Below are 72089 nucleotides of genomic sequence, written 5' to 3'. Positions count from 1 at the left end.
GCCTCTGTAGCCACCAAAAACCAATCGGGACCCTGTTCCGGCACCCTGCCGGAGGGGGGAGCCATCACCGGTGGCCACCTTCATCATCCCGGCACTCTCCATGACGAGGAGGGAGTAATTCACCCTCGGGACTGAGGGTATGTACCAGTAGCTATGTGTTTGATCTCTCTCTCTCTCTCTCTCTCTCTCTCTCGTGTTCTTGATATTGCACGATCTTTATGTATCGCGAGCTTTGCTATTAAAGTTGGATCTTATGATGTTTCTCCCCCTCTACTCTCTTGTAATGGATTGAGTTTTCCCTTTGAAGTTATCTTATCGGATTGAGTCTTTAAGGATTTGAGAACACTTGATGTATGTCTTGCGTGGGATACCCGCGGTGACAATGGGGTATTCTATTGATTCACTTGATGTATGTTTTGGTGATCAACTTGTGGGTTCCGTGACCTTGGGAATCTATGCATAGGGGTTTGCACACGTTTTCGTCTTCACTCTCCGGTAGAAACTTTGGGGCACTCTTTGAAGTTCTTTGTGTTGGTTGAATAGATGAATCTGAGATCGTGTGATGCATATCGTATAATCATACCCGCGGATACTTGAGGTGACATTGGAGTATCTAGGTGACATTAGGGTTTTGGTTGATTTGTGTCTTAAGGTGTTATTTTACTATGGACTCTCGGGCTGTTTGTGACACTTATAGGAATAGCCCAATGGATTGATCGGAAAGAATAACTTTGAGGTGGTTTCATACCCTACAGTAATCTATTCGTTTGTTCTCTGCTATTAGTGACTTCGGAGTGACTCTTTGTTGCATGTTGAGGGATTGTTATATGATCTAATTATGTTATCATTGCTAAGAGAACTGGCACTAGTGAAAGTATGAACCCTAGGCCTTGTTTCGAAGAATTGCAATACCGTTTTTGCTCACTTTTATTAGTTGTTACCTTGCTGTTTTTATAATTTCAGATTACAAAAACCCATATCTACCATCCATATTGCACTTGTATCACCATCTCTTAGCCGAACTAGTGCACCTATACAATTTACCATTGTATTGGGTGTATTGGGGACACAAGAGACTCTTTGTTATTTTGTTGCAGGGTTGTTTGAGAGATACCATCTTCATCCTATGCCTCCCACGGATTGATAAATCTTAGGTCATCCACTTGAGGAAAATTTGCTACTGTGCTACAAACCTCTGCACTTGGAGGCTCAACAACGTCTACAAGAAGAAGTTTGTGTAGTAGACATCAGGGGGGGCGCGGCCTCCCTTGTGGCCCTCCTCTCCTTTCCACTAAAGCCCATTAAGGCCCAATAACTTCCCGGGGGGGGGGGGGTTCCGGTAACCCCCGGTACTCCGAAACTCATCCGAAACATCCCGAACCATTCCGGTGTCCGAATGTACCCTTCCAATATATGAATCTTTACCTCTCGACCATTTCGAGATTCCTCGTCATGTCCGTGAACTCAGCCGGGACTCCGAACAAACTTCGGTTCATCAAATCAAATAACTCATAATACAAATCGTCATCGAACGTTAAGCGTGCGGACCCTACGGGTTCGAGAACTATGTAGAAATGACCGAGACACATCTCTAGTCAATAACCAATAGCGTAACCTGGATGCTCATATTGGTTCCTACATATTCTACGAAGATCTTTATCGGTCAAACCGCATAACAACATATGTTGTTCCCTTTGTTATCGGTATGTTACTTGCCTGGGATTCAATCATCGGTATCTCCATACCTAGTTCAATCTCATTACCGGCAAGTCTCTTTACTCGTTCCATAATGCATCATCCCGTAACTAACTCATTAGTCACATTGCTTGCAAGGCTCTAGTGATGTGCATTACCGAGAGGGCCCAGAGATACCTCTCCGATACTCGGAGTGACAAATCCTAATCTTGATCTATGCCAACCCAACAAACACCTTCGGAGACACCTGTAGAGCATCTTTATAATCACCCAGTTACGTTGTGACATTTGATAGCACACAAGGTGTTCCTCCGGTATTCGGGAGTTGCATAATCTCATAGTCATAGGAACATGTATAAGTCATGAAGAAAGCAATAGCAATAAAACTAAATGATCATTATGCTAAGCTAACGTATGGGTCTTGTCCATCACATCATTCTCTAATGATGTGATCCCGTTCATCAAATGACAACACATGTCTATGGTTAGGAAACTTAACCATCTTTGATTAACGAGCTAGTCAAGTAGAGGCATACTAGGGACACTCTATTTTGTCTATGTATTCACACATGTACTAAGTTTCCGGTTAATACAATTCTAGCATGAATAATAAACAATTATCATGATACAAGGAAATATAAATAACAACTTTATTATTGCCTCTAGGGCATATTTCCTTCGGTCCCCCACTTGCACTAGAGTCAATAATCTAGTTCACATCATCATGTGATTTAACACCAATAGTTCACATCTTTATGTGATTAGTTCACATCTCCATGTGACTAATACCCAAAGGGTTTACTAAGGTGTGATCATGTTTTGCTTGTGAGAGAAGTTTAGTCAACGGGTCTGCCATATTCAGAGCCGTATGTATTTGCCAATTTTCTATGTTTACACAATGCTCTGCACGAAGCTACTCTAACTAATTGCTCCCACTCTCAATATGTATCCAGATTGAGACTTAGAGTCATCCGGATCAGTGTCAAAGCTTGCATCGACATAACCATTTACGATGAGTTCTTTGTCACCTCCATAAACGAGAAACATATCCGTATTCCACTAAGGATAATTTTGACCGCTGTCGAGTGATCCACTCCTGGATCACTATTGTACCCTCTTGCCAAACTCATGGTGAGGTACACAATAGGTCTGGTACACAGCATATAATACTTTATAGAATGTATGACTGGGGCATAGGGAATGACTTTCATTCTCTTTCTATTTTCTGTCATGGTCGGGTTTTGAGTCTTATTCAACTTTACACCTTGTAACACAGGCAAGAACTCCTTCTTTGACTGTTCCATTTTGAACTACTTCCAAATCTTGTCAAGGTATGTACTCATTGAAATTTTTTATCAAGCGTCTTGATCTATCTCTATAGATCTTGATGCTCAATATGTAAGCAGCTTCACCGAGGTCTTTCTATGAAAAACTCCTTTCAAACACTCCTTTATGCTTGCCAGAAAATTCTACATCATTTTCGATCAACAATATGTCATTCACATATACTTATCAGAAAGGCTGTAGTGCTCCCACTCACTTTCTTGTAAATACAGGCTTCACCGCAAGTCTGTATAAAACTATATGCTTTGATCGTCTCATCAAAGCGTATATTCCAACTCCGAGATGCTTGCACCAGTCCATAGCTGGATCGCTGGAGCTTGCACATTTTGTTAGCACCTTTAGGATTGAGCAAAACTTTCTGGTTGCATCATATACAACTCTTCTTTAAGAAATCCATTAAGGAATGTAGTTTTTGACTTCCATTTGCCAGATTTCATAAAACATGGCAATTGCTAACATGATTCGGACAAACTTAAGCATCGATACGAGTGAGAAAATCTCATCGTAGTCAACACCTTTGAACTTTTCTAAAACCTTTTGCGACAATTCGAGCTTTGTAGATAGTAACACTACTATCAGCGTCCGTCTTCCTCTTGAAGATCCATTTATTCTCTATTGCTTGCCGATCATGTTGCAAGTCAACCAAAGTTCACACTTTGTTCTCATACATGGATCCCATCTCAGATTTCATGGCCTCAAGCCATTTCGCGGAATCTGGGCTCATCATCGCTTCCTCATAGTTCGTAGGTTCGTCATGGTCAAGTAACATGACCTCCAGAACAGGATTACCGTGCCACTCTGGTGCGGACCGTACTCTGGTTGACCTACGAGGTTCAGTAGTAACTTGATCCGAAGTTCTATGAACATCATCATTAGCTTCCTCACTAATTGGTGTAGGAATCACTGGAACTGATTCTTGTGATGAACTATTTTCCAATTCAGGAGAAGGTACAATTACCTCATCAAGTTCTACTTTCCTCCCACTCACTTCTTTCGAGAGAAACTCCTTCTCTAGAAAGGATCCATTCTTAGCAATGAATATCTTGCCTTCGGATCTGTGATAGAAGGTGTACCCAACAGTCTCCTTTGGGTATCCTATGAAGACACATTTCTCCAATTTGGGTTCAAGCTTTATTAGTTTGAAGCTTTTTCACATAAGCATCGCAGCCCCAAACTTTAAGAAACGACAGCTTAGGTTTCTTGCTAAACCACAGTTCATATGGTGTCGTCTCAACGGATTCAGATGGTGCCCTATTTAACGTGAATGCAGCTGTCTCTAATGCATAACCCCAAAACGATAGCGGTAAATCGTTAAGAGACATCATAGATCGCACCATATCTAATAAAGTACAGTTACAACGTTCAAACACACCATTATGCTGTGGTGTTCCAGGTGGCGTGAGTTGCGAAACTATTCCACATTGTTTCAAATGAAGACCAAACTCATAACTCAAATATTCACCTCCACGATCAGATCGTAGAAACATTATTTTCTTGTTACAATGATTTTCCACTTCACTCTGAAATTCTTTGAACTTTTCAAATGTTTCAGACTTATGTTTCATTAAGTAGATACACTCATATCTGCTCAAATCATCTGTGAAGGTCAGAAAATAACGATACCCGCCGCGAGCCTCAACACTCATCGGACTGCATACATTAGTATGTATTATTTCCAATAAGTCAGTTGCTCGCTCCATTGTTCCGGAGAATGGAGTCTTAGTCATCTTGCCCATGAGGCATGGTTCACAAGCATCAAGTGATTCATAATCAAGTGATTCCAAAAGTCCATCAGCATGGAGTTTCTTCATGCGCTTTACACCAATATGACCTAAACGGCAGCGCCACAAATAAGTTGTACTATCATTATTACTTTGCATCTTTTGGCTTCAATATTATGAATATGTGTATCACTATGATCGATATTCAATAAACCATTTATATTAAGTGTATGACCATAGAAGGTTTTATTCATGTAAACAGAACAACAATTATTCTTTAACTTAAATGAATAACCGTATTGCAATAGACATGATCCAATCATATTCATGCTCAACGCAAACACCAAATAATACTTATTTTTGCTTCAACACTAATCCCGAAGGTAAAAGGAGTGTGCGATGGTGATCTTATCAACCTTGGAATCATTTCCAACACACATCGTCACCTTGCCCTTAACTAGTCTCTATTTATTTTGCAACTCCTGTTTCGAGTTACTAGTCTTAGCAACTGGACCGGTATCAAATACCCTGGAGTTACTTATGAACACTAGTAAAGTACACATCAATAACATGTATATCAAATATACTTTCATTCACTTTGCCATCCTTCTTATCCGCCAAGTATTTGAGGTAGTTCCGCTTCCAGTAACCATTTCCTTTGTAGTAGAAGCACTCAGTTTCAGGCTTAGGTCTAGATTTGGGCTTTTTCACGGGAGTGGCAACTTGCTTGCAATTCTTCTTGAAGTTCCCTTTCTTTTCCTTTGCCCTTTTACTTGAAACTAGTGGTCTTGTTTAACCATCAACACTTGATGCTCTTTCTTGATTTCTACCTTCACCGGTTTTAGCATGGCGAAAAGCTCAGGGATCGTTTTCGTCATCCCTTGCATATTATAGTTCATCACGAAGTTTCAGTAACTTGGTGATAGTGACTAAAGAACTCTGTCAATCACTATCTGCAAGATTAACTCCCACTTGATTCAAGTGATTGCAGTACTCAGACATTCTGAGCACATGCTCACTGGTTGAGCTATTCTCCTCCATCTTGTAGGCAAAATACTTGTCAGAGGTCTCATACCTCTCGACTCGGGCATGAGTTTGAGATACCAATTTCAGCTCTTGGAACATCTTATATGCTCCTTGGCGTTCAAAACGTTTTTGAAGTCCCGGTTCTAAGCCGTAAAGCATGTCGCACTATACTATCAAGTAGTCATCATACCGAGCTTGCCAAACGTTCATAACATCTGCATCTGCTCCTACAATAGGTCCGTCACCTAGCGGTGCATCAAGGACATAATTCTTTTGTGCAGCAATGAGTATAATCCTCAAATCACGGACCTAGTCCGCATCATTGCTACTATCATCTTTCAACTTATTTTTCTCTATCGAAATAAAACAAGGGAGCTATACGCGAGCTATTGATCTACAATATAGATATGCAAAAACTATCAGGACTAAGTTCATGATAAATTAAAGTTCAATTAATCATATTACTCCAGAACTCGCACTTAGATAGACATCCCTCTAGTCATCTAAATGATCACGTGATCCATATCAACTAAACCATGTCCGATCATCACGTGAGATGGAGTAGTTTTCAATGGTGAACATCTCTATGTTGATCATATCTACTATATGATTCACGTTCGACCTTTCGGTCTCAGTGTTCCGAGGCCATATCTACATATGCTAGGCTCATCAAGTTTAACCCAAGTATTCTGCACGTGCAAAACTGGCTTGCACCCGTTGTATGTGAACGTAGAGCTTATCACACCCGATCATCACCTGGTGTCTCGGCACGACGAACTGTAGCAATGGTGCATACTCAGGGAGAACACTTGTACCTTGAAATTTAGTGAGGGATCGTCTTATAATGCTACCGCCGTACTAAGCAAAATAAGATGCATAAAGGATAAACATCACATGCAATCAAAATATGTGACATGATATGGCCATCATCATCTTGTGCCTTTGATCTCCATCTCCAAAGCACTGTCACGATCTCCATCATCACCGGCTTGACACCTTGATCTCCATCGTAGCGTCGTTGTCATCTCGCCAACTGTTGCTTCCACGACTATCGCTACCGCTTAGTGATAAAGTAAAGCAATTACATGGCGATTGCATTTCATACAATAAAGCGACAACAATAAGGCTCCTGCCAGTTGCCGATAACTTTTACAAAACATGATCATCTCATACAACAATTTATATCTCATCACATCTTGAGCATATCACATCACAACATGCCCTGCAAAAACAAGTTAGATGTCCTCTACTTTGTTGTTGCAAGTTTTACGTGGCTGCTACGGGCTTCTAGCAAGAACCGTTCTTACCTACGCATCAAAACCACAACGATTTTTCGTCAAGTGTGTTGTTTTAACCTTCAACAAGGACCTGTCGTAGTCAAACTCGATTCAACTAAAGTTGGAGAAACAGACACCCGCCAGCCACCTGTGTGCGAAGCACATTGGTAGAACCAGTCTCATGAACGCGGTCATGTAATGTCGGTCCGGGCCGCTTCATCCAACAATACCACCGAATCAAAGTAAGACGTTCCTGGTAAGTAGTATGACTATTATCGCCCACAACTCTTTGTGTTCTACTCATGCATATAACATCTACGCATAAACCTGGCTCGGATGCCACTGTTGGGGAACGCAGTATTTCAAAAAAATTACCTACGATCACGCAAGATCTATCTAGGAGATGCATAGCAACGAGACGGGAGAGTGTGTCCACGTACCCTCGTAGACCGAAAGCGGAAGCGTTTAGTAACGCGGTTGATGTAGTCGAACGTCTTTGCAGTCCAACCGATCCAAGTACCAAACGTACGTCACCTCCGTGTTCAGCACACGTTCAGCAGGATGACGTCCCTCGAGATCTTGATCCAGTTGAGGCCATGGGAGACTTCCGTCTGCACGATGGCATGGCAACAGTGATGATGAAGTTACCGGCGCAGGGCTTCGCCTAAGCAGTACGACGATATGACCGAGGTGTTTAACTGTGGAGGGGGGCACCGCACTCGGCTAAGAGAAGACTTGGTGTGTCTTTGGGGCGCCCCCCTCCCATGTATATAAAGGAGGGGGGAAGAGTAGGCTGGCCCAAGGGGGGTGCGCCATAGGGGGGAGTCCTACTTGAACTCCCGGTCCAAGTAGGAGTCGAGCCCCCCTTTTCCTATTCCAACTAGGAGAAGGAGGGAAGGAGGAAGAGGGGAGAAGGAAAGAGGGGGGCGCCGCCCCCTCCTAGTCCAATTTGGACCAGCCATGGGGGGGCGGGATCCCTTGCGGCCCTCCTCTCCTTTCCACTAAATCCCAGTAAGGCCCAATAACTCCCCCCCCCCCGGGGGGGGGGGGTCCGGTAACCCCCGGTACTCCAAAACTCATCCGAAACATCCCGAACCATTCCGGTGTCCGAATGTAACCTTCCAATATATGAATCTTTACCTCTCGACCATTTAGAGATTCCTCGTCATGTCCGTGATCTCATCCGGGACTCCGAACAAACTTCGGTTCATTAAATCACATAACTCATAATACAAATCGTCATCGAACGTTAAGCGTGCGGACCCTACGAGTTCGACAACTATGCAGACATGACCAAGACACATATCTGGTCAATAACCAATAGCGGAATCTGGATGCTCATATTGGTTCCTACATATTCTACGAAGATCTTTATCGGTCAAACCACATAACCACATACGTTGTTCCCTTTGTTATCGGTATGTTACTTGCCCGAGATTCGATTGTCGGTATCTTCATACCTAGTTCAATCTCATTACCGGCAAGTCTCTTTACTCGTGCCATAATGCATCATCCCATAACTAACTCATTAGTCACATTGCTTGCAAGGCTCATAGTGATGTGCATTACCGACAGGGCCCAGAGATACCTCTCCGATACTCGGAGTGACAAATCCTAATCTTGATCTATGTCAACTCAACAAACACCTTCGGAGACACCTGTAGAGCATCTTTATAATCACCCAGTTATGTTGTGACGTTTGATACCACACAAGGTGTTCCTCCGGTATTCGGGAGTTGCATAATCTCATAGTCAGAGGAACATGTATAAGTCATGAAGAAAGCAATAGCAATAAAACTAAACGATCATTATGCTAAGCTAACGGATGGGTCTTGTCCATCACATCATTCTCTAATGATGTGATCCCGTTCATCAAATGACAACACATGTCTATGGTTAGGAAACTTAACCATCTTTGATTAACGAGCTAGTCAAGTAGAGGCATACTAGGGACACTCTGTTTTGTCTATGTATTCACACATGTACTAAGTTTCTGGTTAATACAATTCTAGCATGAATAATAAACATTTATCATGATATAAGGAAATATAAATAACAACTTTAGTATTGCCTCTAGGGCATATTTCCTTCAGTTAGCTTTCTATCAAGCTTGATTTCTTTGTAATTCGTGTTTGTTAGCAGAAGTTTTGACAATTATAGTCTTCCCTGAATTTGTAGTTTGTTCCGGGCGCCCACAGGCACCAGAGAGGGATTCCAATGTCGTCGGACCTGTCCAGGTACCGGGGCCTCCCGTGGCCCTCTGTCCACTCCGGGTGCCCGACCCCCCTGCTCTGCTCTGTCCAGGTGCCCGAGGCTGGAGGCATTTTTTCCTAGATGGTCCGGATACCTGGGGGTGTTGGCTGGCAACGGTCATTTTTCCCGTGGGAGTATAAATAACCCCTTCTTTTCACTTCCACACTTGCATGTTGTTGCAAGTTTTCCCTCCACCATTGTTGACCTCGATCGTGGAGCTTGCTTTCTCATTATTCCTACCATGATTCTTGCTTATTTTTTAGCTAATGGAAAGAGGAGATCTAGATCTATATTTCCCCCAATCCATCTATCCTCTAAGTGAGGGGAACATCTTGGATCTACATATTGGAGTTCTTTGATGTTCTCTCCTCTTTTTTTCTTCCTCTCATATTTCTCTATAGCATTAGTGTTGTGGTAGGATTTGAGAGAGAATGACTTGAGAACTCTGTGTGCTCTTGTCATTGCATTCGGTGCATCCGTTTGAGTTCTCCATAGTTATTAGTGGAAGTGAAAGATGAGTAGTTTATTACTCTTGGGTGCCTCCTACCATAGAGCTTGTTCCTCTTGGGTGCTTGGGTGCCCTAGACGGTTGGTGTTGTCACGAAGCTCAATCATTGTAGTGTACAACTTCGGGCAAGCTTCGGGAGCCTCCAATTAAGTTGTGGACATTACTCCAGGCAATTTGTATGAGTTTGGTAACCGCCCTCAAGGATCTCCAATTGTACGGTGTTTGGTGACCGCCCTCAAGGGTCCCTTAGTGGAGTCACAACACCTTGCATCGTGCAAGGGCGTAGGAGAATACGGTGAGCCATTGTGGTGTGTGGGGATCATTGTGACTCCACACCGCTCCAATGAAGATTAGCATCTGCAAGGGCGTTAACTTCGGGATACATCTTCGTCTATATGTGTCTCGGTTATCTCTTACCCGAGCCCTTTACTTATGCACTTACTTTTTGATAGCCATCTTGCTTCAAGTTAGATATCTTGCTATCACATAGTTGTTTAACTTGTTTAGCATAAGTTGTTGGTGCACATAGTTGAGCCTAGTTTATTTAGGTTTTGTGTTTGGTAAATAAACGCTAGTTTTATTCTGTCTGCATTTACTCAAACCTAAACCACAATTGTTTTTAAATAGCTTACTCACCCCTCTCTAGGCGGCATCCACGCCCTTCCACTCTTAGTACGAAATAAGAGGGGAACGTCACACATATAATTACTCTTTGGAACGTGAGATAAGATAGATTATCTTCCACAAACTTTTGAATCCCATGCGAAATGGAATGACTCACCGGCAAAAAAATATTGGATAAAATGCTCCGTATGAATTTTACTACAATTTAACATCGTGTTTTGTCGCTCATGACTATGTTCTCTATTGGTGTCTTCATCCATCAAGAGTCTATCTGTCATCCGACAGCGCATTCGCGCCTCGAGATTTTTATCTTGCAAGAACGTCTATTATGATCATCTTTCCACCCTGGTTCGGTGCTCCTGCGTGGGTTGTTTGCTCTCATTCATCAAATGTCCTAGGGTTTCTACTAGATCGATATGGGAGATGATAGTGATTTTAGCAAAGAAGCAAGGAAATTGGTTGAAGTCCAGCTAGATCATCAGAAACTCCATGAAGAAGTTGCGAAAGAATCCGTGTGAAGATGTGGCTCAATTTTACTCAAGGAAATCCTTAGGAGTCCAAGACAAAAGGCGTCGATTCTTGGCCAGCTCGGTTTATACGAATCCATCATTGTAGTGGTGTGGAACATTTGGTGGCAACGACGAGAGGCGGTTAAGGGTGAGCAGATGTCGAATCCAGTGAATACAACTTTTTCAATCCAAGCCATTGCATCAAATTACATTAGGGTTTTGTTTCTAATGTAGAACTACATTAAATATCATGGCTTAACCCCCCCCCCCACACACACACAAAATATTATAAGCTAAATACTGATGCGGCTAACTTTGAGAATGAATTGGAGGCAGCAGCAATTGTGCTCCGGGATAATCATGTGCATGCTATAGAGGTGGTTTTTGGTTTCTAAATCATCTCCTCGATGCTACAACAGCGGAGGCCATGGCTCTTCGGAAGGGTCTGCATTTTATCAAGAACTTGGGACGTTCTTCTGTCATTGTGGAGTCATATTCATTGGAGCTTACACATGCCCGCAGTTGTGTCATTGAAATCTGTAGTCCATACATGGCTATTCTCACATATTGTTTCCAAACAACTCACCAAGTTAGATTAGTTTATTTCGAGCATTATCCATCATCAAAAATTGGCAACAACCTTAAAAATTGCATCCCCAATGAGAGACATGGCTAACGGTTCACCCCTTCAGCTTGAACTTTTAGGTGAACGTATTAGGAAGGTGGAGGAAAAGATAGCTGAGAGCACCTCAAAGGGTCTTGCTTCTTCCTTGCGTCTCATTACCCAGCTGGAGGAGAAGGTGGATGTGCTCAAGGCTTGCATCGTTGTGCTAGAATAGAACAATGAACGTCTCCGCCAAGCACTTGCTCGCCACCCTTTACCTGCTATAGAAAAAACACGGTAACACCAACTAGAGGGATGGACAAATCTCGTCGGCTTAGAATGCTAAACTTGGGGAGATTTTGAAGCCCTTCTATCTTTCTTTATCTTCATGTGTGTTTACTTTATAGTTTAACTTAATTTGTTCGCGTAATAAGTTGAATTGTCAAGTTTCTTTTTGATCATGGTTGGAGTCTTTCCAGATGACTAGTGGATATGCATGATGAGAAGTTTTCATTGCTCTTTTGAGATGACTATATTAGATGCAATATCTAGTTTTAGCACTACTCCATCTTTACTTTTGCATAACTATAACTCTTCCACATCTCAGGTGTCGATTGACTAGTGAAAGTTAACAACAAATGAGATTAATTATTTGTCTTCTTAAAAAGATGTTGAGTAAAACAAAAGAATGGCTTTGGGACATAATTCTGAAAAAATACAATTTATTAAGAGCAAGAAGCGGGAAAGCCAAAGTTGTCGAAGTGTTAAGAATGATCGTTGAAATTTGCAAGGCTCCTTTTTCATTTATCCTGGTAGTAAAGTATGCATAGCTTACATGTTACAAGTTAAAGATAAATGATTGTGACATGGGAAAATAAGTCCGCTTCCCGAGAGAAGGTGAAAAAGGAAAACATGAAATCTGAAAGTAAATCAAGGGTACAAATGCTTCCTAAACAGTCATGACAACCCCTCGTAACATGCTCGGTTGAACTAAAGATGACTTATTGCATAAAGTTGTTATACCTATGCTAATGAATCGATCACTAAAGGAGTGGAAGCCTTCATAATTTTCTTGATGGTAACAATATGCTAGTGTTCATCATGATCTTGTATCTTATGTGAATGTAGACTCGATGCAATGGACTCATTCATTTACATTTATCCTCACCTCATGAACATGATGGCCTTGTTCTTTCAAGTTGTGATATTTGTTCGAGGACAAGAAAAAACTCTAAACTTGGGGGAGTTGGTGACCCAAAATTGCATCATTTTTTTACTTTTAGTTATGTGCCATAGTCATAGTATTTTTTAGAATTTTACCGCGTTCACGCACCCTTTTGTTTGATTTTTCACAAGGATCTTAACCAAGTAGGAGATCTGGAGCCTTAAATGAGGAAACACATGTATATTGGTGAATATCACATTAATTGACGTCATGGGAATCTATCATAAAGAGCAACGATCAAATGGAGCAATTCCCAACCGAAACATAGCCTCCAGGAGAGAAGATGGCGCCTGGTACGAGTGCCCCGCTTGTACTAGCGCTCGCACCAGGTGGCGTTGCCTCCCACTAGTCAACTATTTTGTCCTGGTGTTTCGGGTCGCTAGGAACATCACTAGAGATAAAAAAATCCAGAACCAAGAACCTAGTTAGCCTCTAGAGGGGGAATAGACAAAAGGGCTCGGCCATGCTGTCATCTCGATCAAGGAGACTCTGACATCAATCATCTTCATCCATTCATCCCTTTGTAATACAAAACCCTAAGTTGATCCCTACATGTATTACTTTGATCATTCATCCATGATTACCATGATTACCTCTTTGATGATGTTTGTCTCGATGTCCGAGTAAAACCCCTAGTTCTCCGGGATATGGGCGAACCCTAGGATGTTTAGGTGTTCAACGTCGATAGGATTCAACATCCTCTTTGTATGTTTATGTTAACAATCTTACCGATTGGGTGAAGTCAACCACTCAGCATTTTCCCTTAGGGATGTGAAAGTTATTATTATCGACGAATGGTGGGTTTGCAGGGGTAATGCAGTGACACAAAAGATATTTCCCTCCTTCCATGATCACTTGATAGCAGATTATCGAAGACCTCCTTTGCTATGTCCACGGAAGATCCTTAACCATCGTTGTCTCAACCTTTTATGGGGAGGAATGCTGGTGGCGTATGTGATACATGGTTGTGGCATGTATGCATGTATTTGTACGAGGCTCCACCAACTTACAGAAACATATATAGTGTCTTAGTTCCAAACCTAGAACTATGTGTTCACATGTGTTACATTAGATACATACTAATAGGGAATCTAGCATTCACATGTGTTACATTAGATACATACCAATAGGGAATCTAGCATTCACATGTGTTACATTAGATACATACTAATAGGGAATCTCTAGACTCCCTGAGAACGCTTTACTACTTCGATTTCATCGCAGACATACCCTCCTTTGCCCTTTTATTCCAATCTTGCACATTAATTAATTTTAGCCGCCAATCACTTGCAATTCTACAATCTCCATTTCCTTTTTCTTTGTATTGTAATTAACTTGCAGACACATCTCTGCAAGCCTCTACAGGAGGCAAAGACCATTTCCTAAAAAAAGCTACAATTGTACTCTATGCACCTGCAGATCATCACCGCCGAACATGCGGTAGTGGAGCTCCTCACCGGAGCGGCAGAGGCGAAAGGTGGGATGGTCGCGTAATTGGGGAGGAGGTGGTGCGAGGAGGCTATGGGAGGCAGAGAGGCAGCTCGGGATCGGCGAGGGCTCGCTCTGGCTCACGGGTCCGTAGCAGTGGTGGCTGGCGCCTGGCCGTTGGATCACGCGACGACGCCCATCTTGAGGTGGGCTTGGATCTAAGGTGGACGGAGAGGGGATTAGGGCTAGAATTTTTGTTCCAAAAAGACAAGGAATGTTTTCCTTGTACATAAGGGCTAGGGGCTGGATATGTGCACTGAGGTGGGTTGACTCATTTAGCAAATTTTAATTATAAATAATTTATTAATTAAAGGTTGCAACCAAATATAATTTAGTTGGAGCATCAAACAAACTTTGAATTGCATGAAATTATAAATGTGACTTCTCTAGACCATATCAAAGCCATTAAAAAATAATCAAACTATCTACACCTTGTTTAATATGTATTTAGAAAATAAAACCGTTTAATGGAACAAATGGGTTTGAACTATGAGTGATAACTAGGCTTGGGCAAAAATAGTGAAATAATTGAGATAGCTCCCAAATATCACAAAAAGACCATGTGCAAAGTGTGAAGGTGGGCCTCAGACTAAAATACCAAAATGGAGAAGGGTTTACTTATTCACCATTTAGCAAAATAGCAAAAATAAAATATCTAATGAGTAATTTAAATAGTGTCCAATTTGTATCCACCCACAAGTGATACTAATATACATGATCACTGGCTTGACAAAATACCAAACATGTTAAATATGCTAATAAGGGTGGGAGCGTCTGCTTTCTTATTACGGTCGCATTGTCTATATATAAATCACATTATTTCTAATGGCAAACCCCTTTCTTGTTTGCAGGTCACTTTCCGTTGTACGCACCTACTTTGTATGTGATCTACGATGCATCAAACATAGTACCAACCGTTGCTTAAGGTGGTGCATACGTGTTGGGGGGTGGCCAGGGAGGTTTTTACCCAATATTAATGGCAATATGATCTTCAGATTGGTCCACCTTCTCGTGTGACATAGACTTAGTGTCTGTCCCATAGGACTTCACTGCTGCCATTATGTCGGTATACTTTTTTATTTTTGTTGAACTTGTTTCTGTAGGCTGTGCGTAGCTATCCAGAGGCCGGATGTCGCTTCATATGTATGTTCCGCTTGATGCTACATTTTGAGTTAATAAAAGCGTCCTTTGTTGAAAAGATGTTTTTGGATTTAAAATTGCACTATGTAGGTATAGAATAAAATGCTAAGTTGAGACACTTATTTTGGGACTGGGGGACAAAGTTAGTAAAAAGTTGAGACACTTATTTTAGGATAGAGGGAGTATGATCGAAACAGTCCTATAGTCTTGATGGGTCATATATTTGAAAAACTAAAAGCCTATGAACTCCTACGAAATTCCTCAATTCAAAAGGCCGCAGAACTTTTAAAAATAAATTCCTCATTCCAAATTGGGAAGAGCTGACCTGCGTAACCACCGGTAGGATAAATAAAATAAACTGAAGCTAGCTGACACGGATTCAACTATCAACTGTTGCATTGGCTTCCCGCTAAAAATAATATTTGTTGCATTTGCATCACACTCTACAACTCTACGCAGAGAGTGAGACAGAGTAGATAAATACGGGCACATGGTCCGCGGTCCCATCCCCATGTGTCGTCTCTCCCTCTCTTAATTGCAGCAGCTACTCTCTACCTCACGCTGCTCCCGTTTCCCTCCATTACCACGGCAGCTCTACTTTCTCTCTCTACAGTACAGCTCGCTCGAGCTCGTCTTCAGTTCGTTCATCTCCGGTAATCCATTCGTTCGAACCGCGTGGGGTTCCAATGGGGAAGAAAGGCCTCACCTCCATCTTCTCCAAGCTCCCCGCCGCCGCCGACGAGCCTTCTCCGCCGTGGCCGTGGCCGTCGTGCCGGAATCCACAGACGGCCTCCTTCCGCGAGGAAGAACGCCGCCGGCCCTGCAGAACCGCCGCCGCCGTCAGCAGGAGCCCCGCGGCCGCGGCGAGGCTCATCCACGGCGGCGCCGGGGAAATGTACAAGACGGTCAACTCCGTCTACCAGCTCGACTACATCTCCGCCGACGGCTCCTGCTTCGACGACGAGGAGGAGGAGGGGCAGGGCGTGCTGGAGCTGGATGACGATGATGGTTTCTCGACGACGACCGCATCCGAGGAGTGGTCTGAGGCGGTGATCCGCAGCCTCGGCCGCACGTCCACCGACCGCTTCTTCGTCGACCCTCCGGGCCCGGCGTCCAACTCCATCTTGGCACTGTCGCCGGGGAAGCAGTCGGCGGCACAAGCGGATGAGGCCGAGGAGAAGCCGCAATCGGAGCCGATTGCGTCGACGTCGCTGGTGGAGGAGAGCGTGGCGGTGGCGTTGGACTCGGAGGACCCGTACGGGGACTTCCGGGCGTCCATGGAGGAGATGGTGGCCGCGCACGGGCTGCGCGGCTGGGAAGCGCTCGAAGAGCTCCTCGTGTGGTACCTCCGGATCAACGGCAAGCACAACCACGCACTCATCGTCGGCGCCTTCGTCGACCTCCTGGTCGGCCTCGCCGCGCCGCCGGCGTCGTCCTCTTCCGCCGCGCCAACCACCACCACCACAGCGACGACGATGACGACCACCAGCGCCAGCGGCGGCAGCGGGAGTACCGCCAGCACCAGCACGTCCAGCAGCACATGTGGCTGCGAAGGCGACGTCACTCCCGCCACCGCAACGACAGAGGAGCAATGCGGCGGCCGGAACGGCGACGCCTCGCGCTCGCCTGCTTCATCAAGCCACAGCCTGCAGGGCAAGGACGAGGAGGAGGAGGAGGAGGAGGACCTCGCCGGCGACAAGGCAGGTGACGATCTTAGCATCATGAGGAGTGCACACTAGCTCCTTGGTTAGTTAACTGGCAAAATGTCATCGGTTATTCGAGATCTCGAAAGCACTACTGCGGCCCTGTTTGATTAGCGGCCCACTTGGAACGCCGGAATTTCCCAAGAATTTGTGCTAGCTTCCACCAAATTCTCGTGAAATTTTCGCTTTCCAAACAATCGCACCAATTCATGTTTATTTGTTCACCTCTCCTTCAATTTTGAAAATGTCGATGATAGCACGATCATACGGAGTATTTACAAACATTTCGTGGGCATCGTTGGAGCCTGGAGCAGGGATCCAATGCATTGTGGAACCATGCATTGTAGGCTTCTCCAAACAGGAGTACTTCCACTGAAATCAATACTGTCGCAAGCTTAAACAGCTGTTCATCCATCCATCAATTACTGCGAGTTACTACTGATGAGGCACCGACCGCTGGTTAACGTGAATCCGAAATAAAGCTGCAGATTTCGGCGGTGCAAATACGCGCACAGCGACGTGCTGGTGGGCAGGGCAGGTCGATGCACAGACATATTTAATGTGTACAGCACCACAAGCCAATCAATTTGATCAATGTACACACATGCATGTGCCTGCGTACACATGCACGCTTGGCAGTAGGGCTAACCACTACTCCTACTACGTGGTGATGTGATTAGACGAAGTACGTCTACCTAATTTCGCTGTTCTCTGTGAAAGAAAAAAAAAACGAAGTACGTGAACAGCAGAAAGCCGGTGCTAGTGGTACACGTATTGATTAGCAGGCGAGACGAGAGGCCGACGTTGCGTCGATGACAGGTCGCCATCGATCCTGGTGGTAGCGTGTGATGAGCCTGTGAGGCTGTGACTGATCGCACTGGGCTGGGCGGCGAGTTTGAATGCGGTCAATCCCTTCGGTGCCCCTCCCTGTATTCCGTGCACCCCCATGCTTTCCTCCTCAAGATATAAATGGCGCACTGGCAGTACTAGTATTCTGATGGTCAGGATCTCAAAGTGCGTCCGGACAGATGCGTGCCCCTGTGAATTTCATCTCTGCTACTTGTATTATTATCCGAGGATCGGTGGATCGCTAAAACTGCATCCAGTTTGGAGATCACATTACTATCTGCCTCGGTACGTCGTCGTCCTGAAAATGCCCTGATCGTTTCGAATCGAACTCGGTTGAAACAGTACTACTTCTCCTGCAGGGGAGTACTCCGAAACCCGCGCATGTTGGGGACGCCGAAACGGTCAAACAATAAGCCGCTCCTGCTTTGCAATCGATCGATCCCCGTGCGGTGGACGGAAAAAGAGAGATTCTTCCCTGGATAACGCACGCTTCCACTGCACCGCAGGGCTTGTCACTACATGGACGAACCTTCTAAACCGTCTGTATCTGTGTATACACTTGTTAATCTTGGGCGATGCGTGCCCGCTTTTCTCTCATTTTAAGGTACCCGTCTAGCGCTTATTTTACGTTGTCCTAGACCGACTGAAATTTTCGTACTGGCGCTGCTAGTAGTTCACTAGGGACTACTAGTATCTTTGCAGGAATCAAGTTTCATAATAGCACTCCGTGGTGTACCACACTCCATTTCATCGAAATAGAATGCAATCAAAACAGTGGGCCGTGCTAGTGGTACTTCCGACTTGGCCATCGACCCTTTCCGTTCGAAAATATACAGGGGAGTAAAACTGTAATATTCGTCTCGGTCAAACAGATTGTGGACAGGGTAGAAGCACGTAGTACTTTTTTCCTTGAAAAGGAGGATAACCCCCCGCCTCGCATCAGGACGATGCATGCAGCCATATATTATTAATAATACAAAATCAAGTAGCCAAACACCATCGACTCGGAAATAAAGCGGAAAACAAACCCTGAGCAAAAAAAAAATGACTCCTCGACCTCCTCCCTCCCTCGCCCCGCCGCCGCCGGCCGCGCCCCCGCCTCCCCTTCTCTCCTCCCCCCGCCGCCGCCGGCGGCGGTGGGCCTCCTCGTCTCCCCGCGCATGAGGCTTGGTGTGGGCCGAGCTCGGTGGGCCCCGCTTGGGTGGGGCGCGATGACGCGGCGGATCTCCTCCCGGCGACGGCGGCCGGCGGGCTCTGCGGCGTGGCGGGCTGCTGGATGGCGGGCGCGCCTCCTGGAGCCATGGCGTGGAGCCGGATCCTCAGATCTGGCTCCTGGTTCAAGGTGGCGGCGCGGGACGGCTACCGCTGTAGCTCTGGTGGAAGTGGTGGCCGGTGGAGGTAGGCCGGCGACCTTGGGTGTGGTGGCATGGTGTTGGCATCCGACGGTGGCTGGGGCTCCGCGGCTCTCTGCGGGCGCGTGGACGAGGTTGGCGGGCTCGTTGGCGGCCTGTGGTTGGTTACGGTGGGGGCTAGCGCATGCGTGGAGACGTGGAGATGGTCGTGGCTGGTGCGTCTGAGGCTGACAGGCGTCCGGAGCTGCCCGTGCCCGGCGGCTCCCTGTCGTGATCTGGAATCGCCAAATCGGCCGGGGCACTGGCTGCCACCGCTCTCCCGAGGTGCTGCTGGCAGGTGGCCGGCGGCGCGGGCCTAGATGCAGGGGTGCGGTCCCCTGTCTAGTCCGGGCTCTTTCCAGTTATGCGGCCTAGTGCGTTGTCGCTGGGCAGCTGTGGCGGCGGTGCTGCCTAGCTATGGCCCCCCTCCGGCCGGCTGCATGGTGGGACCCTGTGGGCTGGCGGGGAGGTGGTTGCTTCCCGGCCTGGTGGTGGTGTCTGCGTGTTGTGGCGTCAGGGAGTTGTTCAGAGAGGGATGCCGGGGCGGCGGCCCCGGATGGCGGGCTACTCGGTGGGCTCTCCGGCGGGTCACTGAGTAGCGATGGTGGTTGCGTTTCTCGGTCGAGCGGAAGGCGAGGAATGCGGCATAGGGAGGCTCTGGCTTCTTCTCTGGCGCGGCCGAGGAGGTGCCCAGTTCTCGTTCTGGAGTTCCTGACTACACCGCGGTGACCGGCTTGGCGCCTGTTTGGTTGGTGGATGCAACTGGGTGAAAGCTCTGTGCTTCGGTACCGACGACGACGACACCTGTGGGTGTCGTTCTCCTCTTGAGGATGTCGTTGCAGTTGCATCCCCTGTCAGTGTTCCAGGTGAAAACCTTGTTCCGTTTTGTCGGATGCGGCGATGGCGACGCGTGGCGCCGTTCCCCCTCTTGAGGGCATTGCCGAGGGAGCCCAGGAGTTGGTGGTTGTCGCCGTGTAGTCTTTAGGTCCTCCTGTTTTTTTGTTTTCGGCGACATGGTCATCCCGACCGATGTTTGTTGTCCGTAATTTTCTAAGTTTTGCTTTCTTTGAGGGCTTCCCCTCCATCGGCGTATCGTTCGGTCGTGTACTCGTGGTTGGTGCTTTATTTATAAAGTGGGGCGTAAAGCCTTTTTTTGTAAAACAAACCCTGAGGCCGTATACCTCGCGTCGGTACCTCCCGGATAGCCACTAATCCCTATGATACAAGACACAACATAAACGAAAAAATATACAACTCCTAGACTACGCCTTCAAGAAGGGATCACTGCACGTACGCCGATGATGGCGAGTCCACCACAAGGTTGAACTCCGGATTCTCATCCCCAAAGCCAAGCTTCAATCCACCACCTTCAACAAGGACACGACACAGGTGCGCGACGACATAGTCTGATCAGAGATCTTGTGTTTCCACCGAGTGCATAAACTCGTTCTTGAAGCCGTCTGTACTATCGGCCCTTATCCGTCTACCGACACCTCGATAGCCAGATACCTCTGGAGGAGACAACGAAAGCCAAAGACGTCCCATACCGCCTGCCTCCTGCTACTGTCGCACCACGTTCGATCCGACAACAACAGGCTAAACATGACACCTCCGCCAGAGCCACCGCACATCACCTGCCGGTAGCAGGCATGACTTGACGTCTCCATATAAGACGCCGTGCGTAGCATCCGCCGATAGCACATCCACACCTGCCGGCGACAGGCACCGCCCGACAACTCTGAAAGAGGTACATGTGTCACCTGCCGAGCCGCATCGAACCGTTGATGGAGGGGACATCCCATACCACCACCAGCCTCAGAAGGCACGTAGTACTGACGTTAGAGAAACATAAGGTATTTTGTTGACATGAAATAATAAAACCGAAGCTACAGTCGTGGTGGGAGTAAAACGGCATTTAAAAACCGGGGAGCAGAATTAATAGGCTTGCCATAGAGTGCGCGCGAGAGGAGGATTTGCCCGGCCTGCATGCCTAGCCTACAATGGCATCGGGTTCAGGGCATTTGAGCCTTCCAAGGGCGGACATGGATCCACCACCATTTGTCCTGGTTGTTGGTGCATCCATCCATGAATTTCCTAGCACCGCACCCGGGCCGGCCCCTATTCCGGTGCCGCATTTAAGACCGTCAAGCTCAAAACGGAGGCTGCTGTTACAAGACCTCAGCCATGTGAGCGTGAAGCTCTACTCCTTAGTACCGGGATCTTGCGAGAAGGACATGCACACCAACGATTCAAAATTCGTGAGCAGAGAGAGTGAACTCCACGCTTGAGTTGGAAGTCAATGCAGCGATCTTGTCCAGTTAATGCGTTGATGGCATGGGGATTCGTAATTTATTACCATGATTAATTAATGGGGCCCGGCCGAGACGGTGGGCTGAACATGAATACTCTTTCTGTTTTTTCTTTTCTTTTTAGACAAGCTGAACAGAACTCCACTGCTCGTACTCTACACTAGACTACACTGTTGTTGTCTAGCCTACTCACTGAACCACGGTGATCACCGGAAACAAGGAAGAAATAAGAGAGAGAGGATATGAGGTTTCCCGGCGCACAAACGCCTCGGGCTGCACGAACAGTCCCTTGTATTTCCGGCGAACTCGAACTCTGCCACATACACCACCCCACCGTGAGAGCACATACACTCTCAGAGGCTACATCATCTCTCTCTCGCTCCTCTGCCCTAGCCTTACAACCGAGTACACATTATATAGCACACTCACGCATCCATGCCAGTGGCCACACACCACCAACTAGCTAACTACATGCACGCACGCACTAAGTCTACTAACGCACAACTCGGCTAGCACACATACATGCAGCTAACAACCATGCATGCAGCCAACAAACAGCCCACGATCCGGCTGCTTCGCCCATGCTCGGCCGCACCATGCGCCAGGCCACACGCCTGTCTTTCATGCCAAGATTATCTCTAACAATTTCCTCCTTAATCTTGACACTGGCTCGTTGTCGACCGTTGTTGTTGCAGCTCTTGTCATTGTCGTCGTCACGGACGTGACCCAGCCGACGGACCCGACCCGGCGCATCGACGCCGGTCGCACCGCCACGAACCTGACCTAGCGCACTGACGCCGGTCGCACCGTGCTCCATCACGACCCCGCCGACATACGCCGAGCTCCTTCTCCGCCAGCGACACACGCCTGGCGTCCCTGGCGCCCCGCACGTCCCGCGCGCACCCCATGCACCCGACCGCATCAGTGCGTCCCGCACGTCCCGCGCGCACCCGACGCGCCCGACGCGTCCCGTGCACACCCATAACACGCACCGGTCGCGCCCGGCTCGCCGCCACGGCTTATTGCCCTGCACCGCTGCGGCCTCAACCGCAGCGCAACACCTCCATGCCGCCATGCCGCTGTGTGTCGTTGAAGCCGCCACCATGCAGGTCCTCTGCGGCCTCCTCACCGTGCCGCCGCAGCCACCGCGGCCTCCTCGCCGCGCCACGCACCTCCACAGGCCGACACACGGCCTGGAGCTTCACCGCGCAGCCACCGGCGAACGCCACCACCGTCGGCACGCCTCCGGCAAGGGAACGGCACCCAACATGAACCAGCTCTGATACCAATTGTTGTTGTCTAGCCTACTCACTGAACCACGGCGATCACCGGAGACAAGGAAGAAACAAGAAAGAGAGAGGACACGAGGTGTCCCGGCGCACAAACACCTCCGGCCGCACGAACAGTCCCTTGTATTTCCGGCGAGCTCAAACTCTGCCACACACACCACCCCACCGTGAGAGCACATACACTCCCAGAGGCTACATCATCTCTCTCTTGCTCCTCTGCCCTGGCCTCACAGCCGAGTACACATTATATAGCACACTCACGCATCCATGCCAGTGGCCACACACCACCAACTAGCTAACTACATGCACGCACGCACTAAGTCTACTAACGCACAACTCGGCTAGCACACTTACATGCAGCTAACAACCATGCATGCAGCCAACAAACAGCCCACGATCCGGCTGCTTCGCCCATGCTCGGCCGCACCATGCGCTAGGCCACACGCCTGAGTCTTTCATGCCAAGATTATCTCTAACATACACTACATTCTTGACGGGCCCAAAGTTAACGGCCCTAGTAAGCAACCCTGTCCCTCCCCACAAAACAAAATCAATCTGAAGCATGGATGCAAAGAGAGCTGAGCCCAGTTAAGGCCCAGTTATTTTTTCTCAAAAAAAAAGTGGCCAGGTTATTTTTGCTCAAAAGAAGAAGTTAAGGCCCAGTTTCAGAAACCGGTGCTTCTTGTACAGCGTCCATGTGCTGCTCGCTTCGGAAAACTAGGAATTTCCTATTTTGAGCAAGGATCAAATGGAAGCTACGGTGCATCATTATAGAGATCAATGGTCGGAGGACTATGCTTAATAGCTCTCCTTTCGTTCATGAACGAATATATTTCACTTGAGGGTCATAGCCTTGCAAAGCACGCTACTTCTTTGGGCATAGGTTGCCATGTCTGGCTTGGTCTCCCCTATGACCCTATCATTGTACCGGTAAACATTGTGATTTCTAATTAATAAAAAGTGTGTGTTTGCCTAAAGAAAACACTCCAGTGAGTGCTGTTTCAACCGATCCGGCCCATGTAGAAGCCCCTTCAACCAATTTTGTGAAGCTTCTAGGAGAATCCAGACTGGTTTTTTCCAATGTTTTTACTGGCTTTTCACTAAATTTTTCTTGTTTTTTTTATTTTTATATAAAAATATGAACATTTCTTAAAAAACCTTCAAATTGGTGAATATTTCCTAAAATTCATGATGTTTTTTAAAACTTGTACATATTGTTTTGAATTTTCCAGGAAAACGAAACTTTGATTACTTTTAAAATTCTTCATTCATTCAAATCCACAATGAAATTTTAAATTCATGAACATTTTTAGCATTTAGTGAAGAAATATCGAATTTATGAATATGTTTTAATTTGTGAACATTTTTCTAAATGTATGAATTTTTATTTAGTAAAAAAATGGTAGTTGACTTTTCCAGTATATTACGACATGCCTTTTGTTTCACTTCAGTGCGCGAAAGAAACATAGAGCAAATAAACTTGTATAGTTTCAGGCGGTAGCACCACCTGGGCCGGCCCATATAAGCACCTTCAGGTGCTCTATGGTGGCGAACTAGCGCCTGAAGCGCTTTATAGGAGTTCCCGAGAAAATGATTCGCCAACAATCTGCAGTGTTGTTATCCATGCCCGTTGGTCTGGGTGACCCTTATCAGAACCTTTATATTTATGTTTCACTGCGTTGGATGTTGTTGTATGACCCACTGTATGATTGTTGGCTTTATTTATAAAGTTAAGCATATGCTTGTTCCTTTATGAAAATGATTCACCAAGATTAGTATGGTGAACCGCCGTCAATTTTGTGCTCGTGTCATGCTTTACTTTTTGCCCATCATCTCTCAACATTTTCATCCTAGCGCTGCATTGAACCGTGTAGCTCGCCCATACCGCTACGCTCTTCAGCTCAAGCTCCACCCACCCTCACCAACGACCTTCGTCTTGAGAAAAGGTCTCGAGGTAGAGATCGAGGTTTGGGATTCTTGCACTATTGAGCTCGATGAATGTGGGAGACCGGGAGAAATTGACCCATGCGCATCTGACCTTGCTCCGATAGGGCTTTGACGAGCCTAAATCAGCGAGTTCGGTCAAAATGTTTCACCGTGATAGTGATTTTTGGGATTTTGTAGCGTCATGTACATTCTTTCGACTTGTTACAAGCACATTTTCCATTTGCGACAAATCACACAGTCGACACATTGTGTTGATTATATAATTGGTGTGTTCGTGCTGCAAAGTGTTACAGCCGTTGATTTTTTGTGATGAGTTTTCTTGGCGATTTTGAAAACTTTTGATTTCAGACGATTTTAAAATAAGAAAATACTCATAAAGATAATCCCTGCGTAGACATCTACTTCCTCCGTTTCAAAATTCTTGTCTTAGATTTGTCTAGATACGAATGTATCTAATACTAAAACATGACTTGATATATCCATATTTAGACAAGAATTTTGGACGGAGAGAGTACTACATAGCCTCTGTAACACTCCCTTCAACGACAATCAATTCAATTCAATTCGGGATAGAGGGAGTACGTGAGAAGAGCGTAAATACCGAGCGAGCGAGTTCCCATCCGTGGTCCAATAGGAGTATTATACATCCAACTGTTGAAGGACGCCCGTGATCCAAGCAAAGCAAGTACCCGATCGATTGGCACAGCGAAACTTTGGCAGTCAGTCACAGGCACAACAGGACACGCACCAACATAAATGAGGGTTGGATCAGAGCCCAAACAGTGGCGTACGTACGTACATAAATGTTCATGAACAGAAGCAACTTGCGAGCCCCCCCGCGCGCGCGCACACACACAGAAAGCTAGGTATGTATGGGGAGCCTCTGGTGGTCATGAGATCTGCATGACCTGTACGCTTGTTCTTTCCGTTTCCCAGCAACTCGATCTAGCTCAGATGCACACCCAGGTGTGTGTGTGTCCAGATGCGCCCTGGTGTGATCTACTTCTACTACTTCCCTGCCACAGTACCAAGTTTGGTAACCTGGACCCTGTTTTTGTTGAGGAGATAATCACCCTTGTGTAAAAAATTAAGCCAGAAAGAACCTGAAAAGATCATATGCAGTGCTTCTGTTTCAGAGATGACCGGTAATGTTAACTGAATTTACAATTTGACTAGAACAATGCCCATGCCCGTGCGTTGCAACGGGATATAAATATTCTAATAAGTTAGTTTGTGATTTACCTGTCAATATTAATGCGATTGTGTAAGTAAATGTTCATCAAATTCTGTCTGTGAATTACCTTATATTTTGATTAAAAGTTTGGTAAGTAAATTAAAGTGGAATTGGTTCAGAAGGTAAATAAATTATGGTGATTGATTATGATATACATGAAAGGTTGGACGAAGGGATGGTGGGAAGAAAGGTGAAATGATAACTTTATATTCTTTTTAAGTAGTAGAGAAGTAGAGATTAAGTCGATATTATGGGAGGAGGAATGGTTGGAGGAAGAAAGCTGGAGGAAGAAGAAAAAAGGACGGCGTTCGATCTTAATCTAATGGTCTAGAAAATTAACTTACCCAAAAAAAAATTCACTGTAAGCTAGAACAGTCTCATTCACAAGCAAAGTTACAAGGCTTCATACAACACTGAACACTACACTCGGACTTTGACATACTCCTACGTACATAGCTTAGTTACTCACTCCGTAATTAGCAAACCCTACCAATTATTCTAGTGGCACTGTCCATGCATGGACCTTCACACAAAACCAAAGGCCATGCACTAACTAGGCACACACTAGCACAAACTCCTCGCAATACGTACTAAGCACTAATAATAGTAGCACCAAAATAACTTGCAAAGCAAACTAAACATTTAAGAAACTAATTACCCACCAACAAGAACAGACTCCAGAAATCAAACACCTGGTACTGCTACATTTTTTAATGAGCTTTTGTCCTAGTGCTCGTACTAGCGGTACTAGGGACCTTTGTTTCTTCTACGAGATCCTATCACCACCCGGCAGCCTGGCCGGGAATGCGTGACGCCGGCGCTGGCACGCCGGGTGGTACCAGGATCTCGAGACCTCAGCTGGCTGGCTAGCTTGCTTGCTTGCTAGCTAGAGCTGGTAGTGGTACGACGATGTCGCCGGCGGGGGCGGCGAGGCGAGCTGGGCGCAGAGCTCGGCGAAGGCGGTGAGGATGGCGGCGTGGTGGCGCGGCGAGTTGAGGGCGAGCAGGCGGCGGAGCATGCTGCGGAGGTCGTCCCAGCTGCACAGCCCCGTCTCCACCACCATCTGCACCATGCTCTCCCGGAAGTCGGCGCGCGGGTCCGACGAGTCCTTCTCCACTGCCAGCCCCACGTCCTCCTCCGGCCCCGCTTCCGCCATAGCTGTTTTGTTCTCCACGTAGTACCTCTTCTTCTGCTTCTTCTTCATGCTCGCCGGCTGCCTCCTGACCGGCGAGGCCGGCGTCGCAGCCGGCGCCTCCTTGGCGGAGGGAAGGTGCTCTTGCTGCTGATGCAGCTTGGGAGCGGCGCCGAAGCCATGGTAGGAGGAGTAGTAGTTGGAGCAGTTGGAGGAGGCGTAGCTGGTGGAGAAGGAGGCGGTGGAGGAGGACGACGGGAAGAGGCTGGACGAGCTGGTGCTCCTCGCCGGCGCCGCCGGTGTCTTGCTCGCGGAGGAAGGCTTGAGGAAGGACGGCAGGCTGAGCAGCATCCTGGGGCGGCGCGGGCGGCAGCTGCACCCGGTGTCGACCACCGCCACGTGGCGGCGCCGGCCCACCGGGAAGTGCCCGCCGCCGCTGCCGCCGCCCCTGCGCGCCCCCGTCGACGACATCGCCGGTACGCTAGCTAGGATATATAGTTCAGCTTAGCTCTGCGAGGCTACGTCGGCGTGTACGCTGGCGGGGTGTATAAAGCTTGGCTCCGGTGCCCGGTGGTGTGCAGGCGAGCCGGGATTGGGATTGATTGCGTGCAATGCGACTATGCGAGTGTGCTGTTGGTATATTGTCGCGTGTGGGATGGTGATACGCCGCGTGCAGTTTATATATGCTGTAATTTGACTAAGAGAGGTGATGGGATAGTTAATTGAGAGGAGGGGTGGGGTTTAGCTGGGCCATGTGGGGGATAGCTTGCTCATCATTCCTCCCCTCCCCTGCCATTTCCATTGACCTTGACCGTCCTCTCTAGCTAGGCTGTGATGCTCGAGTGAATTTTTTACTAAATGGGAAAAACCGTTTGTCCGTGTACCAACAGCCGAGGCCGAAGAGGTTGCTACGCATGCCACCGACCCACCGTGCGTGACTGCGTGTAGTGTCTCTCGTTTTGTTTTTGCATTCGTGTTTGCTCGTGTGTTTCATGGGCGCATCGGCATATGCATGCCTGTGTGCGTGACATGGCATGCGCATCGTCTTCCGTGTTGATGACTTTACATGGCCGGTCAGGCACGCCGCACGCATGACTCGCCGAGTTTCACAGACGTCTCTCGTCATGAGCATGACGCACGCACATCCGGTGTGAATACTAGCTTCCATCTTGTTGATTCTGAGGAGTAGACTCCTACAGTGCAGCGAGAAAAATCGCGTACCTTTCATTGTCTTGAGGAAGTAAATTAAATTTCTCTCTCGATCGGTTATTATATTTCTAAAATTTCGAGCATGCATGTTATTGCATTGCTCACCTTGCACAATAGCCAGCCATGCCGATCGATGAGATCACAACGACGGATAAACTAAGCCAGGGCCGGCGGGGATCGAACATAAGAAATTGTACCTGTGTTTATTGATGTGAACACGTACTAGCCCATCGCCGTGTTCAATGACTTATCCACGCGACGCGTCTGAATATGATCGATGGGCAATTAATCCTTAGTTGAGCGCGACAATGTTTTCCACGTATGCGGCAAGTACGTGCTAGAGAGATAGAGTTTTGATTGGCGATCCATCGATAGCGACTACTAATTGTTTGGTAATATATGTTCCCTCTTTCCATAGTTTTTGTCGTTGTCTTAATTCAACCTTTTAAACTAATATGAAGTACGACGACAAGTTATTTATGGAACCGAGGGAGTACTTGTCAGTGTTTTTTTACTAACTTTTTTTTGAATCCCACAGAAAACGTATCGTCAGAAATGTTAAAATAAATCTAGGAATAATACGAGTATCAGGACTTAAAAACCTGGTGGGTGGGGATACCACTATCCCTCTAACCATCCTACTGGTTCGCGATAATTAGCCTTCATTTCTTAAACATCACAAAATACTATCTGTATTCATAAAATTTGACAAACAATATTATATAGAAAAAATATACTCAACATCTAGAATACCAAAACAAAACCATTATATTCATCATAAAATATATATTCAAACGATATATATTTGGTATTGTAGATATAGATAATTTTCTCAATATTGTTGGTCAAAACTTGTGAGGTTGACTTTCACGTAAATCAATATGCACTATATTATGGGATGGAGGAAGTAAGGGCAACTCCAACGCGCCGACGCATTCTGTCTGCGCGCGTTTATTTTTGTTGAAACGGACACGAACCGCGGCCCAACGCACCGATGCTAACGGGCGAACGTCTGCCTTTTGCTCGCGCGCGACCCATTTCAGACTCAAATTTGGGTTTGGTTTGCGTCGGTGCGGACATGCACGATGCCCGCCTTTGTCCTCCCCATGGCCTGCCAGTAGGGGGCACATTGGACATTCCCCCTCCCATCAACAACCAACACACTTGGCCACCCCGCCGTTGCCGTCGTCGCCCAATTCCGACCGATTGTACGCTGCCTAGGCCGCCGCCCGCACCCAAAAACTTCCCCAAGCAGCACTAAGGGCTTGATCTCGGGGCTTCCTCCGGTGCTGAATCGCAACAGGGAGAGCGGCCATTGCCTACCCTGGGAGGACTACTTTGAGTCTTCTTCCCCACTCTTCAAACACAACTATTTCGGTGCCACTTCCGGATGGCTAGACATGTGTTCAATCGTATTCGGGAGAGGATGGTTGCGTACGATGATTATTTCGTATGCAAGGAGGATGCCTTGGGAAAAGTTGTCTTCTCCTTTTATTAGGGATGGCACCCACAGGGTTTGGGTACGGGTGGAGCCACCCCATACCCTTACTCGTCCCTCCTGAGCTTATTCCATCATCCTTATCCATACCCATTAAAGGGTACAATTTTTTCCCATACCCGTTACCCGACAGGGTAGACAGGTACCCGCGGGTAAAGTTACCCATGTTTACAAAGCATCAATAAGCAACTCAGTCATAAATAACAACATATAATCATGATTTATAAACAACAACACATTATAGCAGAAACATATACTTATGAACAACAACAACAACACATTTAGTAAATAACATCACATTCTCGTAAACAACATCACATAGTCATAAATGTTGGGGAACGTTGCATGGAAAACAAAAAATTTCTACGCACACGCAAGATCTATCCATGGAGATGCATAGCTACGAGAGGGGGAGAACATCTTCATACCCTAGAAGATCGCTAAGCGGAAGCGTTTATCAATGCGGTTGACGTAGTCGTACACCTTCATGATCCGTCCGGATCAAGTACCCAACCGTACGGCACCTCCGCGTTCAGCGCACGTCCAGCTCGATGATGTCCTCGCCTTCTCGATCTAGCAAGAGGGGCGAAGTAGTAGATGAGTTCCGGCAGCACGACGGTGTGGTGACGGTGGTGGTGAAGAACAATCTCCGCAGGGCTTCGCCAAGCACAACAGGAACTAGACGGAGGATAAACTAGAGGGGACGGGGTTGCCGGCACACGGCTTGGTGAATCTTTATGTGTTTCGGGTGCTAGCCCTACCCCTCTATTTATATGTTGAGCCCTGGGGTCATTTCTTGGAGAAAGAGCCTCCTCAAAGTCGGTTTAGACCGCAAGGCAAGAGTCCTTCTCGCACTCCAGGACCTAGACGCTAGGGTTCTTGGCGTCTAGCCCCAGACGCTAGTGTCCCTGGCGTCTGGCCCCTGGCCTCCGCAAAACTTCCTTTTGCACCTTCCTAAAGCCTCGTGGGCTTTACTCCTTAGCCCAAATAAAGTGTTCTCGCACCAGAACATTTCGGGAAACATCTGAAACCCCTTTCGGTGAATTTCGGAACACTTCCGGAGACCAAACACTGTTATCCCATATATCAATCTTTACCTCCGGGCCATTCTGGAGCTCCTCGTCATGTCCGTGATCTCATCCGGGACTCCGAACAACATTCGGTCACCAACATACATAACTCATATAATACTATCTCGTCAACGAACATTAAGCATGCGGACCCTGCGGGTTAGAGAATGATGTAGACATGACCGAGACCTTCTCCGGTCAGTAACCAATAGCGGGACCTGGATACCCATATTGGTTCCTACATATTCTACAAAGACTTTATCGGTCGAACCTTTATGACAACATACGTAGTTTCCTTTGTCCGTCGGTATGCTACTTGCCCGAGATTCAATCGCCGTTATCTTCATACCGAGTTCAATCTTGTTACCGGTAAGTCTCTTTACTTGTTCATCCTTAGTCACTTTGCTTGCAAGCTTCTTGTGATGCTGTATTACCGAGAGGGCCGAGAGATACCTCTCCGATACACGGAGTGACAAATCCCAATCTTGATCCATGCCAACTGAACAAACACCTTCGGAGATACCTGCAGAGCATCTTTATGATCACCCAATTACGTTGTGATGTTTGATAGCACACAAGGTATTCCTCCGGCATCCGGGAGTTGCATGATCTCATGGTCGAAGGAATATGTATTTGACATTAAGAAAGCAGTAGCAATAAACTGAATGATCATATGCTAAGCTAACGGATGGGTCTTGTCAATCACATCATTCTCCTAATGATGTGACCCCGTTATCAAGTGACAACACATGTCTATGGTTAGGAAACCTTAACCATCTCTTGATCAACGAGCTAGTCTAGTGGTTGCTTACTAGGGACATGGTATTTGTTTATGTATTGCTACTTCTTGAGCTTGCGTTGGTTGTTCCCTTGAAGAAGAAAGGGTGATGCAGCAAAGTAGGGATAAGTATTTCCCTCAGTTTGAGAACAAAGGTATCAATCTAGGAGGAGACAACACACAAATCACCAATACCTGCACAAATAATTACACAACTTGCACCCAACGCGATAAAGGGGTTGTCAATCCCTTCACGGTTACTTGCAAAAGTGAGATCTGATAGAGATAGATGAAACCAAACAAAAGGTAAAGTAAATATTTTTGGTATTTTTGGTTTATAGATCGGAAAGTAAAAGATTGCAAAATAGTAGATCGGAAGCTTATATGATGGAAAATAGACCCGGGGGTCATAGCTTTCACTAGAGGCTTCACTCAAGATAGCAAATAATTCGGTAGGTGGACAAATTACTGTCGAGCAATTGATAGAAAAGCACAAAGTTATGACGATATACAAGGCAATGATTATGAAATATAGGCATCACGTCCGTGTCAAGTAGACCGAAACGATTGTGCATCTACTACTATTACTCCACACATCGACCGACTCCTGCCTGCATCTAGAGTATCAAGTTCATGAAGAACATAGTAACACATCAAGTAAGATGACATGATGTAGAGGAATAAACTGAAGCAATATGATGTAAACCCCATATTTTTATCTTCGATGGCAACAATACAATACGTGCCTTGCTGCCCCTACTGTCACTGGGAAAGGACACCGCAAGATTGAACCCAAAGCAAAGCACTTCTCCCATTCCAAGAAAAACCAATCTAGTTGGCCAAACCAAACCGATAATTCGAAGAGAATTACAAAGATACCAAATCATGCATAAAAGAATTCAGAGAAGATTCAAATAATATTCATAGATAAGCTGATCATAAATCCACAATAAATCGGATCTCGACAAACACACCGCAAAAGAAGATTACATCAGATAGAACTGCAAGAACATCGAGGAGAACATGGTATTGAGAATCAAAGAGGGAGAAGAAGCCATCTAGCTACTAGCTATGGACCCGCAGGTCTGTGGTAAACTACTCACGCTTCATCGGAAGGGCAATAAAGTTGATGTAGAAGCCTTCCGTGACCGAATCCCCCTCCGACAGGATGCCGGAAAAGGCCCCTAGATGGGATATCACGGGTACAGAAGGTTGCGGCGGTGGAGAAGTGTTTTCGTGGATACTTCTGGTGGTTTGGGAATATATGTGAATATATAGGCGAAGGAATTAGGTCAGGGGAGTCACGGGGGTCCCACAAGGTAGGGGCGCGCCCTCCCCCCTTGTGGCCGCCTCGTGGCTCTTCCGACTTGATCTCCAAGTCTCTGGGGTGTCTTCTGGTCCAAGAAAAATCATTGCGAAGGTTTTATTCCATTTGGACTCTGTTTGGTATTCCTTTTGTGCGAAACTCAAAAACAAGGAAAAAACTGAAACTGGCACTCGCCTCTAGGTTAATAGGTTAGTCCCATTAATAATATAAAATAGCATATTAATGCATATAAAACATCCAAAACAGATAACATAATAGCATGGAACAATAAAAAATTATAGATACGTTGGAGACGTATCAAGCATCCGCAAGCTTAATTCCTACTCGTTCTCAAGTAGTAAATGATGAAAACAGAATTTTTGATGTGGAATGTTACCTAACATATTTATCCATGCAATTTTTCTTTATTGTGGCATGAATGTTCAGATCCATAAGATTCAAAAGAGAAGTTTAATATTGAGATAAAAACAATAATACTTCAAGCATACTAACAAGGCAATTATGTCTTCTCAAAACAACATGGCCAAAGAAAGCTTATCCCTACAAAATCATATAGTCTGGCTATGCTCCATCTTCATCACACAAAATATTCAAATCATGCACAACCCCGATGACAAGCCAAGCAATTGTTTCATTCTTTTGATGTTCTCAAACCTTTTCAACTTTCACGCAATACATGAGCATGAGCCATGGACATAACACTATAGGTGGAATGGAATAAGGTGGTTGTGGAGAAGACAAAAAGAAGGAGATACTCCCACATCAACTAGGCGTATCAACGGGCTATGGAGATGCCCATCAATAGATATCACTGTGAGTGAGTAGGGATTGCCATGCAACGGATGCACTAGAGCTATAAGTTTATGAAAGCTCAAAAGAAAACTAAGTGGGTATGCATCCAACTTGCTTGCTCATGAAGACCTAGGGCAATTTGTGGAAGCCCATCGTTGGAATATACAAGCCCACTTCTATAATGACAAATTCCCACTAGTATATGAAAGTGACAACATAGGATACTCTCTATCATGAAGATCATGGTGCTACTTAGAAGCACAAGTGTGGAAAAAAAGGATAGTAACATTGCCCCTTCTCTCTTTTTCTCTCATTTTTTTATTTTGGTTTGGCTTCTTTGGGCTCCCCCCCCCCCGTTTTTTCTCATCACATGGTACAATGCTCTAATAATGAAGAACATCACACTTTTATTTACTTACAATCAAGAATTACAACTCGATACTTAGAACAAAATATGACTCTATATGAATGCCTCCAGCGGTGTACCGGGATGTGCAATGACTCAAGAGTGACATGTATGAAAGGATTATGAATGGTGGCCTTGCCACAAATACGATGTCAACTACATGATCATGCAAAGCAATATGACAATGATGGAACGTGTCATAATAAACAGAACGGTGGAAAGTTGCATGGCAATATATCTTGGAATGGCTATGGAAATACCATAATAGATAGGTATGGTGGCTGTTTTGAGGAAGGTATATGGTGGGTGTATGGTACCGGTGAAAGTTGCGCGGTACTAGAGAGGCTAGCAATGGTGGAAGGGTGAGAGTGCGTATAATCCATGGACTCATCATTAGTCATAAAGAACTCACATACTTATTGCAAAAATCTATTAGTTATTGAAACGAAGTACTACGTGCATGCTCCTAGGGGGATAGATTGGTAGGAAAAGACCATCGCTCGTCCCCGACCGCCACTCATAAGGAAGACAATAAAAAATACCTCATGCTCCAACTTCGTTACATAACGGTTCACCATACGTGCATGCTATGGGAATCACAAACCTTAACACAAGTATTTCTCAAATTCACAACTACTCACTAGCATGACTCTAATATCACCATCTTAATATCTCAAAACAATCATAAGGAATAACTCTACTCATAGTATTCAATGCACTTTATATGAAAGTTTTTATCATATCCCTCTTGGATGCCTATCATATTAGGACTAAATTTAAAACCAAAGCAAATTACCATGCTGTTTAAAGACTCTCAAAATAATATAAGTGAATCATGAGAGTTCAAAAATTTCTATAAAATAAAACCACCGCCATGCTCTAAAAAGATATAAGTGAAGCACTAGAGCAAAATTGCCTAGCTCAAAAGATATAAGTGAAGCACATAGAGTATTCTAATAAAAATCACGATTCATGCGTGTCCCTCTCAAAAGGTGTGCAAAACAAGGATGATTGTGGCAAACTAAAAAGCAAAGACTCATATCATACAAGACACTCCAAGCAAACCACATATCATGTGGTGAATAAAAATATAGCCTCAAGTAAAGTTATCGATAGACGAAGACGAAAGAGGGGATGGCTTCCGGGGCATCCCCAAGCTTAGGCTCTTGGTTGTCCTTGAATATTACCTTGGGGTGCTTTGGGAATCCCCAAGCTTAGGCTCTTGCCACTCCTTATTCCATAGTCCATCAAATCCTTACCCAAAACTTGAAAACTTCACAACACAAAACTCAACAGAAAATCCCATAAGCACCGTTAGTATAAGAAAATAAATCACCACTTTTGGTACTGTTGTGAACTCATTCTTTATTTATATTGGTGTAATATCTATTGTATTCCAACTTTTCCATGGTTCGTACCCCACCCCCACCCCCCGACACTACCCATAGATTCATCAAAATAAGCAAACAACACATAGAAAACAGAATCTGTCAAAAACAGAACAGTCTGTAGTAATCTGTAACTCTCGAATACTTCTGTAATTCCAAAAATTCTGAAAAATTAGGACAACCTGAGCAATCTGTTTATTAATCTTCTGCAAAAACAATCAGTATTTTATCACTCTTCTGTTAAAAATGAGAATTGTTTTCCTGAGCGCAAAAATTTCTGTTTTTCAGCAAGATCAAATCAACTATCACTGTAAGCCATCCCAAAGGTCTTACTTGGCACAAACACTAATTAAAACACAAAACCACATCTAACCAGAGGCTATATGAATTATTTATTGCAAAACCGAATCAAAAAGCAAAGAACAAAAATAAAATTGGGTTGCCTCCCAACAAGCGCTATTGTTTAACGCCCTTAGCTTGGCATAAAACACAAATAGATATAGATATTGTCATCTTTGATATGCAATCCATAAGTAGCTCTCATAATAGATTCATATGGCAATTTAATTTTCTTTCTTGGAAAGTGTTCCATGCCCTTCCTTAACGGAAATTGAAATCTAATGTTTCCTTCTTTCATATCAATAATTGCACCAATCGTTCTAAGTAAAGGTCTACCAAGAATAACAGGACATGTAGGATTGCAATCTGTATCAATAATAATGAAATTTACGGGCACATAATTCCTAGTTGCAACAATAAGAACATCATTAATCCTTCCCATAGGTTTCTTAGTAGTGGAATCCGCAAGATGCAAATTTAAAGAACAATCATCAAATTCATTGAAACCTAACACATCACATAAAGTTTTTGGAATCGTGGAAACGCTAGCACCCAAATCACACAAAGCATGGCACTCATAATCTTTAATCTTAATCTTAATAGTAGGTTCCCACTCATCATAAAGTTTTCTAGGGATATAAACTTCCAATTCAAGCTTATCTTCAAAAGATTGCATCATATCATCAAGATCTAAAAACTCCGAATCATTGGGACGCCTTTTAACTAAAGTTGACTCATCTCCAGTCCCATCAAGATTATATTGGAAAACAAAGATTCAAGAGGAATCACATCAATCACTTTAAGATCTTCATCATTATTTAAAGCCTCCTGTTTAGCGGCCATCTTATTTACTAAGGTAGCTTGTTTATCAGAAATCTGGCCTACTAAATTTTCAAGATGAGCAAACTGAGATTTCAAACCATATAATTCTTTAGACATATCATCAAGCTCTTTATTCATGTACTCCATAAAACTTTTTTGCTCCTTAAGCTCATTTCTAAAGAAACTATTATGCTCAAATTCTAAAGACATGAAGCTCCTAATATTATTTTCAGTTTCTTCCAACCTCCTAACGTGAGGATCAACGTTCTTTGGTTGAGCCATAAAGGCAAGCAGACACACCAACACACAGGCACATGAAAAGCAAATGAAGAAGACGAACAGAAGAGGGGCGAGGAAAAGGGAGAATCTTTTTGAAAATCGTTTTAGAAGTGGGGGGAGAGGGAAACGAGAGGCAAATGGCGAATAATGTAATGCAAGAGATGAGGGTTTATGATGGGTACTTGGTATGTCTCGACTTGGCATAGATCTCCCCGGCAAAGGCGCCAGAAATTCTTCCTGCTACTTCTCGAGCTTGCGTTGGTTTTTCCCTTGAAGAGGAAAGGGTGATGCAGCAAAGTAGAGATAAGTATTTCCCTTAGTTTGAGAACCAAGGTATCCATCCAGTAGGAGACAACACACAAATCACCAATACCTGCATAAACAATCAAACAACTTGCACCCAACACGATAAAGGGGTTGTCAATCCCTTCACGGTTACGTGCAAAAGTGAGATCTGATAGAGATAGATGAAACCAAACAAAGGTAAAGTACATGGTTTTGGTATTTTTGGTTTATAGATCGGAAAGTAAAAGATTGCAAAATAGTAGATCAGAAACTTATATGATGGAAAATAGACCCGGGGGCCATAGGTTTCACTAGAGGCTTCTATCAAGATAGCAAATAATACGGTGGGTGAACAAATTACTGTCGAGCAATTGATAGAAAAGCGCATAGTTAGGACGATATCCAAGGCAATGATTATGAAATATAGGCATCACGTCCGTGTCAAGTAGACCGAAATGATTCTGTATCTACTACTATTACTCCACACATCGACCGACTCCTGCCTGCATCTAGAGTATTAAGTTCATGAAGAACAGAGTAACGCATTAAGTAAGATGACATGATGTAGAGGAATAAACTCAAGCAATATGATGTAAACCCCATATTTTTATCCTCGATGGCAACAATACAATACGTGCCTTGCAATCGGAGTTACGGATCTCCGGGAATTTAAGAAACGGTGAAGGGCCAGATCTGGGGAACGCGAAACAGTAGAGAACAGAGAGGGAGATCCAATCTTGGAGGGGCTCCCGCCCCTCCACCGCCATGGAGGCCATGGACCAGAGGGGGAGCTCTCCTCCCATCTAGGGGGAGGCCAAGGTAGAAGAAGAAGGAGGAGGCACTCTCCCCCTCTCTCCCGGTGGTGCCGGAGTGCCGCCGGGGCAAGGATCGTGACGGCGAACTACATCAACAATCTTGCTACCGTCAACACCAACTTTCTCCCCCTCTATGCAGCGGTGTAACCTCCCTTCTCCCCACTATAATCTCTACTTAAACATGGTGCTCAACTCCATATATTATTTCCCAATGATCTATGGTTATCCTATGTTGTTTGAGTAGATCCGTTTTGTCCTATGGGTTAATCATGATCTTGGTTGGTATGATTCTATATTTTATTTATGGTGCTATCCTATGGTGCCCTCGGTGTCGCGCAAACAGAGGGCCCCCACTGTAGGGTGTTGCAATATGTTCATGGTTTGCTTATTGTCGGTCTTGCGGGGGTGACAACAGCCTAAACACGGATAAGTGGGTTATGGCGTATGGGAGTAAAGAGGACTTGATACTTAATGCTATGGTTGGGTTTCATGACCTTAATGATCTTTAGTAGTTGCAGATGCTTGCTAGGGGTCCAATCATAAGTGAATATGATCCAAGCAGAGAAAGTATGTTAGCTCATGACTCTCCTTCATGTAAAATTGCAAGAATGATTACCGGTCTTATTAACGATTGCCTAGGGACAAATGACTTTCTTGTTGACAAAAGCTATCCACTTTTATTACCTTGAAATTTATTCGTAGTTTTTATTCTCGCAAAGTACTCATAGTTTTATTCTTGCAAAATAGTTTCATACTTGTTTTCGGTAAAGCAAACGTCAAGTGTGCGTAGAGTTGTATCGGTGGTCGATAGGACTTGAGGGAATATTTGTTCTACCTTTATCTCGTCGTTGGGTTCGACACTCTTATTTATCGAAGAAGGCTACAAATGATCCCCTATACTTATGGGTTATCAAGACCTTTTTCTGGCGCCGTTGCCGGGGAGCAATAGCGTGGGGTGAATATTCTCGTGTGTGCTTGTTTGCTTTATCACTAAGTAGTTTTTATTTTCTGTTCTAAGTTGTTCTCTATCTTTAGTTATGGATATGGAACATGAAATACCAAAAAAATAGTTGTACCTGCTACTCATGGAGATGGGGAACCTCCTAAAACCCTCGATGCTTGTTATGTGAAAAATATTAAACACTACTTTGATAATCCTGAGAAAACTCCATTCAACTTGATAATGGGAGACATGTTAGATCAACGTGAATACTTTAGGGATTGTCGCTTGACTCAAAAAGGAAAAATTTTATGGGATCAAATTCATATGTTGCATTGGTATGCTCGGGAGCTATGCTTAAGATATGATTATACTTGTTGCTCTAGGATGAATGCTCCACAACTTCCCTTTTCACGCAAATTTAATGATAATGAAACCTTGGCTTCTTATGCTAATGGTAGATATGATTATTATGATGTGGAATGAATAGAAGAGTTTGTTGCTTTTAAGGGTGCTTTGAAATTGAATCTTTGTTTGAAAAGTTTAAAGATTTTGATGATTCAGTTTATAAACCTGAAAATTTTGCTATCCTTAAATATTGTTATGATAATTATAAATACAATTCCAATATTGATGAATTTATTGAGAAAGTCTCGACTGTCCAAGAAGAGACTAATATTTTGCAGGAGTCTATTGAAGAAGGAATTGATGAAACTGTGAGCTCATTGGATGAAAAAGATGATGAGGAGAGCGAAGAACAAAAGGAGGAAGAGCGGATTAGCTACCCGTGCCCACCTTCTAGTGAGAGTAACTCTTCAACTCATACATTGTTTAATTTCCCTTCGTGCTTACTGAAGGATGAAATGCTATGATAATTGTTATGATCCCATTGATTCGTTTGAAATACCCCTTTTTGATGAAATTGATGCTTGCTATACTTGTGGCCAAGATGCCAATAGGAATTATGCTTATGGAGATGAACTTGCTATAGTTCCTTATGTTAAGAATGAAATTGTTGCTATTGCACCCATACATGATAGTCCTATTATCTTTTTGAATTCTCCAAACTACACTATATCGGAGAAATTGGCAGTTATTAAGGATTATTGCTACTTCTTGAGCTTGCGTTGGTTTTTCCCTTGAAGAGGAAAGGGTGATGCAGCAAAGTAGAGATAAGTATTTCCCTCAGTTGAGAACCAAGGTATCAGTCCAGTAGGAGAAGAACGCACAAATCACCAATACATGCACAAACAATCAAACACTTGCACCCAGCGCGATAAAGGGTTGTCAATCCCTTCACGGTCACTTGCAAAGGTGAGATCTGATAGAGATAGATAAATAAAACTAAACAAAAGATAAAAATATTTTTGGGGTTTTTTGGTTTATATATCTAAAAATAAAAGATTGCAAAATAGTAGATCGGAAACTAATATGATGGAAAATACACCCGGGGGCCATAGGTTTCACTAGAGGCTTGATACGTCTCCAACGTATCTACTTTTCCTAAAGCTTTTCCTCTTGTTTTGGACTCTAATTTGCATGATTTGAATGAAACTAACCCCAGACTGACACAGTTTTCAGCAGAACTACCATGGTGTCGTTTTTGTGCAGAAATAAAAGTTCTCAGAATGGAACGAAACTTTGCGAGGATTTTTTATACAATAAAACAGAATTTCTGGAGCCAAGAGTCACCTAATGGGGGCACCTGGCTGGGCACAAACCCACCAGGGCGCGCCTGCCCCCCCAGGCGTGCCCAGGTGGGTTGTCCCCAACTGGTGGGCCCACAGACCCTAAAACCGACTCTATAAAATCCTATTTTTCCAGAAAAAAAGGGAGAAAGAATTATCGCGATCCACGAGACGGAGCCACCGTCACCTCCTGTTCTTCATTGCGAGGCCAGATCTGGAGTCCGTTTGGGGCTCCGGAGAGGGGGGGGTCTTTGTTCTTCGTCATCACCAACCCTTCTCCATCGCCAATTCCATGATGCTCCCCACCGGAAGTGAGTAATTCCTTCGTAGGCTCGCTGATCGGTGAGGAGTTGGATGAGATTCATCATGTAATCTAGTTAGTTTTGTTAGGGCTTGATCCCTAGTATCCACTATATTCTGAGATTGATGTTGCAATGACTTTGCCATGCTTAATGCGTGTCACTTTGGACCCGGGTGCCATGATTTCAGATCTGAACCGTTTATGTTATCACCATTATATCCATGTTCTAGATCCGATCTTTTAAGTTATAGTCACCTACTACGTGTTATTATCGGGCAACCCCGGAGTGACAATAGTCGGGACCACTCCCGGTGATGATCGTAGTTTGAGGAGTTCATGTATTCACCATGTGTTAATGCTTTGTTCCGGTTCTCTATTAAAAGGAGGCCTTAATATCCCTTAGTTTTCAATATGGACCCCGCTGCCACCGGAGGGTAGGACAAAAGATGTCATGCAAGTTTTTTCCATAAGCACGTATGACTATTTATGGAATACATGCCTACATTATATTTATGAACTGGAGCTAGTGTCGTATCGCCCTAGGTTATGACTATCACATGATGAATATCATCCAACAAATTACTAATCCAATGCCTACGAATTTATCCCATATTATTCTTGCTAAGTTACTACTGCTATTGTTACTGTTGCACTTGCTACAAAACTACTGCTATCACTGCTACCATTACTATTGTTGCTGCTACTATTATCAAAACTATCATATTACTTTCCTACTGACCACTTGCTGCAGATAATTAATCTCCAGGTGGGGTTGAATTGACAACTCAGCTGCTAATACTTACAAATATTCTTTGGCTCCCCCTTGTGTCGAATCTATAAATTTGGGTTGAATACTCTACTCTCGAAAACTGTTGCGACACCCTATACTTGTGGGTTACCAAGACCTTTTTCTGGCGCTCTCGCCGGGGAGCATAGCTATATTTGTTGAGTCACTTGGGATTATTATCAATTTATCACTATGAAGAATCTAAAGGATGCTAAGACTAAGATTTATCCCTCTGACAAGGGGAGGTAAGGAACGGCCATCCAGTTCTGATTGAGATTCACCTTCTGTTATAAGTAAACTTGCAACACCACCACATGCTATTAATCCTGATATGTCACAAGTTATTGATGATGCTACTTCTACTATGAATGATACTTATGATGATGCTAGTACCTTGCTTGATGATGATGTGCCACTTGGTGAATTTCTTGATGAACAGATTGCTAGAGTAATACAACATGATGTTGTTGAATCTGATGATGAGCTTGAAACTAAAACTCCTAAAACACCTGCTAGAACTAGCCTTCCTAGATATGAATTGCCTAAGGTACCGGAAGGTTATGTTATGAATGAGGAGACAACTAGAGATATTCTTGCTTGTAAGGATGGAGATGATCTAGAGAAATTATTATGCAAGTATAAAGAAAAATCTCTGAATGCTAGGATGCAATATGATCCTAAGTTTGCTACCTCACCTATCTTTATTGATGATAAGGATTATGAATTCTCTGTCGACCCAGAGTTAATTACTTTGGTTGAATCTGATCCTTTCCATGGTTATGAAACAGAAACTGTTGTGGCACATCTAACTAAGTTGAATGACATAGCCACCCTTTTTACTCATGATGAGGAAACTCACTATTATTTTATTCTTAAATTATTTCCATTCTCATTAAAGGGTGATGCTAAATCTTGGTACAATACTCTTGCTCCTGGTTGTGTGCGTAGTCCCCAGGATATGATTTATTATTTCTCTGAAAAATATTTTCCTCCTGACAAGAAACAAGCTGCTTTACAGGAAATATTTAAATTTGTGCAAATTAAAGAAGAGAGTCTCCCGTAAGCTTGGGGGAGGCTTTGCCAGTTACTTAATGCTTTGCCTGATCATCCTCTTAAGAAAAATGAAATACTTGATATCTTCTATAATGGACTAACTGATGCTTCTAGGGACTTCCTAGATAGTTGTGCTGGTTGTGTTTTCAGGGAACGAACTATTGGGCAAGCTGAAGAATTATTGAATAACATATTGGAAAATTACGATGATTGGACTCTTCCTGAACCACCGGTTAAACCCACTCCAAAGAAGAGGGGTATATTATATCTCAGTCCTGAAGATATGCAAGAGGCAAAGGAATCTATGAAGGAAAAAGGTATTAAAGCTGAGGATGTTAAAAATTTACGTCCTATTGAAGAAATACATGGGCTTAATACACCATCACCACCCAAGGTGGTAGAGGTAAATTCTCTAATGAAGTTCAATGATAATGACAATCCTCACAATATGCACCCTAGCCAATGCCTTTATGAGTTTGAAAACTACATTTGAAGGCAAGATCACTTCAATGCAAATGTTATGAAACAATAGAAATATAATTTTTATATGATTGCTCGCTTGAGTGACTTGTTATTTAGAATCTCAAATGATGTTAGAGGTGTTGGAAAACATGCTTCTATGGTTCAAACCCAGTTAGAACAAGTTGCTAAATCTCAAAGAGAGTTGCTTGATGAAATGAATAACAATATACATGACTTTGCTGTTAGAGTTGCAACTAGAGGAGGTAAAATGACTCGGGAATCACTTTATCCTGAGGGACACCCAAAAAGAATTGAACATGATACACAAAGGAACAACACCACTGCACCTAGTCCTTCTAAAAAGAAGAACAAAAAGAAAAGGACTTTGCATGCTTCTAGTGAACCTGAAATAGAAAAACCTCGTGATAATGATAATGAAATTTCCATCTCTGATGCTGAAACTCAGTCTGGTAATGAACACTCACCTTCTGATAATCAAAAAGATAATGCTGATGTTCACGAAGATACTCAACCAAACAATGAAAAAGAACCAGATAATGATGTTGAGATAGAACCTCCAGTTGATCTTGATAACCCACTACCCAAGAATACACGTTATGATAAAAGATACTTTATTGCTAGGAAACACAGTAAAGAAAGAGAACCGTGGGTTCAAAAAACTATGCCTTTTCCACCCAAGTCAACTAAAAAGAAAGATGATGAAGAATTTGAACGCTTTGCTGAAATGTTGAGGCCAGTCTTTTTGCGTACTCGCTTGACTGATATCTTGAAAATGCCTCCTTACGGAAAGTACATGAAAGACATCATCACTAATAAGAGAAAAATAGCGGAAGCTGAAATCTCCACCATTCTTGCTAATTATACTTTTAAGGATGGAGTACCTAAAAAACTTGGAGATCCGGGAATACCAACTCTACCTTGCTCCATCAATAGAAACTATGTGAAAACTGCTTCGTGTGATTTAGGAGTAGGTGTTAGTGTTATGCCTTTCTCTTTATATAAAAGACTTGACTTGAATAAACTCACACCTACTGAAATATCTTTGCAAATGGCTGACAAATCAACTGCCATACCTATCGATATTTGTGAGGATGTGCCCGTTGTTGTTGCTAATGTTACTATTTTGACTGACTTTGTTATACTTGAGATGCCCGAGGACGACATCATGTCGATTATCCTTGGTAGACCCTTCTTTAATACTGCAGGGGCTGTTATTGATTGAAATAAAAGCAAGGTAACTTTTCATATCAATGGTAATAAGCATACGGTGCACTTTCCAAAGAAACAATTCCAAGTGAATGGTATTAATGTTATTGAAAAATCTCCGACAATCACTATTGGAAGTTTTCAACTACATCTACCTACTGCCAAAAAGAAATATGAAATGCTTATTGTTGGGGATATTCACATCCCCGTTGAGGTAACTTAGTGATTTACTAAGGTTCTTCGGTTTCATGCTAATCGAAAGTGGTTGTTGATAAGACTTGATCAACCTTATTAATGGATCATTTTTTAGAGGTATGAAGTTGATGAATTTAGTAAGCACTACCTTTTGTCCCTATCTTTTGTTTTCTGTTTTTATTAGTTAAATAAAATAAAATGCCATGTTTTGTCTGTTTCCTGAATTTCCAGTGTAATACAAAATGACCCAAAAATAAAAGTTCCTAGAATGCTCTGAAAAATTAAGACGATTTTTTTCTGAATATTTAAGAATTTCTGGTGCAAATAATATCAGAGGGAGGTGCACCAGGTGGGCACAACCCACCTGGCCGCGTCAGGACCCCCAGGCGCGCCTAGGTGGGTTGTGGTCCCCACGTGCCCCCTCACTTATCTCTTTACACCACATCATCACTTACCTCCAGAAAAAAATTCTCCATTGCTCTCTCTCGTGTTCTTGCTCTCAAACCCGGGGATTTCGATCTCTTTGCTCGAAGCTCCGTTTCCGAAACTATTTCGGGGGACTGTTGCTTGGTATGTGACTCCACCGTTTGTCCAATTAGTTTTGTTTTAGTGGTTTATATTTTGAATAATTAGCTACTCTTTGTGTTGTTGTAGATGAGCTTGCATGTTGAATTCTTAGAGTTCTAAGTAGTTTGAATGCTTGCTATGGCCTCTATGTATCCCTATGAGTAGTTGCTATCAATTGTATAAAGTTTTGTTGATAAATTTTTGTCACCCAAAAATTTTCAGAAAATTGTACGCGAACATGATGAACCTATTTGAAAGGAGTTCTTTGAGGAGGAGATCCTCGGGGGCATCTTCTAGTGACAACTCTGCTCGCCGGTCTTATGTTGAACCAAGTGAAAGTTCCAGTCGAGATGCAGCCACCAAAACATGCTTATGGCCTTGTGATGACTATATGATGCGTGTGGGCATTAAGGAGGAATTTGAGCAATATGTTCACAATGTCGGTCTCGGTCCCTACATTTTAGATAAGTGCGATCAACACCACACCCTCACTAAATCATTTGTCAAAGGATTTAAATTTCATCCCCGTGAGTCTAGGGTGTCAATTAAACTTTATGAAAATCCATTTACAACCTCATTAGAGAGTTTTGCTCACCACTGCAAACTCCCATTTTGGGGTTCGCTTGACGAACCGCCAAGGGCTGAGTGCCAATCATTCCTGACTAGTCTTTGCTACGGTGAAACGAGGGGAGTGACACAAGGTAGAATAAAGAGCATTCATTTTCCCGCAATTCAGTACTTTGCTTTATTTAATGGAAAATGTATAGTAGGCAAGCAAGATTGTAGTAAACTTTGTGCTCCAGACTTGAGCCTCATACGCACCGCCCTCACCGGTGATAGGAGTTATAATCTTGGAGCGATTATTGCACGTAGACTGCAGCATAATGCTAATAGTGGCTATTTCTATGGTAGAATTTATGCCACGCGTTTAGCACGAGGGCTGGGTGTTTCACCTTTGCCCTTTGACCCTATCCTACCCACACAGTATTTAGACTTTGATGCTATGAAAAATCATAAGATCCTTAAAGGAAATATTCATAATTTCACCTATAACTTGTTGTTTAACCAAACATCTGTTGTGCACACATATTTGCCTGCGCCTGCTCTTTTTGAATATCACAGCAAGGGAAGATATTTGTTCTTGAGAGTGAGGCCCGAGCTCACAACGCGGCGGTGGAGGTAGCACGGCAGGCCGAGGCATCCGCACCAAGAGCCTCCGTGAGCTACCACGCCGACTACTATCCAGACTACTGACTGATTACCAGGTTAGGCCAAAAGCCTAAGCTTGGGGGAGTACGTGTTTTCCACCAACATTACATTCATGTTCACACATTTCATTCCAGTTGTCGGTGTCCACACTTTTCCATTGTATTATCCATGTTAAATTTATTTTCTCGCTTTCTTCTTGTGTGTTTGAAAAACCTTAGAAACACCAAAAAAAATTGTAGTTAGTTTAATTTCTATGCATGCTTACTTGTAATACTTAAAATAAAACCCAAGAAGATTTCCTCGTTCTTCTTTTGCTTGTTGGGAGATTTCCCGTATAAATAGTTTTTCTCGTTTTTGCTTATCTCTTTTATTTGCTTGTTCAAGAAAACCAAAAACTCCAAAAATATTACAGTGTGTTTCTCTGAATTTCTTTTCTTTTTATTCGAGTCGTACCAAGGAGAAGACCACGATGAACACGTTGAGTGGCTCTCATATGAATAATTGTTGATCTAATAAAGAGCCTAATTTACCTTGTCTTCTCCTGTTGAATAAAATGTTTGCAGATTCCAGCTTAGTCCACGACACTCTTGCACTATTGTTATTTTCCCATCGTTCGGTCGTGCAAGTGGAAGGCAATAATGACGATATTCGATGAACTGGCCGTGGCAGAGAGAAACGGGTATGAACTCGACTTGTTCTGTTTTTGTAAATATGTTTAACCTAGTGTCCATGATTCAACCCATTATGATTAAACATGTTTGCAATGACAATTAGAGATTGTAGTTTCTCATGCCATGCATAAGTAGCTGGGAGTGGATAATGATTTATCTTGGATATCAAAATTGCGTTAAAATGATTGTGATGTAGTATGATGATATGGTATCATACTCTGAATGTTCGAGTGGCTTGACTTGGCACATGTTCATGCATGTAGTTGAATCAAAACCAACATAGCCTCTATGATATTTATGTTCATGGTGTTCATATCCTACTCATGCTAGTGTACAATGTTACTTATGCATAATGCATGCTCATGACTGTTGTTGCTCTCTAGCTGGCCGCTTCTCAATCTATTTGCTAGCCTTCGCCTGTACTAAGTGGGAATTCTGCTTGTACATCAAAAACTTTGAACCCAAGTTATTCCAGATGAGTCCACCATACCTACCTATATGCGGTATTACCCTGCCGTCTGATAACCCATAAGTATAGGGGATCGCGACAGTTTTCGAGGGTAGAGTATTCAACCCAAATTTATAGATTCGACACAAGGGGAGCCAAAGAATATTTGAAGGTATTAGCAGCTGAATTGTCAATTCAACCACACCTGGAGATTAATCATCTGCAGCAATGTGATAAGTAGTAAAGTAGTATGATTGTTTTGATAATAGTGATAGCAGCAACGGTAACGATAATAGTGATAGCAGTAATTTTGTAGCAAGTGTAACAGTGATGATAGCAGTAGTAACTTAAAAAGAACAATATAAGATAAATTCGTAGGCATTGGATCAGTGACTTGTTGGATGATATTCATCATGAGACAGTTATAACCTAGGGCGATACGACACTAGCTCCAGTTCATCGATATAATGTAGGCATGTATTCCATAAATAGTCATACGTGCTTATGGAAAGAACTTGCATGACATCTTTTGTCCTACCCTCCCGTGGCAGCGGGGTCCATATTGGAAACTAAGGGATATTAAGGCCTCCTTTGAATAGAGAACCGGAACAAAGCATTAACACATAGTGAATACATGAACTCCTCAAACTACGGTCATCACCGGGAGTTGGCCCGGTTATTGTCACTCTGGGGTTGCTGGATCATAACACATAGTAGGTGACTATAACTTGCAAGATCGGATCTAAAACATGGATATAATAATGATAACATAAACGGTTCAGGTCTGAGTTCATGGCACCCGAGCCCAAAGTGACAAGCATTAAGCATAGTAAAGTCATAGCAACATCCATCTAAGAACATAGTGGATACTAGGGATCAAGCCCAAACAAAACTAACTCGATTACATGATGAATCTCATCCAACTCCTCACCGACCAGCGAGCCTACGAATGAATTACTTGCTCCCAGTGGGGAGCATCATGGAATTGGCGAAGGAGAAGGGTTGGTGATGACGAAGAACGAAGATCCCCCTCCCCGGAGCCCCAAACGGACTCCAGATCTGGCCTCCCGATGAAGAACAGGAGGTGACGGCGGCTCCGTCTCGTGGATCGCGATAATTCTTTCTCCCTGTTTTTTCCTGGAAAAATAGGATTTATAGCATCGGTTTCAGGGCCACCAGGTGGGGACAACCCACCTGGGTGCGCCAGGAGAGGGGGGAGCGCCCTGGTGGGTTATGCCCACCCAGGGGCCCCTCTCCGGTAGGTCTTGGCTCTAGAAATTCTTATATATTATATAAAAATTCCTCGCGAAGTTTCGTTCCATTCCGAGAACTTTTCTTTCTACACAAGAACAACACCATGGTAGTTCTGCTGAAAACTACGTCAGTCCGGGGTTAGTTTCATTCAAATCATGCAAATTAGAGTCCAAAACAAGAGGGAAAGCGTTAGGAAAAGTAGATACGTTGGAGACGTATCAACTCCCCCAAGCTTAAACCTTTGCTTGTCCTCAAGCAATTCAGTTGATAAACTAAAAGTGAAAAAGAAAAACTTTTACGAACTCTTTTGCTCTTGTTTGCCTAAATATGCTTAAAGAACACCTAGGTTTTCAGCCAACATTATAACTAACCATGCCGACAATAACTCTTAAAGATTATAATGACTCATATCAATGACATAATCAGCTAGCGAGCAATAATAAGATATCTCAAATGGCAACAAGTTGTCAAAACAACCATGATATAATGTGGCAATAGTGGCATCTCGCTAGCCCTTTCTGAGACCGCAAAACATAAATGCAGAGCACCTCCAAAGTTCAAGCAGCGACTAAACATTGTAATTCATGGTAGAAAAGATCCAGTCATGATGCACCCAACATTAGCTACACACAATGCATAAGTCATGACAGCTGTGCTCTCAGGTTCTAGCGCTTGTTTTAGAAGGTGATGACACAACATAAAAGTATATAGATAGTCCCTTCGCAGACGGAAGCAGTGATTTGCAGAGGTGCCAGAGCTCAAGTTTTTAAAACAGAGATAAATGATATTTTGAGACATGCACCCTTCTCATTTACTTCATGGCCATCATTTATCAATATCTTCCATGCTAAGCACGCTAGTGGCGGTTCCCAAGCGATAAAAGTATAGGTTTTAACTCCATTGGGAGTTTTTGTTTGATTATTTAAGAGATTAACTATTTTTCATGTTTGCAGTTTGGGACTGGGCATCCCTATTACCGCCCTTTTCTCGTGCAATGGCGAGTGAATAAACACTCGACCTGAGAATAAACCGCTTAGCATGGAAGATACTGACCACCTCATGTCGTTCCATGAACGATCCAGGCACACAAAAAGGAAATTTATTTAGAAGTTTTTAGAGGTGGCACATGCAAATTTACTTAGGACGGCAGGGTAATACCGCATATAGGTAGGTATGGTGGACTCATCTGGAATAACTTTGGGTTCAGGGTTTTTGATGTACAAGCAGAGTTCCCACTAAGTACAGGCGAAGGCTAGCAATTAGATTGAGAAGCGGCCAGCTAGAGAGCAACAACGGTCATAAACATGAATTATGCATAAGTAACATTGGACACTAGCATGAGTAGGATATGAACACCATGAACATAAATATCATAGAGGCTATGTTGGTTTTGATTCAACTACATGCATGAACATGTGCCAAGTCAAGCCACTCGAACATTCAGAGGAGGATACCATATCATCATACTACATCACAATCATTTTAACGCAATGTTGATATCCAAGATAAATCATTATCCACTCCCGGCTACTTATGCATTGCATGAGAAACTATAATCTCTAATTATCATTGCAAACAAGTTTAATCATAATGGGCTGAATCATGTACACTAGGTTAAACATATTTACACAAACAGAACAAGTCGAGTTCATACCAGTTTTTCTCTGCCACGTCCAGTTCATCGAATATCATCATTATTGCCTTTCACTTGCATGACCGAACGATATGAAAATAATAATAGTGCAAGAGTGCCATGGACTAAGCTGGAATCTGCAAACATTTTATTCAACAGGAGAAGACAAGGTAAAATGTGCTCTTTTTAGTTCAACAATTTTCATCGTGGTCTTCTCCTCGGTAAGACTCGAATAAAAAGAAAAGAAATTCAGAGAAACACACTGAAATATTTTTGGAGTTTTTTGGTTTTCTTGAACACGCAAATAAAAGGGAAAAGCAAAAACGAGAAAAACTATTTACACGGGAAAGCTCCCAACAAGCAAAAGAAGAACAAGGAAATCTTTTTCGATTTTCTTTTTAGTGCTACTACTAAGCATGCATAGAAAGTAAACTACTGCAACTAAATTTATTTTTTTGGTTTTTACTAAAGTTTTTCAAACACATAAGAAGAAAGCAAGAAAACAAATCTAAGCATGGATGATACAATGAAAGAGTGTGAACACCGACAAATGAAATGATATGCGTGAACATGAATATAATGTCGGTGAGAAACACGTACTCCCCCAAGCTTAGGCTTTTAGCCTAACTTGGTAATCAATCAGTAGCCTGGAGGGCAGTAGTCGGCGTGGTAGCTCACGGAGGCTCTCGGTGCGAATGCCTCGGCCTGCCGTGCAGCCTCCACTGCTGCATTGTGAGCTCGGGCCTCGGTCTCAAGAACAAAATATCTTCCCTTGCTATGATGGTCAAAAAGAGCAGGCGCAGGCTAATATGTTTGCACCACAGATGTTTGGTGAAACAATAAATTGTAGGTGAAGTTATCAATCTTTCCCTTAAGGATCTTATGGTCTTTCAAGGTGTTAAAATCTAAATACTGTGTGGGTAGGATAGGATCAAAGGGCAAAGGTGAAACACCCAGCCCTCGTGCTAAGCGCGTGGCATAAATTCCACCATAGAACCAACCACTGTTAGCGTTATGCTGAAGTCTACGTGCAACAATCGCTCCAAGGTTATAATTCCTTTCACCGGTGACAGCGGTGCGTATGAGGCTCAAGTCTGGCGTACAAAGTGTGCTACAGTCTTGCTTGCCCACTATGGATTTCCCGTTAAATAATGCAAAGTACTGAATTGCGGTAAAATGAATGCTCTTTATCTACCTTGTGTTACTCCCCTCCTATCACCGTAACAAAGACTAGTCAAGAATGTTTTGAACTCAGCGTTTGGTGGTTCGTCAAGAGAACCCCAAGACGGGAGCTTGCAGTGGTAAGAAAAATTCTCTAGTGAGATGGTAAATGGACTGTCATAAAGCATAAACGACACCCTAGACTCACGGGGAAAGAATTTAAATCCTTTGACAAATGATTCAGGGAGAAGGTGGCATTGTTCGCACTTATCTGAAAGGTAGGGACCGAGACCGGTATTGTGCACATATTGCTCAAATTCCTCCTTAATTCCCACATGCACCATATAATCATCACAAGGCCATAAGCATGTTTTGGTGGCGACATCTCGTGTGGAACTTTCACTTGGTTCAACATAAGACTGGCGAGCAGAACTGTCACTAGAAGGTGCCCCCAAGGATCGCCTCCTCGAAGAACTCCTTCCAAATAGGTTCATCATGTCCCCGTACAATTTTCTAAAAAAATTTGGATGACAAAAATTTGTCAACAAAACTTTATTAAATTGATAGCAACTACTCATAGGGATACATAGAAGCCATAGCAAACATTCAAACTACTTAGAACTCTAAGAATTCAACATGCAAGCTCATCTACAACAGCACCAAGAGTAGCTAATTATTCAAAATATAAACCACTAAAACAAAAACTAATTGGACAAACGGTGGAGTCACATACCAAGCAACAGTCCCCCGAAATAGTTTCGGAAACGGAGCTTTGAGCAAAGAGATTGAAATCCGTGGGTTTGAGAGCAAGAACACGAGAGAGAGAGAGCAATGGAGAATTTTTTTCTGGAGGTAAGTTATGATGTGGTGTAAAGAGATAAGTGAGGGGGGCACATGGGGACCACAACCCACCTGGGTACGCCTGGGGGTCCTGGCGCGGCCAGGTGGGTTGTGCCCACCTGGTGCACCTCCCTCTGATATTATTTGCACCAGAAATTCTTAAATATTCAGAAAAAATCGTCTTAATTTTTCAGAGCATTCTGGGAACTTTTATTTTTGGGTCATTTTGTATTGCACGGGAAATTCAGAAAATAGACAAAACATGGCATTTTATTTTATTTAACTAATAAAAACAGAAAACTAAATATAGGGACAAAAGGTAGTGCTTATTAAATTCATCAACTTCATACCTCTCAAAAATGATCCATTAATAAGGTTGATCAAGTCTTATTAACAACCACTTTCGATTAGCATGAAACCGAAGAACCTTCGTAAATCACTAAGTTACCTAAACGGGGATGTGAATATCCCCAACAATAAGCATTTCATATTTCTTTTAGGCAGTAGGTAGAGGTAGTTGAAAACTTTCAATAGTGATTGTCGGAGATTTTTCAATAACATTAATACCATTCACTTGGAATTGTTTCTTCGGAAAGTGCACCGTATGCTCATTACCATTGATATGAAAAGTTACCTTGCTTTTATTGCAATCAATAACAGCCCCTGCATTATTCAAGAAGGGTCTACCAAGGATAATCGACATATGGTCGTCCTCGGGCATCTCAAGTACAACAAAGTCAGTCAAAATAGTAACATTAGCAACAACAACAGGCACATCCTCACAAATACCGATAGGTACGGCAGTTGATTTGTCAGCCATTTGCAAAGATATTTCAGTAGGTGTGAGTTTATTCAAGTCAAGTCATTTATATAAAGAGAAAGGCATAACACTAACACCAGCTCCTAAATCACACAAAGCAGTTTTCACACAATTCTTTTTGATGGAGCAAGGTATAGTTGGTATTCCTGGATCTCCAAGTTTTTTAGGCACTCCATCTTTAAAAGTATAATTAGCAAGCATAGTGGAGATTTCAGCTTCCGGTATTTTTCTCTTATTTGTGATGATGTCTTTCATATACTTTGCATAAGGAGGCATTTTCAAGATATCAGTCAAGCGAGTACACAAAAAGACTGGCCTCAGCATTTCAGCAAAGAATTCAAATTCTTCATCATCTTTCTTTTTAGTTGGCTTGGGTGGAAAAGGCATAGGTTTTTGAACCCACAGTTCTCTTTCTTTACCGTGTTTTCTAGCAATGAAGTCTCTTTTATCATACCTTTTATTCTTAGGTTGTGGGTTATCAAGATCAACAGGTGGTTCTATCTCAACATCATTATCTGGTTCTTTATTATTTGGTTGAGAGTCTTCATGAACTTCATCATTGTCTTTTTCATTATCACTGGGTGAGTGTTCATTACCAGATTCAATTTCAGCATCAGAGATAGAAGTTTCATTATCATTATCAGGAGGTTTTTCTATTTCAGGTTCACTAGAAGTGTGCAAAGTCCTATCATTTTTCTTTTTCTTTTTCTTTCTAGAAGGACTAGGTGCACTAGTGTCATTTTTTTGTGAATCTTGTTCAATTTTTTTGGGTGGCCCTCAGGATAAAGTGGTTCCTGAGTCATTTTACCTCCTCTAGTTGCAACTCTAACACCAAAGTCATGCATCTTATTATTCATTTCATCAAGTAATTCTCTTTGAGATATAGCAACTTATTATAACTGAGTTTGAACCATAGAAGCATGCTTTCCAACACCTCTAACATCATTTGATATTCTAAATAACAAGTCACTCAAGCGAGCAATCATATCAGAATTATATTTCAATTGTTTCATAACATTTGCATTGAAGTGATCTTGTTTTATAATATAGTTTTCAAACTCATAAAGGCATTGACTACGATGCATATTGTGAGGATTGTCATTATCATTGAACTTCATTAGAGAATTTACCTCTACCACCTTAGGCAGTGGTGGTGTATTAAGCCCATGTATTTCTTCAATAGGAGGTAAATTTTTAACATCCTCAGCTTTAATACATTTTTCCTTCATAGATTTCTTTGCCTCTTGCATATCTTCGGGACTGAGATATAATATACCCCTCTTCTTTGGAGTGGGTTTAGCCGGTGGTTCAGCAAGCGTCCAATAATCATAATTTTTCAATATATTATTCAATAATTCTTTAGCTTGTCCAACAGTTCATTCCCTGAAAACACAACCAGCACAACTATCTAGGAAGTCCCTAGAAGCATCGGTTAGTCCATTATAGAAGATATCAAGTACTTCATTTTTCTTAAGAGGATGATGAGGCAAGCATGAAGTAACTGGAAAAGCCTCCCCCAAGCTTATGGGAGACTCTCTTCTTTAATTTGAACAAAGTTAAATATTTCCTGTAAAGCAGCTTGTTTCTTATGACCAGGAAAATATTTTTCAGAGAAGTAATAAATCATATCCTAGGGACTACGCACACAACCAGGAACAAGAGTATTGTACCAAGCTTTACCATCACCCTTTAGTGAGAAAGGAAATAATTTGAGAATAAAGTAATAGCGAGTTCTCTCATCATGAGTAAAAAGGGTGGCTATGTCATCCAACTTAGTAAGATGTGCCACAACAGTTTCAGTTTCATAACCATGGAAAGGATCAGATTCAACCAAAGTAATTAACTCTAGGTCGACAAAGAATTCATAATCCTTATCATCAATAAAGATAGGTGAAGTAGCAAACTTAGGATCACATTTCATTCTAGTATTCACAGATTTTTCTTTATACTTGCATAGTAATTTCTCTAGATTATCTCTATCCTTACAAGCAAGAATATCTCTAGTTGTCTCCTCAATGATAACCTTCCGGTACCTTAGGCAATTCATATCTAGGAAGGCTAGTTCTAGCAGGTGTTTCAGGAGTTTCGGTTTCAAGCTCATCATCAAATTCCACAATATCATGTTGTATTACTCTAGCAATTTGTTCATCAAGAAATTCACCAAGTGGCACATCATTATCAAGCAAGGTACTAGCATCATCATAAGCATCATTCATAGTAGAAGCAGCATCATCAATAACTTGCGATATATTAGAATTGATAGCATGTGGTGGTGTTGCAAGTTTACTCATAACAGAAGGTGTCTAAAGCAGAATTGGATGGTGGTTCCTTACCTCCCCTCGTCTTTGAGGGATAAATCTTAGTCTTAGCATCCTTCAGATTCTTCATAGTGATAATTTGATAATAATACCAAATGACTCAACAAATATAGCTATGCTCCCCGGCAACGGCGCCAGAAAAAGGTCTTGATAACCCACAAGTATAGGGGATCGCAACAGTTTTCGAGGGTACAGTATTCAACCCAAATTAATAGATTCGACAAAAGGGGAGCCAAAGAATATTTGAAGGTATTAGCAGCTGAGCTATCAATTCAACCACACCTGAAGATTAATTATCTGCAGCAAAGTGATCAGTAGCAAAGTAGTATGATAGTTTTGATAATAGTGATAGCAGCAACGGTAACGGTAACAGTGATAGCAGTAATTTTGTAGCAAGCGTAACAACGATGATAGCAGTAGTAACTTAACAAGAACAATATAAGATAAATTCGTAGGCATTGGATCGGTGACTTGTTGGATGATATTCACCATGAGACAGTTATAACCTAGGGAGATACGACACTAGCTCCAGTTCATCAATATAATGTAGCCATGTATTCCGTAAATAGTCATACGTGCTTATGGAAAGAACTTGCATGACATCTTTTGTCCTACCCTCCCGTGGCAGTGGGGTCCATATTGGAAACTAAGGGATATTAAGGCCTACTTTTAATAGATAAATGGAACAAAGAATTAACACATAGTGAATATATGAACTCCTCAAACTACGGTCATCACCGGGAGTGGGCCCGGTTATTGTCACTCCGGGGTTGCCGGATCATAACACATAGTAGGTGACTATAACTTGCAAGATCGGATCTAAAACATGGATATAATGATGATAACATAAACGGTTCAGATCTGAGTTCATGGCACCCGGGCCCAAAGTGACAAGCATTAAGCATAGCAAAGTCATAGCAACATCAATCTAAGAACATAGTGGATACTAGGGATCAAGCCCTAACAAAACTAACTCGATCACATGATGAATCTCATCCAACTCCTCACCGACCAGCGAGCCTACGAAGGAATTACTCACACTCGGTGGGGAGCATCATGGAATTGGGGATGGAGTAGGGTTGGTGATGACAAAGAACGAAGATCCCCCTCTCCGGAGCCCCAAACGGACTCCAGATCTGGCCTCCTGATGAAGAATAGGAGGTGACGGTGGCTCCGTCTCGTGGATCACGATAATTCTTTCTCCTTGATTTTTTCTGGAAAAATAGGATTTTACAGCGTCAGTTTTAGGGTCAGCGGGGCCACCGGGTGGGGACAACCCACCTGGGCGCGCCGGGAGAGGGGGGACGCGCCCTGTTGGGTTGTGTCCACCCAGGGGACCCTCTCCGGTAGGTCTTGTCTCCAGAAATTCTTATATATTATATAAAAATTCCTCGCAAAGTTTCGTTCCATTCCGAGAACTTTTATTTTTGCACAAAAACAACACCATGGTAGTTCTGCTGAAAACAGCGTCAGTCCGGGGTTAGTTTCATTCAAATCATGCAAATTAGAGTCCAAAACAAGAGGAAAACATTAGGAAAAGTAGATATGTTGAAGACGTATCACCGTCCTAAGTAAATTTGCATGTTCCACCTCTAAAAACTTCAAATAAATATCCTTTTTGTATGCATGGATCATTCATGGAATGAGAGGAGGTGGTCGGTATCTTCCATGCTAAGCGGGCTGTTCTCAGGTCGAGTGTTTATTCACTCGCCATCGCACGAGAAAAGGGCGGTAATAGGGATGCCCAGTCCTAAACTGCAAACGGAAAAAGCTTACAAATAATCAAATAAATACTCCCAATGGAGTCAAAACCTTTACTTTTATCGCTTGGGAACCGCCACTAGCGTGCCTAGCATGGAAGATATTGATAACTGATGGTCCTGAAGTGAACAAGAAGGGTGCATGTCTCAAAATATCATTTACCTCTGTTTAAAAACTTGAGCTCTGGCACCTCTGCAAAGGGATTATCCATTTACTTTTATGTTGTGTCATCACCTTCTAAAATAAGCGCCAGAACCAGAGAGCACTGCCGTCATGGTTATGCATTGTGTGTAGCTAATGTTGGGTGCATCTTGACTGGATCTTTTCTACCATGAATTACAATGTTTAGTCGCTGCTTGAAATTTGGAGGTGCTCTGCATTTATGTTTTGCGGTCTCAGAAAGGGCTAGCGAGATACCACTATTGTCATATTATATTATGGTTGTTTTGATAATGTGTTGCTGTTTGAGATATCTTATTATTGCTCGCTAGCTGATTATGTTATTGATATGAGTTAATATAATTTTAAGAGTTATTGTCGGCATGGTTAGTTATAATGTTGGCTAAAAACATGGGTGTTGTTTAAGCTTATTTATGCAAACAAGAGCAAAAGAGTTCGTAAAAGTTTTTCTTTTCCACTTTCAGTTTATCAACTGAATTGCTTGAGGACAAGCAAACATTTAAGCTTGGGGGAGTTGATACGTCTCCAACGTATCTACTTTTCCTAACGTTTTCCCTCTTGTTTTGGACTCTAATTTGCATGATTTGAATGAAACTAACCCCAGACTGACGATGTTTTCAGTAGAACTACCATGGTGTTGTTTTTGTGTAGAAATAAAAGTTCTCGGAATGCAACGAAACTTTGCGAGAATTTTTATACAATAAAAGAGAATTTCTGGAGCCCAGAGTCACCTGGGAGGCACCTGGGTGGGCACAACCCACCAAGGCGTGCCTGCCCCCCCAGGAGCGCCCAGGTGGGTTGTCCCCACCTGGTGGCCCCGCATACCCTGAAACCAACGCTATAAAATCCTATTTTCCCAGAAAAACATCGGGGAGAAAGAATTATCACGATCCACGAGACGGAGCCGCCGTCACCTCCTATTCTTCATTGGGAGGCCAGATCTGGAGTCCGTTCGGGGCTCCGGAGAGGGGGATCTTCGTTCTTCGTCATCACCAACCCTTCTCCATCGCCAATTCCATGATGCTCCCCACCGGGAGTGAGTAATTCCTTCGTAGGCTCGCTGGTCGGTGAGGAGTTGTATGAGATTCATCATGTAATCTAGTTAGTTTTCTTAGGGCTTGATCCCTGGTATCCACTATGTTCTGAGATTGATGTTGCTATGACTTTGCCATGCTTAATGCTTGTCACTTTGGGCCCGGGTGCCATGATTTCAGATCTGAACCGTTTATGTTATCACCATTATATCCATGTTCTAGATCCGATCTTTCAAGTTATAGTCACCTACTACGTGTTATGATCGGGCAACCCCGGAGTGACAATAGTCGGGACCACTCCCGGTGATGACCGTAGAGGAGTTCATGTATTCACCGTGTGTTAATGCTTTGTTCCGGTTCTCTATTAAAAGGAGGCCTTAATATCCCTTAGTTTCCAATATGGACCCCGCTGCCACGAGAGGGTAGGACAAAAGATGTCATGCAAGTTTTTTCCATAAGCACGTATGACTATTTACGGAATACATGCCTGCATTATATTTATGAACTGGAACTAGTGCCGTATCGCCCTGGGTTAGGACTGTCACATGATGAATATCATCCAACAAATTATCAATCCAATGCCTATGAATTTATCTTATATTGTTCTTGCTAAGTTACTACTGCTATTGTTACTATTGCACTTGCTACAAAACTACTGCTATCAATATTACCGTTACTATTGCTATTGCTACTATTATCAAAACCATCATATTACTTTGCTACTGATCACTTGCTGCAGATAATTAATCTCCAGGTGTGGTTGAATTGACAACTCAGCTGCTAATACTTGCAAATATTCTTTGGCTCCCCTTGTGTCGAATCTATAAATTTGGGTTGAATACTCTACCCTCAAAAACTATTGCGATCCCCTATACTTGTGGGTTATCAGGGCTTCTCTCTTGAAAGAAAATAATACGGTGGGTGAACAAATTACTGTCGAGCAATTGATAGAAAAGCGCAAAGTTATGATGATATCCAAGGCAATGATTATGAAATATAGGCATCACGTCCATGTCAAGTAGACCGACTCCTCCATGTATCTACTACTATTACTCCACACATCGACCGACTCCTGCCTGAATAGATCAACGCTTTAAGTAAGATGACGTGATGTAGAGGAATAAACTCAAGCAATATGATGTAAACCCCATCTTTTTATCCTTAATGGAAACAATAAAATACGTGCGTCGCTACCCCTACTTTGTCACTGGGTGAGGACACCGCAAGATTGAACCCAAAGCTAAGCACTTCTCCCATTGCAAGAAAAACCAATATAGTTGGCCAAACCAAACCGATAGTTCGAAGAGAAATACAAAGATATCAAATCATGCATATAAGAATCCAGAGAAGATTCAAATAATATTCATAGATAAGTTGATAATAAATCCACAATTCATCGGATCTCGACAAGCACACCGCAAAAGAAGATTACATTGGATAGATCTCCAAGAACATCGAGGAGAACATGGTGTTGAGAATCAAAGAGAAAGAAGAAGCCATCTAGCTACTAGCTATGGACCCGTAGGTCGGTGGTAAACTACTCACGCTTCATCGGAAGGGTAATAAGGTTGATGTAGATGTCCTCCGTGATCGGATCCCCCTCAGGTAGGAAACCGGAAAAGGTGCCAAGATGGGATCTCACGGGAACAGAAGGTTGCAGCGGTGGAAAAGTGTTTTCGTGGATGCTTCTGGTGGTTTGGGAATATGTGTGAATATATAGGAGGCAGGACTAGGTCAGGGGAGTCACGAGGGGCCCACAAGGTAGGGGGCGCGCCCTCCAGCCTTGTCGCCGCCTCATGTCTCCTCTAACTTGAACTCCAAGTCTCTTGGGTGTCTTCTGGTCCAAGCAAAATCATCGCGAAAGTTTTATTCCGTTGGGACTCCATTTGGTATTCCTTTTCTGCGAAGCTCAAAAACAAGGAAAAACATAAACTGGCACTGGGCTCTAGGTTAGCAGGTTAGTCCCAAAAATAATATAAAATAGCATATTAATGCATATAAACTATCCAAAACAGGTAATATAATAACATGAAACAATAAAAAATTATAGATATGTTGGAGACGTATCAAGCATCCCCAAGCTTAATTCCTGCTGGTCCTCGAGTAGGTAAATTATAAAAACAGAATTTTTGATGTGGAATGCTACCTAACATATTTATCCATGTAATTTTCTTTATTGTGGCATGAATGTTCAGATCCATAAGATTCAAAACAAAAGTTTAATATTGACATAAAAATGATAATACTTCAAGCATACTAACAAAGCAATCATGTCTTTTAAAAATAACTTGGCCAAAAAAACCTATCCCTACAAAATCATATAGTATGGCTATGCTCTATCTTCATCACACAAAATATTAAAATCATGCACAACCCCGATGACAAGCCAAGCAATTGTTTCATACTTTTGATGTTCTCAAACCTTTTCAACTATTACGCAATACATGAGCGTGCGCCATGGACAAAGCACTATAGGTGGAATAGAATATGGTGGTTGTGGAGAAGACAAAAGAAGTAGATAGTCTCACATCAACTAGGTGTATCAACGGGCTATGGAGATGCCCATCAATAGATATCAATGTAAGTGAGTAGGGATTGCCATGCAACAGATGCACTAGAGCTATAAGTTTATGAAAGCTCAAAAAATAAACTAAGTGGGTGTGCATCCAACTCGCTTGCTCACGAAGATCTAGGGCAATTTGAGGAAGCCCATAATTGGAATATACAAGCCAAGTTCTGTAATGAAAAACCCCACTAGTATATGAAAGTGACAACATAGGAGACTCTCTATCATGAAGATCATGGTGCTACTTTGAAGCACAAGTGTGGAAAAAGGATAGTAACATTGCCCCTTCTCTCTTTTTGCTTATTTTTTTGTGGGCTTCTTTGGCCTCTTTGTTTTCTTTTTTTCCATCCGGAGTCTCATCCCAACTTGTGGGGGAATCATAGTCTCCATCATCCTTTCCTCACATGGGACAATGCTCTAATAATGATGATCATCACATTTTTATTTACTTACAACTCAAGAATTACAACTCGATACTTAGAACAAAATATGACTCTATATGAATGCCTCATGCGGTGTACCGGGATGTGCAATGACTCAAGAGTGACATGTATAAAAATTATGAATGGTGTCTGATGTCTACTACGCAATTTTATTCTTGTAGACACGTGTTGGGCCTCCAAGCGCAGAGTTTTGTAGGACAGTAGCAATTTTTCCTCAAGTGGATGACCTAAGGTTTATCAATCCGTGAGAGGTGTAGGATGAAGATGGTCTCCCTCAAGTGACCCTGCAACCAAATATAAGAAATCTCTTGTGTCCCCAACACACCCAATACAATGGCAAATTCTATAGGTGCACTAGTTCGGCGAAGAGATGGAGATAAAAGTGTAATATTGATGGTAGAAATATATTTTTATAATCTGGATAAGTAAAAACAGCAGGGTAGCAAATAGTAAACGGGCACAAAAATGGTATTGCAATGCTTGAAAATGAGGCCTAGGGTCCGTACTTTCACTAGTGCAACCTCTCAACAATGCTAACATAGTTGGATCATATGATTATCCCTCAAAGTGCAAAAAAGAATCACTCCCGAGTTCCTATTAGCGGAGAACAAAAGATATAAATTGTTTGTAGGGTAGGAAACCACCTCAAAGCTATTCTTTCCGTTCGATCTATCCTAGAGTTCGTACTAGAATAACGCAAGCTATTCTTTCCGATCGATCTAATCAAGAGTTCGTACTAAAATAACACCAAAGCAAATTCATATTCATAATACTCAATCCACACAAATAACTACAAAGAGACCTGAAAGTTTCTATCGGAGAAAAGATAATAAAAACGTGCATCAACCCCTATGCATAGATTACCCCAACATTACCTCGGGAATTCGCAAGTTGAGTGCCATAACATACATCAATTGAATCAATATGATACCCCAATTGTCACCTCGAGTATTCATACCGCAAGACATACATCAAGTGTTCTCATCTCTGAATATTCTATCCGACAAGACAAAAATTCAAAGGGTAAAGACTCAATTCATCACAACAAGAGTATAGAGGTGAGAAACATCATATGATCCATCTATATTAACAAAGCCCATGATACAGATCACGAGAGAGAGAGAGAGAGATTAAACACATAGCTACTCGTACAAACCCTCAGCCCCGAGGGTGGACTACTCCCTCCTCATCGTGGTGGCCGCCGGGATGATGAAGATGGCCACCGCAGATGATTCCCCCCTCCGGCAGGGTGCCAGAACATGGTCTAGATTGGTTTTCGGTGGCTACAGAGCCTTGCGGCGGCGAAACTTCTGATCTAGGTTAACCCCGATGGGTTTCAGAATATTTGGGAATTTATAGGGTAAAGAGGGGGTCCGGGAGGCCACCGAGGTGGGCACAACCCACCTGGGTGCGCCTGGGCCCCTGATGACCCACAAGTATAGGGGATCTATCGTAGTCCTTTTGATAAGTAAGAGTGTCGAACCCAACGAGGAGCGGAAGGAAATGATAAGTGGTTTTCAGTAAGGTATTCTCTGCAAGCACTGAAATAATAGGTAACAGATAGTTTTGTGATAAGATAATTTGTAACGAGCAACAAGTAACAAAAGTAAATAAAGTGCAGCAAGGTGGCCCAATCCTTTTTGTAGCAAAGGACAAGCCTGGACAAACTCTTATATAGAGAAAAGCGCTCCCGAGGACACATGGGAATTATCGTCAAGCCAGTTTTCATCACGTTCATATGATTCGCGTTCGGTACTTTGATAATTTGATATGTGGGTGGACCGGTGCTTGGGTACTGCCCTTACATGGACAAGCATCCCACTTATGATTAACCCCTATTGCAAGCATCCGCAACTACAAAAGAAGTATTAAGGTAAACCTAACCATAGCATGAAACATGTGGATCCAAATCAGCCCCTTACGAAGCAACGCATAAACTAGGGTTTAAGCTTCTGTCACTCTAGCAACCCATCATCTACTTATTACTTCCCAATGCCTTCCTCTAGGCCCAAATAATGGTGAAGTGTCATGTAGTCGACGTTCACATAACACCACTAGAGGAGAGACAACATACATCTCATCAAAATATCGAACGAATACCAAATTCACATGACTACTAATAGCAACACTTCTCCCATGTCCTCAAGAACAAACGTAACTACTCACAAAGCATATTCATGTTCATAATCATAGGAGTATTAATATGCATAAAGGATCTGAACATATGATCTTCCACCAAATAAACTGCTACCTCTTGAGCACTGCGTTGGTTTTCCCTTGAAGAGGAAAGGGTGATGCAACAAAGTAGCGTAAGTATTTCCCTCAGTTTTTCGGAACCAAGGTATCAATCCAGTAGGAGGCTACGCGCGAGTCCCTCGCACCTACACAAAACAAATAAATCCTCGCAACCAACACGATAAGGGGTTGTCAATCCCTACACAGTCACTTACGAGAGTGAGATCTGTTAGATATGATAGGATAATATTTTTGGTATTTTTATGATAAAGATGCAAAGTAAAATAAAAGCAAAGTAAAAAAGCAACGGAAATAACTAAGTGTTGGAAGATTAATATGATGAAGATAGACCCGGGGGCCATAGGTTTCACTAGTGACTTCTATCAAGAGCATAAGTATTTTACGGTGGGTGAACAAATTACTGTTGAGCAATTGACAGAAATGAGCATAGTTATGAGAATATCTAGGTATGATCATGTATATTGGCATCATGTCCAAGACAAGTAGACCGACTCCTGCCTGCATCTACTACTATTACTCCACACATCGACCGCTATCCAGCATGCATCTAGAGTATTAAGTTCATAAGAACAGAGTAACGCCTTAAGCAAGATGACATGATGTAGAGGGATAAATTCATGCAATATGATTAAAAAAACGATCTTGTTATCCTCGATGGCAACAATACAATACGTGCCTTGCTGCCCCTACTGTCACTGGGAAAGGACACCGCAAGATTGAACCCAAAGCTAAGCACCTCTCCCATTGCAAGAAAGATCAATCTAGTAGGCCAAACCAAACTGATAATTCGAAGAGACTTGCAAAGATAACCAATCATACATAAAAGAATTCAGAGAAGGTTCAAATATTGTTCATAGATAAACTTGATCATAAATCCACAATTCATCGGTCTCAACAAACACACCGCAAAAGAAGATTACATCGAATAGATCTCCATGAGAGAGGGGGAGAACATTGTATTGAGATCCAAAAAGAGAGAGAAAGCCATCTAGCTAATAACTATGGACCCGAAGGTCTGAGGTATACTACTCACACTTCATCGAAGGGGCTATGGTGTTGATGTAGAAGCCCTCCGTGATCGATGCCCCTTCCGGCGGAGCTCCGGAACAGGCCCCAAGATGGGATCTCGTGGGTACAGAAGGTTGCGGCGGTGGAATTAGGTTTTTGGCTCCTTCTCTAATCGTTTGGGGGTACGTAGGTATATATAGGAGGAAGAAGTATGTCGGTGGAGCAATAGGGGGCCCACGAGGGTGGAGGGCGCGCCTGGGGGGGGTGTAACACCCTGAGAATCATGCTACAGTACCCCCCTGTGATTAAGCTAATCATGTTGCTAAACAGGGCTTGATCACATTTGAATCACCTTCCTTTCAAACTCGTAGCTCAAACTTCAAAGATAATTAAAGTGAAAAATAAAAGTTTTCAAAAACTCAAACAAAAATGTTCTGTGGGTGCTAAATAATACACTGGCAATTATGGTGGAGAAAACTCCTTTTTATAAAATGCCTAAATACTTTAAATGAAATAAAACAGAAAAGGAAATAAACAAATAAAAAGAAAACAGAAAACAGAAGCCAGGTAGAGAAAAAGAAAAAAAAAGGGAAAAGGGCCCGCTTTCCCCCCACTGCCCCCCCGGCCCAAACTGGGCCGCACCCCCGCGCCCCCGGCCCAGCCCACCTCCTCCCTCGCCCCTTCCCTGTTCCCCCGACCCGGTCGGAACAGGGGCGCGCTGCCGCCCGACCCCCTCGCCGGCACCGACGCCGGAGGGGATAAGGTCGCCAGCTCCCCCGCCTCCTCGGGCCTCTCTCCCACTCACCCCCGCTCTCCCTCTCGGCCCCCGCGCCTCCCCCTTCCCTCCCCCGGATCCGCGCCGCCCCCCCTCTTCCCCACGCCCGACGCGCTCGCCGCCGTTCCCCTCGTTCACGCGGCCATCGTGCCCCACTCGCCACCTCGCCGTGTCGTACGACGTCGCCGCCCTCGACTACACCCCCTCCGCCTCTCCGTCGAAGCTCGGAGCCACTTCATCGGCCTCCCCGAGCTCGCCTTCATCTTCGGGCGCCGGCCTTCTTCCCCGGCGACGACCTGCTGCTACTAAGCCACCCACGGGCCTTTCTTGCGCCGCGCGGTGAGCTCCTCTACCTCCTCCCCCTCTCCGTTAGCTCGCTCGCGCTCCGTAGCTGCTTCCCCGCGCGCGCCCGAACGCCACGCCGCGGAGCTCGCCGCCGGCGTGTCTCCGGTGACCAAATGGTCACGGGCGTTGGCCCGCTAGCCCGACCGCACCGAGCCGCACCCGCCTAGGTAGTTAGTTCGGCCGTTCGCGCGCTCTAGCGTAGCTTCCGTCGGGCACCCGTAGCACCTCGCCGCCGGCGAGTTCGTAGCGCTCGTCTCCGGCCGTTCCAGCCCCTCCGACCACCGCCGTTGGACGCGCGACGTCGAGCCGCGTCGAACGCGCCCAGCCACGCCCCCGGAGACCCCCTGTACGTGAAACCCGTACCCCTCCCGAGCCGCGCCGCCGTGCGTCTGGTCGCCGGCGTTGCTCCGGCGCCGGCCGCCGACGTGGCACACCTGGGGCCACCCCCTGGGTCACTGCCAGTGGCCCCCACGGGTCCCAGTTGACTGGGTTGACCCAGTCAACTGCTGACTGGGCAGGCCCAGTCACTGACATGCGGGCCCCGCCGCAATAATTAAAAAAGAAAAAGAAAAAGAAAATATTTTATAAATAAAAATAATTAGTTTAATTAATCTCTCACTGACAGGTGGGCCCAATAGTTAATTAACTAAAAACTAATTAGTTTAATCCTCTGATAACCCACTGTCTATGACAGGTGGGTCCCCCTTGTCAGTTTGACCAGTCAACCCGGACTGTTGACCGCTAACGTCACTCATACGTCATGCTGACGTCATATCCCTTTTTCTGTTAATTAAATAATTCCAGAAATTCAAATAAACTTTGAAAATTCATATCTTTTAAACCGTAACTCGGATGAAAATGTTTTCTATATGAAAGTTGCTCAGAACGACGAGACGAATCCGAATACGCAGTCCGTTCGTCCACCACACCTCCCTAACCTATCGAACTAGCAACTTTCCCCCCTCCGGTCCGTCTGTCCGAAAACGTGAAACATCGGGAATACCTCCCGGATGTTCCCCCCCTTCACCGGTACCACCTACTGTCGCGTTAGGACACCCCTAGCACCGCTCATTGTCATGTCACGCATCGTCATGCTTATGTTTGCATTGTATTTACTGTTTCTTCCCCCTCTTCTCTCCGGTAGACTACGAGACCGACACTGCTGCTGCCCAGTTCGACTACGGAGTCGACGACCCCTCCTACTTGCCAGAGCAACCAGGCAAGCCCCCCCCCTTGATCACCAGATATCGCCTACTCTCCTCTATACTGCTTGCATTAGAGTAGTGTAGCATGTTACTGCTTTTCGATATCCTATTCTGATGCATAGCCTATCCTTGCTACTACTGTTGATACCTTTACCTGCAATCCTACATGCTTAGTATAGGATGCTAGATTTCCATCAGTGGCCCTACATTCTTGTCCGTCTGCTGTGCTACACTATCGGGCCGTGATCACCTGGGCGGTGATCGCGGGTATATACTTATATACTATATACATGACACATGTGATGGCTAAAGTCGGGTCAGCTCGTAGGAGTACCCGCAAGTGGATCTTTGTGGCGGAGCGACAGGGCAGGTTGAGACCGCCTAGGTAAGAGGTGGGCCTGGCCCTGGTCGGCGTTCGCAGATACTTAACACGCTTAACGAGATCTTGGTATTTGATCTGAGTCTGGCCATTTGGTCTATACGCACTAGCCATCTACGCGGGAGTAGTTATGGGTATCCCGGCATCGTGGTATCAGCCGAAGCCTTCGTGACGTCAGCGACTGAGTGGCGCGCGCCGTGTTGGACCGCTTTGACGTAACCGCCGTGATCGTGTGGGTTGCTAGGTCTGCTCGCGGCCGCGTTCGCAACGTGCAGGTGTGCATAGGGCGATGGGCCCAGACCCCTGCGCGCTTAGGATTAGACCGGCGTGCTGACCGCTCTGTTGTGCTTAGGTGGGGCTGCGACGCGTTGATCTTACGAGGCCGGGCATGACCCAGAAAAGTGTGTCCGGCCAATTGGGATCGAGCGTGTTGGGTTATGTGGTGCACCCCTGCAGGGAAGTTTATCTATTCGAATAGCCGTGTCCCTCGGTAAAAGGACGACCCGGAGTTGTACCTTGAGCTTATGACAACTAGAACTGGATACTGAATAAAATACACCCTTCCAAGTGCCAGATACAACCCGGTGATCGCTCTCTAACAGGGCGACGAGGAGGGGATTGCCGGGTAGGATTATGCTATGCGATGCTACTTGGAGGACTTCAATCTACTCTATTCTACATGCTGCAAGATGGAGATGTCCAGAAGCGTAGTCTTCGACAGGACTAGCTATCCCCCTTTTATTCTGGCATTCTGCAGTTCAGACCACTGATATGCCCCTTTACACATATAACCATGCATATGTAGTGTAGCTCCTTGCTTGCGAGTACTTTGGATGAGTACTCACGGTTGCTTCTCTCCCTCTTTTTCCCCCTTTCCTTTCTATCTGGTTGTCGCAACCAGATGTTGGAGTCCAGGAGCCAGACGCCACCGTCGACGACGACACCTACGGCACTGGAGGTGCCTACTACTACGTGCAGGCCGCTGACGACGACCAGGAGTAGTTAGGAGGTCCCAGGCAGGAGGCCTTGCCTCTTCGATCGTTGCTACTTTTGTGCTAGCCTTCTTAAGGTAAAACTTGTTTAACTTATGTCTGTACTCAGATATTGTTGCTTCCGCTGACTCGTCTATGATCGAGCACTTGTATTCGAGCCCTCGAGGCCCCTGGCTTGTATTATGATGCTCGTATGAGTTATTTATGTTTTAGAGTTGTGTTGTGATATCTTCCCGTGAGTCCCTGATCTTGGTCGTACACATTGCGTGCATGATTAGTGTACGATCAAATCGGGGGCGTCACAAGTTGGTATCAGAGCCGACTGCCTGTAGGAACCCCCCTTCCACACTCCTTGGCCGAAGTCGAGTCTAGTCATTGCAAAACTTTTACTAACATGGCTGTGCGGCTTACGGGCCCACGTCGCCATTGGGTGGTACTAGGATCTTTTACTCCTCGACCTTTACTCTGGGACTCTGAACTCTCTTCTACTCGGGTTAAACGAATTTACTAACTCTAACACTAGGATCCCGTGACCGCGTTCACCCCAAAGATGGATAAGCCATAGTTGTTTCTTAGAATAGTATTTTGAACAATTCACACACTGTCAATTGACTCCTTTGAAACGTCTTTGCTTTCAGATGGAACCCTCGAGGCAGGTCGTGCGCCACACGACGGCCATTGGTGCCTCGGGATCACCTGCGGTGCTAGCTGAGATGATGACCTATCTGGGTTATCGCTGGCACCCTGAGTTCACCGTCTACGAGGAGTACCAGGACTTTAACCAGGAGCAGTACCGTGCCATCGTCCACCTCTACTCTCGGGAGTACGACTCCACTACTGTGCTGCACACCGCACATGGTGTTGGTGTGACCATCGATATGGCTGTCCACGATGCAGCCTATGCTGCTCTGACACGTCTTCGTGGAGAGTATCGGGAGTTGGACACCTCCCCTTTCAGGCACATTGCTATCGCCTCTGATGTTGGTGCGGAGGGATACTATACTGCTGCCTACTCCACTGTCACCCGGGAGCCCTTCTACCATCAGCACCTGGTTCTGCATGCTGATGGGCTGGATCGAGCTAACCGAGCTCTTCGCCACGAGATGTACACCACCCGTCAGCACCTTTATCGTGCTCTGACGCTGCTGCACCCCTTTGTCCGGTCTGGACAGGTACCGCGTTCTGCGATCTACCCAGCCAGGACCGTGATGCCCCACGGTGTTGGTTGGCCAGAGGTGGGAGGCTACTCTCCCGCACTTGGACCTTTTCTGCCACCTGAGCACCGGGCTCTACACTTGAGTATCCGCGGCCCCCAGTCTGCTGACGTGGAGGACTATCTGTTGCCTCACTACCAGCTGTCGGGCTACGATTACCTCCACAGTACCTCTTGGGACTGATGTAGGCTTGATGGTAGTATTAGTTTCAGTCGTCGCGAGCCTGTGTGCCGCCTATGATGTTTTAGTCCATGTACTGAACTCTATGTACTGAACTCTATGCATGACCCCTTTTGTAAGTTATGCCGACTACTATGCAGTAGCTATCGTGCTCCTTTCAATTATGCATGTTTCATCATGAATGATTCTTGTCATTGCAAATTTTCTCAATGCTGAACTACCCCTGTTATATATTAGCAGGATGGTTAGACCAGGTGGTCGTGGTCGCGGTGGCGATGCCCCACCACCACCTGAGTACATGGCTGGTATGATCCAACAGTTCGAACTGAACCGCCAATTAATGGAAAATATGATGGCTCAGTTTCCTCGCCCCAATATGAACCAGCAGCGAGCCCAAGTGACTCTTCAAGATTTCATACGCCTCAACCCAACCATCTACCGCAGCTCAACTCAGCCTCTGGATGCTGATGACTGGCTCCGTGACATCACCTATGAGATGGAGTCTGCTGATGTAGCCCCTGCCAGCTATGTCAATTTTGCTTCCTTCTTCTTGAAGGGACCCGCAGCTCAATGGTGGGACAGCCACAGGCGTACTCTGCCAGCTGGAACAATCATCACATGGCCAGACTTCCAAGCAGCTTTCCGTGCCCGCTTCATTCCTCAGGGAGTCATGGACCGGAAGAAGCGTGAGTTCCGCAACCTCACCCAAGGCAACAAAACTGTTGAAGCTTATCAGCGGGAGTTTCTGGACTTGTCCCGCTATGCTGAAGAAGACATTGCAACTGATGCACGCAGACAGGAGAAGTTCCGGGATGGACTACAAGCTGACATCAAGCTCGCACTTCTAGTGCATGACTTCGCCGATTTCGCCACCTTGGTGAATAAGGCCATCAATGTCGAGACTGGTCTGCAGGAATACCAGAGCTCTCAGAGGCGCAACCGTGACACGGGCTCATCTTCGGGCTCGCCCTCCCAGAAGCGTAAGATATGGATCCCAAACAGCATGTATCGTCCAAATGCACCTGCTCCCAGGAAATCTTATGCTGCACCGCGTCTGCCTCCTCCACCATCTAAGCAGTCAAAGCTACCAGCTCCCCCACCTGGGGCTCCTGTTCCCACTCCCGATAATGGTCTGTGCTTCAAGTGTGGTCAACCGGGTCACTTTGCCAGGAACTGCTATCAGAACCAGAATCAACTGGCCCTTCCAGCAGCTGGCCGTGGTAACAACCAGCCCCGCAACAACAATGCTAAGTCTCATGGTCGCGCTCATGCCAACCACGTTGATCTCAGCGAAGCTCAAGACCAGCCTGCTACTGTGATGGGTACACTCCTCGTAAATTCAGTACCAGCATCCGTTTTATTTGATACAGGAGCATCCCATTCATTCATATCAGCAGAATTTGCATTCCTGCATGGCATTCATTACGAAGAGATAAACACTCCGCTAGTGGTACACACCCCTGCGGGCCAATGTCAAACCTCTATGGTTAGTCGCGATGTTACTGTTGAAATTGAAGGACTGGAATTTCTTGTCTCTCCCATCGTACTGAAGTCCTGTAGCATTGATCTCATTCTGGGAATGAATTGGTTAAAAGCGCATACTGCTTCAATCGTTTGCACCACTAAGACCGTCCATCTGCTACACCCTTCAGATGAGATAGTTACTTACCAAGCCCATCTGGTGCAAAATGCCGAGGCAAGGCTCTATGCATTGAATGCATTGAACGCTGCACCACTCGAGGGCATTGAAAACATTCCCGTCGTGCGTGAATTCCTCGACGTTTTCCCTGAAGAACTTCCAGGGATTCCCCCTGCTAGAGCTGTCGAATTCATCATCGACTTGAAACCAGGCACCACTCCTATAGCCAAGCGACCCTACAAAATGCCGCCGCATGAACTCC

General features: G+C 44.1%; 2 protein-coding genes across 2 annotated transcripts; one reads left to right on the top strand and one right to left on the bottom strand.

The window, feature by feature from the left end:
- Positions 1 to 15822: 15822 nt before the first annotated feature.
- Positions 15823 to 17382, top strand: LOC109745999 (uncharacterized). Its single transcript, XM_020305110.4, has one exon. It carries the CDS (start codon positions 16101 to 16103, stop codon positions 17151 to 17153), a length of 1053 nt encoding a protein of 350 aa, XP_020160699.1. The 5' UTR covers positions 15823 to 16100; the 3' UTR covers positions 17154 to 17382.
- A 9109-nt stretch (positions 17383 to 26491) lies between these two features.
- On the bottom strand, positions 26492 to 27932 carry LOC109745998 (uncharacterized). Its single transcript, XM_020305109.3, has one exon. It carries the CDS (start codon positions 27737 to 27739, stop codon positions 27023 to 27025), a length of 717 nt encoding a protein of 238 aa, XP_020160698.1. The 5' UTR covers positions 27740 to 27932; the 3' UTR covers positions 26492 to 27022.
- Between the last annotated feature and the right edge of the window lie 44157 nt (positions 27933 to 72089).

This window comes from Aegilops tauschii, chromosome 4 (assembly GCF_002575655.3).
Source record: "Aegilops tauschii subsp. strangulata cultivar AL8/78 chromosome 4, Aet v6.0, whole genome shotgun sequence".
Taxonomy (NCBI): Eukaryota; Viridiplantae; Streptophyta; class Magnoliopsida; order Poales; family Poaceae; genus Aegilops; species Aegilops tauschii.
Note: the sequence above shows the minus strand (reverse complement) of the source record. Positions and strands in the feature narration are given on the sequence as shown.

Excerpts from the sequence above, each read along its gene's own strand:
- LOC109745998 (XM_020305109.3), bottom strand. The coding sequence starts at position 27,739 with ATGTCGTCGACGGGGGCGCGCAGGGGCGGCGGCAGCGGCGGCGGGCAC.
- LOC109745999 (XM_020305110.4), top strand. The coding sequence starts at position 16,101 with ATGGGGAAGAAAGGCCTCACCTCCATCTTCTCCAAGCTCCCCGCCGCC.